At 46.0% G+C, this 71,351-nt stretch overlaps 1 protein-coding gene across 1 annotated transcript; it reads left to right on the forward strand.

The window, feature by feature from the left end:
* Nucleotides 1–15,652: 15,652 nt before the first annotated feature.
* Nucleotides 15,653–51,632, forward strand: CAPN13 (calpain 13). The gene is made up of 17 exons (XM_010158750.1): nucleotides 15,653–15,889; nucleotides 23,095–23,164; nucleotides 24,012–24,130; nucleotides 27,652–27,785; nucleotides 29,567–29,741; nucleotides 30,637–30,708; nucleotides 32,392–32,477; nucleotides 33,881–33,955; nucleotides 34,554–34,652; nucleotides 39,823–39,945; nucleotides 41,427–41,463; nucleotides 44,185–44,242; nucleotides 45,054–45,121; nucleotides 46,763–46,831; nucleotides 47,842–47,920; nucleotides 50,774–50,890; nucleotides 51,616–51,632. The coding sequence occupies exons 1-17, from the start codon at nucleotides 15,653–15,655 to the stop codon at nucleotides 51,630–51,632; spliced, it is 1,635 nt and encodes a 544-aa protein (XP_010157052.1).
* Nucleotides 51,633–71,351: the final 19,719 nt, after the last annotated feature.

Here is a 71,351-nt window from a genome sequence, read left to right on the forward strand (position 1 = left end):
GCCTATGAGGCTTTCTGGGTTTTGCTTTAGCTATAATTCTTCTTTGGGCACCACAGTGCCCTAATACCTACTGCAGGTGATGACAGCAACACGAGTCAACTTCCCTGTGCTTGGGTGACCCCTGCCTTGCCGTCCATGAGGAACACAACCCCAGGTATTAGTCAGCAGGTAGAGTCAGTGGACCTGGTCTTTGCAAATATTTACTTTTCAAGCAATTTTGACACAGCTTTAAGAAATGGCTTGGCACAGATGCAGGTGTGAGGGAAGGCACTAGGGAAGTGCCAGAGAGGAATGGTGAAAATGAAGACCAAGGTCAGTCTGGGAGGGAAATGTAGCATCTTGTGTTAGACCTGGTGATATCGACACAGGTGAAAGGAAACGGGAAAATGTTCAGTCATATGGGTACTTTCAGGTCTGAAACTAACCTAGAAAGGTGATTTTTGCTGGCTAGCATGGAAGCATTATTATTTACCAGTTGGCAGCTTGCAGATGCTGACCCCCTGTCAGGCTGTATCAGACTGCCTTCTTTAGGGGACAAAGCAGGTCTGTGGTGTGGGCACTTGGCCATAGGGCCAGACTCAGGCCCTTCCCAAAGCATTTCCCAAGGCAGGCAGCTTGGTATCTGTGGCTTATTCATGATGTGGTCATTGACCCCAGGCAGGGCTAAGTGCTGCTGCCTTAGCTGGAAAGATGTGCTCCAAGGTACAGTGAAGTTGTTGAATCATTCTGTCAGTGGCCTTTGTGTTAGATCCTGAAGTCAACAGGCAGTTGTGCATGGGTTTATTTGGAAATCCAGGCCTTGAGCTAGAGAAACAAGAATTCAGGTGTGTTTCTGAGATGGACTCCTGAATTATAAATGGGAATTCATTGTCCAACTAAATGTTTTCTGATTTTGCTTTAGGTTGTCTCTCTGCAAATGTTTCACCAGCAAAATTTTCTCTCTGGACTTCTGACAAGCACAAAGGGTTACAAAGCACACAGCTCAGACTTGTCGCAGTGTTGAGGCGACAAACGCCGGGCCACAGCCCTGGCAGTCCCAGCCACTGACGTTAGTGTTGTCTACGGTGAGGAGGAGTTGTTGAACTCTGCTCTCAAGTTATTGCTCAGTGTTGAATGACATAATGGGGTCTGACCTGACTCTGAACTGCTACTGGTGGTAGTTGCCAAAAGGGCAAAGGGTACATACTTGAAAGCAGGGGGAATTTAAGAAGTGACTGTATATCCACACTGTAGCTCTGTGGCCTGTGTTGCAGGCCTGATAACACAGCGAGTAAAACAAAGGAATAGAAATCCTAATAAAACATAATTTTTGTGATAATCACTTGGCTTTTCCACAGCACGTAACTGTGCTCATTAACAAATTGCCCAGAGATTTATTAAGCCAGTTTGGTTAATAAAAAATAATAAAAAAACCAAACCACAATTAAAGATTAACTGTTCTGAAACTTCCCTGTATTTTTTATATACCCAACTGCTAAAATGCAATAAAATAGTTTTAATCATTCATCGTTCTGACATAGAGTAATTGTTTGTTAGTGCTGTTTGGATTACAATGGTCCTAGAAACTCCAGTCAGAGATCAAGTCTTACTGTATGAGGCACTGTACACTCATAATAAATAGCAGACTGCAGCCTCAAAGAAGCTGCATGATGGGTTATCTATACAATATCATTTTCAGTTTTTTCTCCCAGCAATGCAGACCTCTTCTCTCTCTCTGACAGTCCAGTTATTTAGTATGAAACTCATCTCTGTGACGTCCTTGCAAGATGCTGCAAGGCTCTCTGCAGCCCACAGCTAAGACCATGCCCGGTGCTTTGGCAGGAAGATATAAAGGGACCTGAGAAGAGGAAGGTAATTCTTTGTTCTCGGAATCCGATCTATCACAGCCTGCAGTATTTCCTCCTCAATACAATTCTCTGTCACTCACTAGGATATATATTGGGTCAAACACATTATACTTTGATTCTGCAGCTAATGGCTACTGTGGCCTGGTCTCAGTACGCTGCAACAAGCATAGTAATTGAAATTCAGACTGCAGGAGAGAAATAGCTTAGTCTTCATTTCAGAACATCACACACGTGCTTATATGGAGTTTTCTCTTGAAACCAGTAAACAAGGAGCTGGTTTCAGTATTGCCACAAAGTCTTATGCCGTGTTAGTGAACAAAATGTGACAGTACAGAGAGGTCGCAGCATTGGTTGTTTTTAAGTTCAAAATGTCTTATCTTCTAGCTTTGGAGAACAAACTTTTGATGGTTCACTGTTATCTTTTTCCTGGGAGCTGCTAGGTTGGTGTTGCCTTTTCTGTCAGTGAGAGAGCAGAGCTGCTTCTATACTCACTCCCTTTCTGCATCCCTGCATGGCTCACCAGCATCAGAGTAGCTGGGGGAAATCATATGACTGGGAGAAGGACGAGACCTTTCTCATCAGATAGGCTGTGGGGGGTGTGACAGTTTCTCATCCAGTTCATGCTCCATCTTAAACCCTCTCTTACATTAGTGCTGGTATGGTGAGATTAATCTGTGATTTTCTAATAAGCTCACCAAATTTAAAATTAATGTGTTCTGTTCCCTAAAAAGCTAAAGCTAAAAATGCACTGGGAACTGTGGCACTATCATGTTGTTTTCCAGTCTGTTTTCAGACTTTCCTGGGTGCTTCCCAGCATGGTGTTGTACCAGTTTTGCTTACCTCAGTGGTGAGCAACCACTTCAAAGTCCGTCTCACCCTGGGGCCAGTCTTGCTTAGTTTTGGCCTCTCCTACAGTGTCCCTCTTCCCTTTCAGACATTGCCTTGTATTTTATACTTTTTTACTGGATGGAATAATTTTCACGGGAGTGATCCTCTGTAAAATACCTGAGACTTTGCCATTCTAGTTATATTCTTGTTCTGTATTTTGGACCTGTTTCTATCCTGGTTTGTGACTTGCCCATAGCTTCCTGTGCTTGACCACAGAAGTTTCTAGGGTTTAGTCCTCCCCTTCTTTTCCCCTAAGAAGAAGGAGGTTTTTAGAAATATACTGTAGTTTGGCTGGAAAAGATAAATATGATCTGTGATGTGCTTCGTAATACGCTGTAGAATATAGGTAATCAGGGACGAACATTAGTTGAAATGTCAATGAGAAGTGTCAGAAATGTTCACGAGGGACCATATGCTGTTCTCTGCACTGGTATCTTTCTCTCCCTACGTGCACTGAGCCCTAGCTAAATGTCTTATCTAGCTATTTAAGGTATTTAATTAATGCCTCAGATATTGTACCAATCCTCATTGTTCTGCATAGTGATTGAGCAGAGCTGGGAGAGCAGACCTGCATTATCAGAGCACGTTGTGCAGCTCTGAGAGGAAGACTTTTATCCTAACAAAAGAGCTGAGGGCTGGAGCTGCTCTGAAGCTGCTCATGCACATAATAGGAGGCTGCTGCCAGCACAGTGTGGGGAAAAAGGTTACAGAAAAGGGTCAGAGTGGGAATTGGCGTGCCAGCCAGCATGCCTCGCGCTCTACAGGCATGTGGTGACAAGCTGGAAATGGGAGCAAACACATAAACTCTTTGTTTTCAAGGGTGCTGCAGATGAAGATCAGTAATATCTACAGATATCATTCATGGTCACAGCTGGCCCCTCGCAGTTCTTAGAAATCATAATTCGGGGAGGACAGTTTTGTCCATCAGGCATTTAGCCATGTGCATGTCTGAACCCAGGCTGAGTCCTGATGCCGTGCTGCGCAGGATGACTGCCCTAAGGAGGACACCACTGGGCTCTGTGCCTTGCATTCTTTGCTTGCTCTCTCGATCTTCACCACACGGTCTTTGCTTTACTTTCGGATTGGTGGGCTTGAGTCTTTCATGTGTCCTGGGCACTAGAGCACCTGCCAGAGCCATACTGCAAAAGAACAAATACTTCTTTCTTCCAGGTCTGTACTGGTATTAAAAGCTCATCCAGGTAAATCACTGAACTCTTTCTATACAAAATCTTCTTGTTGATTTTTTCATCCTCTCCGGACTGCACCCTCAGCAGCAAAACTGTCTTGATTACTGGGGGAGCTCATTTCTGTCTGGAGCTTTTCTCAGTGGCTTTGCCACCATTCCTATGTCTTTTAAATAAAGGGTTGTATTCTCCCTTGGTTTGAGCTGAAACAACGTGGCTGAGGAGTGTTGCACAGATATAGCCTCAAGAATAAGCTGAGCTGCCTTCTTTATGGCCGGTGTTTTGTTTTTTACTTACTGTCAGTCAGATGAGCAAGCTCAGAGGCATCTGGCTACAAAGTCATCAGGATGAGCAAATATGACTGTACTCAGAGTGGAAATGGTTTAGGGTTTTTTGTTGGATTTTTTTTTTTTTAATAAATCTGCCCAACCCTGTGATGTTGTCAAGTGCTGATGCTGTTACGAAAGCTGTGAGATGACTCTTCTCTTGGCCAAAAATAATTCTTAGAGAGAGACCTAATGGGTCTCTAGTAAGAGTGGGTACAGAGCATGGGTTGCTTTTTTGACAGAAAGCTCTAGCAGCAGCTGAAGGGAGAACAATGATGGAAGCCACACTCCACCTTGTGCTGCGGTTCATCTTCTGCTGAGCAGGAGATGCTCTGGGATGGGAGTTTGGGCTCAGTGTGACAGGATCTGTGGAGTGTCAGTTATTCAGGGCATTGGGTGGTAATATCTGATTGCAGTGGGGCGCATTCAGAATTTATCCAAATGCTACAAATACCTTTTATAGTCACCCTGTGTATTTCAGGGAAGCACAGTATGATACTGGGAGCCTTGCACCCATGCTCCCTGGGGCTGCAAGGAGAACTGCCTGCTGCCCTGTCGTGGAGGCAGAACGACTGTCTTAGCTGACATAGTAACTGAGATTAAGGTGCTTTTTTCAGACATTACCAGCAGGTTTCTGTCACCTGGCATGCTGTCCATTCTCTTTCAGCACAGTCTTGTTTTTTAAACTGCTAGGTACTTTGCAGGTATGTGTTTCTGGATATTAGTTCTTCAGATGAGGTCACTTCTGTTGGATCAAGAGAAGATGAAGGTAATCAAAAACATCTGCTTGCTGGTTTTAATACTTTTAAATTTCCAAGATTTTGCTGATGGGAGTGTTAGTCTGAGAAATTATCTCAGTTTCTCCTCTCTCATTATTTGTATTTCATGGAACCAATATATTCAAACAATGACCAACGGTGTCAGCATACAACATGCTTATTGTGTGGTGGAGACGCTCCAAATGGGCTTCTTACAGGACAAGGCTGGGATGTTATGTCTGTAACTTCCAGCTACCTCACAGTCTTAATTCCACTGTTGACATTATTTGGGTTTGCCACAATTAGCTTTATATCCCCCTACTCCCCCTGTCTTGATTTGTATAGTTACCCCATTTTCAGGTTTTGCGTATATGCTGAGGAAGGTGGAATACTGGAGCAGCTATCTGGCTTGTCCATAGTGCAGTTTGTACCATCTCCAGGTGTTGGATGTCTTGTGGAAGCAAGGAGGAAAGGTGGACAGCAAATTGCCTATCTGAGTGAAATACTGGGAGCACACCCTTGTTGGCACCTTACAAACAACAAGATGTCAAGGAAGAAGCTGTGCTGTGCAATATATGCCACTAGTCAGCAAAGACTGAGGCAAAAGGATTGTGAACTGCAGAATGTTTCTAGTAAACTTTGTGAATGATCTGCAGGCCAAGGATTCTTCATTAAAGGATGGAAGGAATGTTTCTGAAAAACAAACAAATAGGAGACACTTGCAATCTGTTTGTACCAAGACAAAAACAAGCCAAAAAAAGCGTGAAATTAATTATCTATCTCATGCCTACAGGGCTTTAACAAGGGCTGGATGCAGAAATGCCAAACGGGTTAATATGCTGATGAAAACAAGAACTTCAGTCTGGTGCGTTCTCCACAAAGGTCTGGCTCTAACGAAGTCCCTGCTGCTTCATGGAACCCAATACCCATTTATGAAGAGGTATATAAGGAACACCATGGTGGGAAGGGCAAAAGTGCTCCTTCAGATACTTAGTGCACTTACTTACCTTACTGAGCAGTTATTAACGAAGTGTGGTAAAGCAAAACAGCAGTGCTATGACCAGATGGAAGGGTATCCATGCCCCATCCCTGGCTGTCTTCGAGGCTATACTGGATGAGGCTTTGAGCAACGGGGTCTAGTGGAAGGTGTCCCTGCCCATGGCAGGGGAGTTGGAACTGGATGGTCTTTAAGGTCCCTTCCAACCCAAGCCCTTCTGTGATTCCATTCTATGATTTGCAACAATAATATCATGACAGCTCTGCTTAAAGAATGCTTCGTTGTTACTCACGATAATGGGATGGGTTAATTTCCAAGAAGACTTTCAGTGCTAGCTGCTGTGGGGCCAAACTGGGTTTTCAGTTTTGTAGAGGTTCAGTGCATTCAAAGTGCTTTCATATTCTGTTCCTCATTCTAATGAAAAACACAAGTCTGAAATTTCCTGGGAAACCATGGTCTGAAAAATAATGTCAGACTGAATGTAGTGAGCTATTGCAATAACACTTGGAATCTTTTTTACTTTGCAGTGTTAAACCTTTTGGATAATACAGAGAGGATCCTGAAGTGATGGGTTTTTCAAAAGAAAAAAAAAAAAAAGACAGACTATTCCAAAATCAAAATGGAGCCTAGTGCCATTATTGAAATGTATTGTGTCTTTCTCATGGTGCAAATTCATTGCTAGTGGCTTTCATGTTTGACAGATTGGCATTTTTCTGAAAGAAAAATATTCCACTGGGAAATTCTAGTGCTAATATGGGTGTTGGTTGCAGGCTGCCCACTTTTTTTTTATTATTATTATTTTCTTTTTATTTGTGAAGAATTCCCACTGTAGTTCTGAAGTTGGTGAATATTTCTTCTGAAAATAAGGCTCCAGAGAGATGTATTTTTTCACACCAAATCCCCCCTCCCTCAAGTGGCACTAGGATCTCACTGTGCGGATTCATTATGTACTGTTAAGCAGCTGCCACATTTCACTCCAGCAGCAGTTGTACTTCATTTACGAGCAAAATGAATCATATGTGAATATGGCAAAGTGCTGCAGCTCATGGTGAATTTGCACTAAGGGGCAGCTCCTGGGTGAGGGCTGGGTAAAAACAGATGTTGAAGTAGGACTTTGCTATTTGCCTGATAGTTTATGAAGTCATAGAAGTTTGTGCTTTGGAAGGGCACGTCCTGCCAGACATACAAGTGCATAAACACAGAGCAAAGGAGATTTGTCTAGGCATAGTATTATTCATAGCCAACCTGCATCTGGTCTAAACAGAAGCAAACAAATGGTGGTACATGACCTATATACAAAGTTGTGGATAAGGAAATGAAATGGATTGATAGTGCTTTTCCATTAGCCCCATCATACTAAAGCAGTGGGACACCCAATCACTGCAACAAACGTAAAGGGGATTGAGGGAAGAACCCTCCTTCACAAAAAATGTAGTTGTGTTTGCTACACTGGAAACAACTCCCAGCCTGTTTCTTTTATTTACCATTGTGTAAATTAGGAGTATTTCTGCTAAAAAGAGCGTGATCTTCACGAGGGTAAAAGCAGCGGAAGTAAGAAATGAAGACATATGTCTGGAATGTTGCAAAAGATAGCAGTCTGAGTACTTCTGCACATAAGCTCCGTGGGTGGCGTGAGGAGAGTTGCCTTTCTTAATGCCAAAGCTTCCACCAGTACTTGGGCAAAGTTATGCTGTTCTCTTCCCTCCTCCCCACGCCCAAAGGCGATAACAAAACCAGCAGTGTGCCCTCAGGAAAGCTGGGCAAAGGCGGGAGAAGATAAGGATGTTCAGTTTTAAACCTCTTTTAAAGGAAGCCCTGGGTTTGTGCATTCCTGTGTATGCTTATTCCAGGGCAGAGAGGAATAAAGTTTAATTAAACCCCTAAATACACGAAATTCCGTGGTGCCAGCTGGGAGCTTGCAAGGCATGCTAACGGTCACAGAAAACACAGGCCTAACAGCGCTTCTCGGTGTTTGCCAGGGCCCACTGGCCCCGAGGAAGGAACGCATCGCTGCTGTTGGTCCTAAACGTAGATGCTCTCTCTTCTTCGTGCTTTTAACAGCCCCGAGGTGGCAGCTGACAGCGTAGAAGCAGTTTTCAGTTTCCAGCGATCCCTCGGCATCTTTTACTCATGAGTGGATTAAGCTGCACAGCTACCCTGAGGCGGATTAATGTCCCTGCTCCGCAAAAGCAAACCTCAAGTCAGGGAGATGTTGCATCTGCCACAATCTCACAGGGTGCCGCTAGCAGAAAACATCCCTGCTCTCCCAGTGCACACAGCCCTGCGCTTTTTACTTAAACGCCTCTATTTTTCTTGCAGGATTCCACAGACACGTAGGAAAGCAAATAATCCAAAGGCTCATTACTGTGCATAAACCCCTCTGCCTTCTGGGTTTCCTTCTCTGGAGCCACTGTGAAAATGGACACATCAATACAGCCTTCCGCAGAAAAGCTGACAATCTCAAAATGGTGTCGTGCTGCAATAACTGAAATCTCCTGCCAGGTTGGTGATGGTGCTTTCTAATCAACTTTGCCATGAATATTTCTTAAATCATGTTAATCCACCATTTGAGCAGAGATATCTGTTCCAGACAATGAATCACGATACCTGGAGGGGAATATACCTGCCGTTTCCCCAGAGAGGAAGCGATTAACAGCACGCATGCTGTCAGATGAGCTAGCAGCACTGGCATTTATCACCCCAGAGCTCCTTCCCTGCAATGAAGGAAATCTTTGCTCCCTGCTTCTGGTGCAATCAGCTTTTATTTATGTAGTGGTTTTGGAAAACGGGTCTTAAAGGAAAACCGCACCTGTTTTGCTCTCTGGGGCAGATTTTGCTCTAATTTGCATGGATGCATTTCCTATTAGAGTTTGGTAAATGTTGAGTTCTCATGCAGAAATGAGAGCCCTAAAATGTGAGTAGGCAGGATGCAGGTCAGAGGTTTTAAAGATCCAGTTCTGGAGACCCACAGAAATAAATTAAAGATTGATGGAGAAGCTGAACTGTCTTTTTCATGAGCGCTTTTTATATTCTCAACTCCCCAAGCTCCTAGGGACCAGCTGCTATGGGAACTGCTAACATTCCACCTCAAAGAGCCTGCAGTCCAAGTTGAAAATCTTGTTGTGAAGAAATTTCTGAGCCCAGGTGAGACTGTTACTTTGGTGAAGGAAAGAACCAGGCATTGGTAAGTTTTTCAGTTAAGCCCCTAGCTAAACTTCATGAACACTCATTGCAGAGTAACCTTTCCCTTGATGAGTAAGGTGTGGTAGCTTGAGAAAGAGAGGGTAATTTCTTACGGAGGTGCCTAACCTGCTGTGTATACGCAGCCATAACCTGAGCTGGTTTTCCCTTCACTGGCTGGGCTACTGACAGCAGTGGTGCCCTAGCACAGTGCTTGAAGTGCACTAACCACACAGGTCTTCAGGTGACCCCTGCAACCACTGTGGACTCCTGTGCTGCCACTGCTGTGTCCCACTTGCACGTGGCCTAGCCATCCTGAAGCCAGTCTGGATGTGCCTCATAAGCTACAGCTCCAGAAACAGAAACACAGAGGTATTTCTCAGAGAAGGGACCTCAGGGGGTCTCTGAGTACCACCCCCTGCTCAAAGCAGAGCTGCCTTCCAGAGTAGATGATGTTGCTCATGGACTCATGGCCTTGTCCAGCTGAGTGGCTCCAAGGGTAGAGATGCTCCAGTCTCTCCAAGCATCTGTTTGTGGGCTAAACCACCCTGAAGAATTCTTTTGCCTCCAATCATGTGTCATTTCCCTTGCTGCTGTTTGTGCCTATTGCCTCTGCCCTTCTGCTGTGCAGCTTTGAGCAAAGTCTGGCTCCACCTTCTCTTTAATTGCCTTTTAGTTACAGAGAGACTGCAGTTAGGTCTCTTTAGGATTCTGCAATTAGGCACGTTCAGCCTCTTCTTTCAGGTGCGTACTCCAGCCCCCTGCCCATCCTGGTGGCTTTCTGCTGGACCTGCTGCACTTGGCGGTGCCTCTCTTACACTGGACAGCTTGAAATTGGATGTAGTATTGCAGGAACGGTCTCGGGAGTGCTGCACAAAGGGGAAGGATCCCCTGCCTTGGCGTGCTGGCTATGCTGCAGCTCGTGTACCCCGGATGCTGCTGGTTTGCTTTATTGCAAGGGCGCATTGTTGGCTCTTGCTCAGCTTGCTGTGTACCAGGGCACCAAGGGCCTTGTCTTCAAAAACACTTTTACAGGCTGTAGGCATCCGCTTAGGGTTGCTGCCAGGGAATGTGTCCCTGAAAACTTGCTGACCACATTCCCTTGGATTTTGAGCCTCTTTAAGCTATCTCAGTTTGGCCTCCCAAAAATTAAATAACATCCTCCTTCCCATACTTTTGCTAGATACTCTTAATTCTCTGGCTTTGGGCTTTAGTATAAAGGAGACCGGTCCCCTAGGTCTCCTAAACATATGGATAACTTTTACTTCCTCAGGCAGTCCTGGAGGAAATGAACTACCCAAGTGAGTGAACTGATGTGGAATTTGAGTAAGAGCCCCGTGTAAACGCTAACAGTTATTGGCCTAAATGTATCCAATGCTTTTACAGCTGTAGAAAGAATGACACACAGCTCTGACAACCGGTCTTGAGGTGAGTCCTGCCAGGCTGTGCCTGGATCCAGGATGATTGCTGCATTTCCTGGTGGGGTGAGGAGAAAAACAGATAACGCGAAAGTGTGGGAGGTACAAGCAAATCCTGTTTTTTTGTAAGATTAACAGCAATTGAAGCCACAGTTAACAACAGGAAACTATGAACCAACGTAGGTCAACAGACAGTTCGTTGTGGATGGCTAATAAGTGTGTGTATATGTATCTCCACAGTATGGTATCTCTATGAAACTGTTATGCCCAGGTCAGATTGCTTCATTTTGGCCTTGAACTTGACTTCAACTTGGTTATGTTTACCTAAGGCGTGACGAAAGCTGCTCTATAAAGGAGAACGGGGATGCTGACAGCCTGCCTGTCACTCTGTTGGTGCTGGCTGGAGAATTACACTGGAGGCATTGCAGGTAAAACATCACTTTACTGTTTTACTCAGTACAAGATGAAGTAGGTGAAATACAAGTAATAGTGCTGGAAAAGCACCACAGGCAGGTTGAGAGTGATTTGTCTTGGGGAGACAGAATAAATTAGAATCTCCCTCCTTAATGTTACCTGGAGGGAAAGAAAAGATGAAGTTGCCATCCTAGAAAGAGCCTCATAGTAAAATGGTAAGTTGTCAGAAGTAATTGGATCAAGTGGGAGTGGAGATCCTAAAATGAGGAGGACTCTATAGTTACTGCATGCTGCTGTTAAATGAGGTAGAAAAAAGGTATCTGGAACTGTCCTATGCTATGTATGCAAAACGAGGAGAAAATTGACTTAATAAATAGCCAGAGGGAGTACTTAGACTGTATGGAGCAGCAGGTCATGCAAGATGCCACTGGGAAAGTAATCTCCTGGAGGGCTACCAAAGTGCTTGGCTTTGGGTTTGATTTTCTGAGGTACTCAAGGCTTTTGCACATTTTATGTACAAGGAGCAGTTGTCCATCTGAGATTTGGGCTGACCCAATGGAGGCCCCTGCTCTGCCTCTCTAGTTTTCTGTCACTGTGAGCAAACTGCTGAAAAACAGCTCTTTTTTTATTTCTCTGAGTGCCAGGAGAGTTAATAAGCTCATGTTTTTCTTTATTATAAGACAATTCTGGAACTGACTCCCTGAAGTTTTTACAGTGCTCCAAATACATGAATGACAGGGTCTTAGAGGGAATGACTGCATGCATTACTGTAGCATATGTTGAATATTATGGGTGAGATGACATTTGCATTGATATTTTGGAGTGTTTGAGAGGGAACATGGAAAGACGGGCTGACGGCTTTTTGGCTTTTCTGGTCTTCTTTATAGTGTTTGAGAAAATTCAGCTGCTCTTCTTAAAGTAAGAAACCCAGCTGAGGCAATATGTAATGGAAAATTTTGAGAAAATCGGTGGAGAGGAGAAGGTGGCTAGTTCAGCTATGAAGCAGACACATGTTTCTAATTGCCTCTTTCCACTTTCTACTCCGTGAAAAATATCAGAAGCCACTGAAGGAAATTATGTCTGTACTCTGACATAAATCGTTATGCAAAGTGTAATTAAACTGTCAGTAACATTTGCCACCATTGAGTACCTGATTATAATAGTTGCTTGACATCTTTCGTGAATGAGTGCTGGAGGGAGATGAGATACACCCTTTGCTGATGGCTTTTAAGCTGTTTAATGCAGAACGTGGTGGGTGCTTGGATTCCCAGGTTAGTTTCTGTGGCAGTCACCAAACTTTTTTGCTCTGATATCCTCAGAGACTCCCTTTTCCTTCCATCCCTTCCAACTGTCACACCTGGTCTCTCTCCTCTCTGCAGCTTTTCCACTGCTCAACTGTCACACCTGGTCTCTTTTTCTCCTCTCTGCAGCTTTTCCACTGCTCCCCTTCCCTCCCTCACCCTTTGCCATTTGACCCTTCCTCTGAGGCAGACAGCAAAGAGAAGGACTTCTCTCTGCTGAGAAGGAAGAGAGACCAAAAAAGAGCAGTAGATGCAAAGTTGGGTGTGATTCCTTTCCCATTTCAGATAAAGAAATATGTTGGAGCAGATCCCAGGGCTAAGTAAATGTATGTTTAACCCCTACTGAATAATAATTTCCTCCATTAGTTGAGAGTCAGTGTCTTGTTTTCCCTGGTGTTTCACATATTGTTTGAGACCCTTCCCTCTCTCCTCACACCTTGTGGCAGGCAGCAGACCAAGGGCAGTGGCTCTGAGACCCAATGCATTATAACCTTGCCCCTTTAAAGTCTTTCTGCCTCAGAGTTCAGGAATGGCAAGAAGATCCCCAGTTACGCAGGCAGTGTTCTGCTTTAAAAGCTGTTGTGGTCTTTGCTATTGCTGATGCACTCATGAGAACCAACCTGTGGCCAGGGCTCAGAATGCTGCCCGGGAAGAGGTGACTGGCAGAGCATGCTGGTAGAACAGGACAGTGCAAGCCAGGTGCCTGTGACCCCATGGCTGCCTGCACAGCGGCATGGATGGGTGTAGAGCTCATGTATCTGTGCATGTGTGCCTCCAGACACAATGCTGATGAAGCTATTCCTGCAAGGGGAAAGTCGTTAAGTGTATTATTTTTTTCAGTCTGGTTGTTAATTTATTCCGAATATGTTAAACAACGTAATTAAACACACACACGCACATGCTAAAAACTCTTGTTCTCTGTCAGAAGAGAGGGAACGCGTGTCAGACCCAGCCTTCAAGCTCTGTTAGTTTTAATTTGAGTTTTGGAATTAGTAATCAGTTTTGCTGGAACACTGTTGCAAGAAATAGATCTTAGCATGCATGGGGCCTGGGCACAGTTTCAAATGAGTATTTGTTAAGAAGAAGCCATTCCCTTGTCGTGTTATGGTACATTACATGAGTTTTATTTCCATTGTATTAAAAAATGGAAGCCCAAGGGAAATGTTCTCTCTTCTTGTTGGCTGAGGGTGATTTCTGAACTCCATCTTTTTTGGTGGGGCTTTTAATTAAAACAAGAAGATATGAAACTCCTTATTTTTCTAGGCTGTTATTGTACTACCAGGAGGCCAAGTGACTTGAAGCACCAAGAAAGGTGATGACACCAAGTCAAAAGTGTGTATGTGTGAGGGGGCTGTATCACATCTTCAGTGTGGCTGGTCTGTTTTTTTCACCAGTGTGAACAATTCACAATAAAATTCTGAGACTTTGCCCTTACTGGAGCCATCTGCTCTCTTTGTACTGTGTACTGTTAACATATCAGGTCTACAGATAAATTTATTTGCTAGAAGAGTCCTTTCATCTACTTAAAAAACCCCCAAAAGTCACTGGCACCTGGTGGCTTGAAACTGAAACTTAATGACTTCAGGCTAAAAATTAGCACCATGGAGTTAATTAATTATACGTGTGGCTTGCCCAGGGCATGTGGTGAATTTTCCAGTGCTAATTTATGAGAAGGTACATATTGAATGGAAGCCAGGACATAGAGGCCAGGATCGCTGGATCAAGTGCAGTGTCATCTGTCATGCAAGAATCCAGAGGAGGTGATCACAGTGATCCTTCTTGATCATAAAAGTCTGCTAATGCAGGGCTTCTCCAGCGGCTTCTCTTCTCCTACAGACAGGAAAAAGTGGAATTACAGCTCAGGACAGTTAAAGATTTGTTTTTGTGAGGGCAAGTGCAAACAAAGGTGAAAGCTGGCATGGATCTCAGGTTATATTTTCACCCAGCAACGTGTACTTTCACATAAGAAAAGGTGCTGGAGGAACCAGGAGTCAAGGCAGGGCTAAACAGCCTTCCTGCTACTTCTCTGAACTCCACAACAGAGCTTTTTAGCTAAAGAAAGATCCCGGGAGATGGTGCACATGCGTGTCTCTCTACACCCACGCTGCTCCGTGAATTGCACCTGAAAGTTGCTACTCTGGTCAGACAGAACAAACTGCTCTTTTAAAGCTGTGGTGCTATTGCCTGTCCAGACAGGCAAGTTTTCCACCTTCCTGTGCCCTTCTCCTGCTTGTGCCCCAAAAGCCCTCACACCCCACATTCCAGCATCTCCATGGACAATGCACTGTTGCTGTTTGGAGCAAAAGTAGATCTGATGGCAAGAGTCTTGCTGTGCTCTTTGACAACTATAAAGGGGACAGAGTCCATGACAGGAGATTTTATCTCTTGCATCCTTCTCTAGCTGTGCCAGCAGATGCATTGACAGGTCTGTCCATTCTAGGGTTTCACTGCATGTGTGAGATCTTCACTTTTCCTAAGTGAGCTGCCCCTTTCCTTTAGACATGTTAACAAAGGGAGCTTCAAACTTGTTCCAGATGGGAATAGCTACAGTTGCCACACAATGACGGCCCAGTTTAAATACGAATCTACAATTCAGATCTGTTTAAAGGCTGGCATCCAAATGAACTACTGAGTCCAAAAACCCTAGACCTTTGTGCACACTCATGTCAGCAAGTAGTGCAGGTGGGATCCAGGTCTGGATATTGCAGCTTGGTCCCATCTCAGCACTGTAGCTTTAGGGAGTTTGGTGGACCATCTGTGTGAGATGGTAGGAAGCCACCCCCTAATCTGTCTGGGGTCTTTGGAGCAGATCCCAAGGAAAGGCTAGACTCTGCCTTCCTCAGGTCTCATATGGAGTGACCGTCAAGCACTCACTTGTGGCAATAAAATAACTAATTCAAAAGATGCTCTGGGCACAGGTGTGATCCATGGCCAGGAGCATCCTGGGTACCTCTGAGCAGCCTCCCTGATCACACTCCCTCCCTCTCCCTCGTGTCTGCAGCTCCTGCTCCATCTCCTATGCTCGCTTATGTTGCAGATGTACCTCAGTGCTAACACAGAAGCCCGCTAACAGCTTTGTTCTCTGTCCTCAGGGAAGACCCAAAATTGAATTTGTAGCAGTGACAGCACTGGTTTAAGATAAACCAGTTGGGATTTGATGACTACTCAGCTAATAAGGATTTTGTCACTGTGACTGCCCTCAGCTTTGCAAGCTGCTGCTCCACAATCCTCTTGGAGTGGGATGGGGAGGTGTTTGTTTTCCCACACACTCCTAAGGCACCATTTCAGATCAGGAAACTAATGGCAGTCTATGTTTCTCCTTCACAGGAAAGGGGCACAATGCTCGCCCCAGGCTCTGCCCTGACATTGGAGCGGGGCTGGGAAAAAACAGGGGCAACAGGAAGCCTCCAGAACCTGAAGAAATTTAATAATCAGGACTTCAACCGCCTGCGAGCCTTTTGTCTGAACCAAGGACTGCTTTTTGAGGATGCCACCTTCCCTACTCACGTCAGCTCCATCGGTCCCAACCTACTTCTAGAGGATAAGCTGCGGCAAATACAATGGAAAAGGCCAATTGTGAGTTATGCTGAGCTGTTTCATAGCCCTGCTGCTGAATGGGAGCACCGGTGGCCAGGGGCTAAAGGCCATCTTGAGGAAGGAGATCTCTGCTAAGCAGGGAAGCAGACCCCAAGAGGAACACTGGGAGTGCAATGCTGCAAGGAGGGGTCCTTGCTGTGGGGTGTGTGGAGGGAAGATAACCTCCATGACATTACTGATCTCATTGGGTACATTTTTGTGGGAAGTTTGTTTCCACGTGTGAACCTGACTAGAATAAGTGTTCCTACTTTGATCAGCTTCTAGAGGACTTTGTGCAAACCTGAACAGCTGCCAAATTCTATTAAAGATCTCTGATTTCTGTAATCCAAGCCACTGACTCAGCAATACCTATTTTACAGTAACTGGGACAAGGCATGAGATGAAGTACATTTGACTGCCGATTCCCAGTTGCAGTTTAATAGGCAGTTGTCATCATGTGGCATATGGATGTTTAAATCAGGAGGTGGAATCACATACTCAGCTTTTCTATCTTAGGACCTAATTCAGGGAGTCTTTCCACGGTCAGACTGTGCTGTATAGCATTGCTGAGCACCATTTGCTGCTGGTGCAGCTACTGGATTCGCCACACGCTGCCCGTTTGCTGGGTTTTGCTGAGTGCACTGCTAGTGCCTGTGCTCTCTGGCCCTGAGCTGGAGCAAACCAGCTCATCTCCCTGAAGGCAACCCCTCGGGGTGTAGAGATGTAGAGACAGGACAAGACAGCTGGAAAAGATTTATTTGGACACTAGATACAAGCAAGGCAATGAGGGTATGCTTGGCAGGGCAGTTGCCTTGCCACAGCAGCAGCAGAGGCAAGCGTGGACACTGAACGCCATGGGTCCCTGAAGAGAAGCAGGCTAGCCCAGGGAGCCTGCATAGCTGCTGAATGTGGATGCCTAAATGGAAAGATGGGAAGACCCAGCCCTAGTGTAAAAGGAATGTGATGTGGTCAGGCATCAGATGGAGCAGAAGCTGCAGCCTGGACACCAGTAGGGCTGTGACTGCAGCGTTGTGGTGATAAGGATGGGGCTGAGGCTTCAATTTCTCACTACCCACTGCTGCAACAGGTCCTGAAAGCGTCTGAGAAATTGTCTGCGGAGAGGTATGGGCACTTCCAATCTGTGTCGGTGCTTTATCACATGGCTTGGTAGGTGTGGAGGTGCTGATGTCTGGGTGTCCTTTGTGGAGCTGCTAGGAAGGGATCATTCTCTGCAGAAGCAGCTCCTACTGCTAGCTAAACATCTGGGCTTCTTCTCAGGTGGCCTTTCTTCAAATCTGGGTCAAGTGAGAATGCAGCTGGTGCTGTGGTTTTTTACACCAGCACTCTGTTTACAGGTTTGTAGCAGCTGGGGATAATCTCTTGAAACAGAAGTTGTAATAGAAGAGTAACTAAAAAATGCAAAGGAGAGGAGTTAGTTGCCATCTTTTCCAGACTGAGAGAGACAAAGATATGGTAACTAAGCATTAGGCTCTCAAAAGACAAACATAGATATTTAAAAGGACTCTCAGGGGCATTTTAAAGATGAATAAACTGGAATAAAATGTTTTGAGGCAGTTCTGTTAAGTACTAACCAACCTGATATTTTTGCCGTTTGGGAGTAGCAGGGAAGCATAGGATTTCAACAACATACAAACTGACTTAGAAACACAAATACCACTAATTTTGAGGCACTGCATTGTGGGATGAACATCTATCCTACTCAAATATCCTGAGAGTTATTTTATGTGCAAAGGGACCGATGCACTTGCCAAAACACAACCTGCTTCTGCTAATGATTGAAGTTTGTCAGGTGAAGCAGGTGTTGCTGAATCCATGAAGATTAAGTTGATGAATGAAAGTTTTCTGTGGAATCAGTTTCAGAAATTTTCAGAGGTCCTCTCCTTCCCAGCACTTACCTTTTACTACTCAGTTTCCAGCATCATCCCACCAAATTGACTGAAACCAATCACTTCGAACAATTTTTCAGATTTTTTTCAGGAAGGAGCAGGATGAAAAGTCATTGGCTTTGCCAAAGCTCTCCTCTGTAAAATTAAACCGTATGCTCATAGTCCAGGGTTCACAATGTGAACATTGAAAAGCTGCTTCTTCTATTACAGAGGTTAAGGCAGCATCACCAGCTCTTCTTCTACAATGTACTCAAGGGGCAAAAGTCGAGACTGCCAACTCAACGGGCTCGTCTGGAACAGAATCCCAGGATGTCAGCGCTGAAGAAGGCTTCATTTCACTTAATTTTTTTTTTTTTTTGTCTGTTTGACCAAAATTTCCTCCTGTAGACATTTACCTGGCCAGCCAGGCTTCGTCCTGCTGGACAAGATGCAAGATGAAGGGCAGTGGTGCCAGCTGCCTGGGCAGCCCAACCAGAAGTTCCCAAATGTCACCACAACACCCATGCTGTGTCATGATGACATCAAAGCATGGCCCTTGTTTCCTGGCAGAATGAACCAGGGGCAGAAAAAACTGCTAGATAGCAGAGGTTGCTTTCATTTATAGAGCTACAGGTTTTTCTGAGCCAAGGGTCAGGAAGTAAATAAAACTGTATTTGCATTTCAAATGCCCTGAAAGGCATCCGGCCACCTCTGGGAGTTGGAGGAAGAGGGAAGGCTGCAGTGTTAGGAGTCAAAGAAAGTGCTCCATCCCTGAAGTTTTTCAATTGGGCACCTTTCACCCGTGCAGCAATGTTCATGAACTCATTGTTCTTAGGTTGTTGCAATGCTAACTGTAAGGATACATGATCCCAGGTGTTTAAGCTACCTAAGCTATTCAGCAAATGATACCTATTATTTCCCCAAGGGAGACTGTTTCTTACCTGAATACATCTCCCAGAGAGTGAGCGTAGTTGCATGCTGCTGACAGAGCATAGCCAATTAAATCCATATTTTTATCAGCCTTCACCATTAGCTCCCTTTCACATTAAAATTTTGGCTGGAAATGTACCTGTGACAAAAATGGCAACTTGGTACAAATAATCTCAGTCTCCGTTTCTGAGTCATATATAGTATCTGGTTATTTAAGTAGTTCAGGTTGGGCAGATTCAAGAGAACAGATTCCTGATTCCCATGAGGTCTAATAAGCACAAAACTGTGGATAGAACCTCCAGCCTGGGAAGTCCTTCAGCCCCTAAGTGATGGAGAGTGGGAGGAGCATGAGTTTCTGCTTGCTTGGTTATCCTGCTCCCTCTGCAAGCTGTCGGAGAGAAGTCACTGCAACAGGCAGCCCTTCAGTGTGACCCAGCGCTGCTCATCCTCTTTTCTGCCCTACCCTCGCTCGTTAGTCCAACTGCCTTGTTTCTGTGTTAGCTATTCTGAGGAAGTTCCCTGTGGTTATGGGATGTATGACAGTGCTGTGTCTGACCCCTCCTCGGCACACTGCTAGGCAGTGCCCTCAGCCCAGCGAACTGGAATACCGCGTTTGCTTCTTCATCCAGAGCAACGCTATCACTGGCACAGCAGTGATGCTGATTTAAGATTTGTCCAGCTGAGAGCGGAGTTTAGCTTTCAATCAGTACCAGCCTTTTTGTTTTTCTTAACTGGCACGTGTTGAACAGGGAGCACAGTGGCTCCCAATGGCAGGATATGTCAGGAAGGTGAAGCTGGAGCAGGAGGGAGGAACACAAGTGCAGCCAAAGGGAAAGATGCGGTGCTATGGCAGGAACAGAAGCAGGGCTGGGATTTAAGTGTAGGGTTAAGGTGAACTGACTGTGAGGAAGCTCTCCAAAGAGCCGTCTCCCTCTTAACCCATAGTGGCCTTGTGCATTCAGGATGATGCTGGGTCTGCAGGGAAATCGGTGTAAAGGTGGCCATGGCCAGACTGCTGTAGATGTAGAGCACCTGCAGTCAGACTGGCTTACCCTGCCCATGAAATCCCACCTTGGGCTTCCAATTTTAAACAAAAATGTCTGAGTTTTTTACATATGTCTGCAGGTGCTCTACACCTACATTACTCACCCCCAGCTTCTTTTGGTGACTTGGTCTTTCATAAAAATGCTGAGCAATTATAAAAAGGAATTTAGAGACAAATGCATGTACTGGGCATTCTCCTTCCACCTCTCTTAATTTTCCATCTTACCCTTCGGATAAGCAGTACTTCTGTGGTGAGCTCATTCTCTAGAGGCTGAACTGGTTTGAACTTGAACTTCTCTTTTATTTTGAATACATAACGAAGTCTTCAGTGGGCCAGGAAAAGCAAGCGATGATAGCTTTGTCCTGGGGGGATGAATTCAGGCAGAACGCTTGACTTGCAGCCCATATGGTTGTCTTCACTGCTGGACTTGTAGATTCTCTGAGGAGACACCATGTGCCTCCTTAAGCTCCCGCTTCTTTCTCCCTCCAGCTAAAAGGGAAAAGTCTTGAAGAAAATGCCACAAAGCCTCATCGTAATTTCTCAGTGAAACAAGGCGCTGCTTCTGGATAGACTTACAGTTAAAACTGTAGTTTCTCTATTTGTTATGCAATTTAAACACAATATTAAGCAAATAGTGAGGCTTGCACAGTTTGCATAGCAGTAACTCTGCATAGCTGTGTTTTGCAGTAATAAATGCTAGTTTCTGGTGTTTTATGACTGCTGTATTCTTGCCTTTGAAGGAAGAGTAGCTAATTGGAGATTTCCTTTCCTCCCTTTCCTTCTGGATTTCCAAAGCACTGCACCCATCACAGTTATGTCCTCTCTAAGCTCTTTCAGGAAACTAACTGTGCTTAGTTCAGGCTCCACACAGCATCCTTCAAGGGAACAGCCATTCCGTTGCTGACTTCAGGATCACATTCTTCCAGAGCCCTTCTGAGTATCCCGCCTTTGCTTCAGCTTCTGTTTGCCCCCTGCGCTTTCTTGGCTTACACCCAACGCCAGGCAAAGAGCCTGTGCTCCGTGCACTGCATCCTTCTGAAGCTTGCCATTGCTGCCTCTTTTCCTCAAGCCCAGAGAGAGGTGGCTGCGCTCGGAAGCACAAACCTCGTCTTAAAACCTGCCATGCCATTTCTGACTGCAGTACATGCAGCAAGGAGGAGTTGTTGCCGTTTCGACCAGTGCCACTGGCGTCAGCTCAGTGGGAACTCACCTTGCCGAGAGGTTTCTGCAGAGGGATAGCTGCTGAACAGCCCCTTTTCCATGTCTAGTCACACACTCTGTGTGGTTTTCCAGTTATTGCCCCCTAAGTCTGTGGGGAGTACACCCCACTGGAAGCAGACCTTTGTGTATTGAGGGTGGGGATTACAGTGAGAGTGTTTGAGTTCTGCTTTTGTTCTCTGTGATAGCCGCAAAATGGTCTGCAGGCACAGTCAAGGCATGTTGGCTGGGGCTGATTTCAGATGATGTCTTTTCTGGTTTTAGACAAAATCCCTGGCTTCTCTCAGCAAGAAAGCTGCTTAATGACTCAACCCATACCCGTTTGCTTACTGGGGAGTGTCTTGGTGGTCAATAGGGTATCTGCTGAGGCATCTAATGGGCTAATTTTCAGCCATTCTCAGTAACAGGCTAGCAGGATCCACAGCACACTCTAAGAGTTTTATCATCCCAACACACAGCAGAGCATCAGCCCTTTCCTCAGGAATCCCATGAGACACAGCTGCCTTCCCATTCGTTTCAGACTCATGTTTCTTTACAGTCATTACCCCATGGCAGCTGTGCACTGCAGCACATCCATCAGAGCCCAGCCACCCTGCGTGGGGCAACTACAACTTCAACAGCCTCAGAAGTGATGGGGGAACAAAAATACCCATTCCTTTATGCTCTGCGTTTTCTCGGATTGCTCTTGGCAAGTCAGACACATGCAAGGGCACGGGCCAAGTTCAGAGCCTTGTCAGGCAAGTTTCTCTTTCCTGCTTGTAGGAGGTTTTGAATTCACCCAGATGAAGGAGGCAGACTGCTGGCAGAGAAATAGAGGCAGGGAGAAGATAAAGCTGGGACATATGTAGAGGGGAAAGGAGAAGGGCTGAGAGCTGTTGCTTCCCTGTACAGAGACCAACTTCTGTTGCTGCTGACCATCACTTCTTAGGACTTCGTCAGTGCTATGGGTAAATCTATCTCAAATCCCTGAAGTCCTGGGCTGGGTGTGGGTGGCTGTGTGAAAGCGTCTGCCAAGGAAGATGTGTGCCTGCTGTTAGCAATGCTGTGGGAGCGTGATCTGTCCACCAGCCTGGAGCAGCAATGTTGCATTGCATCTTGTCCCAACAGGGCCACTTCTTAGAGGGTTTTGATCATGGCAAAACCGTTTCAGAAAACTGACAGAATTTGCTAACGTTGAGCTCACGCAACTGTGTGAGTCACATTGTGCACTGGACTCATTTTTGTGTGGCATGTCAAATCAATTGGGGAGAAGAAACGCCAGGGCCTGATTAAGGAAGAGCTGCTGTATTATTTTTCTTACTCAGATGTTTTTTCTCCCTTTTATCTCTTCATTTCTTTAGGTGTGCAGTGACTTTCCTACTTAAGGCTGATTGCTCTTTCAAAACCAGAGCCTTACCCAGTTGGGGTGTGCCAAGGGTCACTCACTCTGGCCATTCCTACCTGAGCACTCAGACATCCCAGACCAATAGCAGATGTAGGTGGGTGAATGGTTCACATTTCTGTGTGCAAGGCCGAGCTCTGTGATGCGTTTCTCCTTCACTGCCCAAGCAAGACTCCAAGGAATACAAGGAAAATTCTCCCTGAATTAAAAATAAGTCAGCCAGGCCTGTGGGATTTTGCAGCCAGAGATTAAGCCCTCTGTCTATAGCTTCCTCACCAGAAGTGATGAAAACCAGCCCAGGCTGATGTGAATTAGTCCTACAGGGAAACACAAAAAGCTTAGAGGCTAAAACATTCCCAGTCCCAGTGCTGAGCTGAAGTACAGACCCTGCTCCACTTTGCTAGGAAACCTGTGTGTCTCTGCCCTCCTGTACCCCAGGAAACTGCATGATTTTGCAGGCAGTCTCAGAGCTCTCTCTGAGAGGTGTTGGTAGCATTAGAGAAGTCTGGTGAGCATCCAGTCACAAGTCCCCATCCCTAGGAATAGCTAGGCAGACTGAAGAAGAGGTGCTCGAGTATCTCCTCTGGTTTTGTTAGTGGCAGGAAACAAAACATGAGGGCTCAAGAGAAATAGTTTTCAGCTGTGAAAAAGGTAGGCAAGCAAAGGTCTTCAGGGGGTGGGAACACACAGCTGGCAAAGGCTGGGCACCCACACTGCTCTTTGCATTTTTTTTTTTCCCTTCCAGGAACTTCAGAAAAATCCTTATTTGATCATGGATGGAGTTAGCAGATTTGATATCATTCAAGGAGAACTAGGTAAGGTCATATGCCTGTTTTGGAAAAGATTGGCTCAAAGCAATACCCTGTGATTGCTTTGTTATCTTCTGGGTGCTTGGTGGGAAAGCATAAACCGTGGTGGCTGTAGTAAATTATTAGTGCAGGTCAGTGCAGACTCAAGCAAGTTCACACACAAATTATTGCAGGTACTTAACAGGATTCCCAAATGCAGCAGGTCTAATGCCTGTTACTTATATACGGCACCTGCCCTCTATGCATAAGGACAAGCATAGAAAGGGGGGTCCTACTGAGACCAGGTGGATGCTACAAGGGTCAAATTGGTCTAGACTAAGTAGGAACAGCTACAACATGTGCAAGAATGAATTTTATTTTCATCCTGTCTCCATCGGGTGACTCAGTGTTTTCTGTGGATATTTCTGTCCATCTCCTCTGATACTTACCCAGACGTGTGTCTGCACCCTGTATCAGTTCCAATTTTTTCTCTTGACCCATAAACATATTTGTGTTTGTGAGCAGCTCTTCTCCCATATAGAAATAAATGTCTTCCCATTTCCCACCTCACTGAGAGGTCTGAAGATTTCCTGAACAATGCTCTAGACTGCAAGTCTCAACATGGCCACAAAAGATAGGAGGAGTGTAAAAGTAGAAGCAGATGGCTGGGTGACATCAGAGTTGCCAAGGGGCATTGCTGGTGAATACTGGGTAGTGTTTTCATCATTTTGGGAGAGAAAAGGGAGACAGAAGAACGTTATGTTCTTTTAACAAGGTGGTTCTTAGATGCTGAAGTCAACTCTATCAAAGTGTTAATTATAGTCCACAGTAGTGAGTAAATGACTGAATGCATTGGATTCTTCTCTCCCTTGAGGTGACTGCTGGCTGCTGGCTGCTCTGGGTTCCCTGACACTGCAGAAGCAATTTTTGGCAAAAGTTTTACCACAGGACCAAGGATTTCAGGATGATTATGCTGGGATTTTTCATTTCCGGGTAGGTATTCTCTGCTCTATTGGTACTGCTTGGGCTTGACTCGTTGGATTATAATCCTGCTTTGATCTGAACAGTTATGGCTGTCAGCACACCTGTGTTCTTTATCTATTTGGGCTCATTTATTGTTTCCCTATATACTTCACTTTGCCCTTTTAGCTTGTGGAAATGGCTTGAAATTACAAACCCTTGGAGATAGATCAGAGGATCAGGCTTTTGGTGTTTTGAAGAGAGATTTGTTTTGGAGAGAAGAGCAAGTCTTTTTAGTAAATCTTACTTTCTACTGACTATTGAAATTGTCTGAATTCCCCAGGAGAGTGGCTGGTATAGTAGGTACTACTGGCAGGCCCTGCTTACTTGTATCTGAGTTGACCAAATATCTTGTGGGATTAGAAACACCTGTGGTACCATTAAGCTCCAAAAGCTAAACTGGATGTAAAGAGAATCAGTATATACTTGGCCTTTGATCATCCCCCTTTTTTCACAAATTTGTTCTGATATACACAGTTCAGTACCAAGAGAAGAGCTCTAGCAGTGAGACTTCATTGACCTCCCAGAGCTCTTGTGGAGCAGCACCAGGAGGATTATCTCGCAGGCAGCCTATATTTTCCACTGTTCCTTTGCTCCTCAGAATACCAGATGTATTGGTATTGGCCCTGTCCTGGCCCATTTCCAGCAAGCAGAGGGGCAATGTATGAGATAAACTAGCTGAAGGGACACCAGTCTGCTTAAAACACATGAAAAGAATGCAAGCTAGATTGTCTTTCATGAGAGCTTTGAAAAGATTAGTTAGGAGCAATCCTTAAATCTTAAGCAGTATAAATACCTTACAGTATTTGAAAATGTTTTCCCTGTCATCTCATCTGCAAATCAATGCAACTCTTTCTGGCTTTCCTTGAGCAATAAACCCCTGCGAAAGCTACTCTGAATGGAAATGCTTCTCGGCAATGCCTTTCAATTATTCCATCAAAGATATTTTACTGCCATCCACAGGCTAAGCCACCAGTCCTCAGTTCAGTGAAGAATCGCAAACAAGGCATATCATATGCTAATATCAAAATTTTAGCTTATAACTTTTTTTTCACCTTTTTGGATCTGGAGCACGTTACCTCCCAGGAATACAAAGGGCTGATCCAGTCTTCCTACACAACACTGCCTGTTCTGCTGCAAGAGTTAAGGGTGTTAAGCACTCCATCAGCTGTAGTTAAGATGGGTGACATCTTTATCTAGGGAATAATTACAATGACGTTATTTCACCAGGAATTAATTTAGTCCCTCGTTTGTATAGGAATCATTTTCTCTGCCACAGAAACTCTGATGCTTGTGAGTCAGGGTTTGCCATGCATTGTGACAGTGAGCAGCAGCAGCTCAGCCTGGGAAAAACCCAGAAATATTCTGCAGGGACTAGAGGGGATTAGGGCACAACTCAATATGAGTCAACCCAAAACCGGGGGATCTGCCCTGAGCGTTAATGACCCTGCTCTCAGAAAGAAACTGATGAAATCTTTAAAGGCTGTAAGTAGTCAAGTCCTCAGTTTCAGGACACATCCAAAAGGTGCTTTTTAACACCATGCAAAAGAGAGTGGTTGAAAGGTATGGGATTTTCACCTTCCTTACTCCCAGAACTGGATTTCTCTAAGAATCCTGTCAAGGGAGGGGAAAAAAGGAGGCAAAATAATCACCCAGTATTCCGCCTGTGACCAGCAGCACCATAGGTGTGTTGTCATCTTGCAAATGTCCTTTTCTTTTTATTTCTTTTTTAAACCCAGGAAAATAAATTCCTGATTTAAAAGGCTTACCACAAATGTGGAAGTGAAAAACTTCCCTCCATGCAGCCTGCCTAAATAGGGATTCTTTATTTAATTTACTGTCACGTTCCCAGCTGCAGTACTTTAAATCCTGAGGGTATAAAGAAATTTCATGAGGCCAGACCTTCAAGCCAAAACGTGAAGGCATTGGCCCTCCATGAAGGCATATGGGGGAGAACGGCTTCTCCTGTACCACTGTTGCACTCCCAGAGCATCCCAGGTCTTTCCATGAGGTTTCTCATTCCCATTGTGGCTTTTCCTGTCCCTGTGAGCTCAGATAAGACCACGATCTGAAAGTCTGCAGCAGTCAGGACAAAGCAGCTCTCTTTAATGAATTTAATGAATTAAAATATAGAGCTGCATTCAGAAAGCCACCAAGCTTGAGCTCCCTACCAAGGATGGCCAAGGAACTTGGATTTGGAAAAATGCCACTCAGTGGGTTTGGACTGCATTAATCTCCACAGCCAGTTCCATATTGTTCTCCTTGTTTACCTGTTGTGTTTGCACATGGAGCACACCGTGGGGAGGTGTGGCTGGATGTCACGCCTTTTCTTCATATAGACCTGCTGTCAGGTGTTGGCTGGTGGCAGGAGGGCAGGTCAAGTGACTGAAAGGACAGATCCATTTGGGCCGTCCTTTTGCCTGTCTCTCTTTTGGGCAGAGGACAATCCATGGCAGGCTTTTTCCCCAACCCCATCCTGCCAAAATCAAGCAGAAGGCTCAAACCACTTCTGGAGCTCATGTCGGAGAGTCCAACCCTGCCACCTCCTACCACCACTAATGTAGGAAGTGAGAGGCTGGGGTGAGGCAGAACGTAAGTAGGATCAAACCTGCTTTCGGCTTAGCAGACTGTAAGCTGCTTTGCGGCTGGGCAGATCTGGTCTTGTGCTTTTCTGACACAACAGCTCATTTTGGGGTTTTTCATTGACCAAAGCTGTTGAAATAAAATCACGCTAGACTAAATCTATTGCTGGCATACTTCCACTGGAGTCCTTAGCATTACTGCAAATAAGAGCTTGGCCTCTTATGATTGCGTATCATGCTAAGCTACATTAATCTGCTAATGACTCTGGAAATGGCTCCTTTAGTTCATCCCCACAGAATGAAAGGTTTCATCAGCTGGATCAGCTGGAGAAACACCTGCTCTGTCCACATGCTGGAGAGACTGCTTACATCCTCCTCATCTATCAAGGAGATGGATAACACCTCAAAACAGTCTTTAGTCATTACACTGTCCCTGTTCACGACAGCACATCAGAGTCTTAATTGAAACACAGAGGAAAGAACATTTAGAGACTGGATCTTGACAGAGGCTCTCTGGCCAAGAGCTGTGCTGCAGGGAAAAATCCAAGTGCAGCTGAGGAGTGAGGCTCACAGAACCACCTGCGTGATTGTTCTTTATCATCTCTAATGCTTGCTGTCGCCCAATAATATCCATGTATTTCCCATGCTGAATCTTTCCTCCCACTGATTGTGGGACTATTTATATTCCCAAATGACTTCCTTTGCCACTGGGAAATCCAGCCACTTGGTAGCTTGTTTAACAATGTGGACCATTAGCCTGAAGCCGTTCAGTAGAGAAGTTGCACATATCCATGCTTTAGATTAATTCCTGTGCTATTTCAGGAGGAGGCTGCTTTGCATAAATATTAGCTCTTAAAAGAGGCTCATTCTTTTCGCGCTCTCTCTCTTTTTTTTTTTTCTTTTTCTTTCCAGTTCTGGCAATATGGAGACTGGGTGGATGTAGTGATAGATGACCGTCTGCCATTCCTGAATGGAAGATACCTGTCTGTACATCCTCGAGCGTCAAATGAATTCTGGCCATGCTTGCTGGAAAAAGCATATGCCAAGTAAATACATTTGGTTTCTTCTCCCACCCAGTGCTGAATACTTTCTACAACTGGTTTCACCCTCTGCTTTATGCAAAGCACACAGGGAGGAGGTTCAGGCTAACGGCTGTGTATGTTGTTCCTGTGTAAGGACCTGTGGCTGAATGCAAACACAGGGCCAGCATCATCTGGAGGTGTTGGTCTCAGGCTGAAAACCTAGATGTACCCAGTCCAACTCCAGGATGTTAGTGCCTGAGAAGTAAAATGAACAGGGTGATGGAATGTGACACAAGAAGGGCTGGGCATCTCCTCCTGACTTTAAACAAACTTCTTTGCCTCTGTTTTCCTTTCTGTATCTTCCTCTATTTAATACTACAGACTCTGAGGAGAGACTACGTCTGTTTACAGTCACTTAGAGATCATATAGACATTTGGATCAGGCAATGAGAGGAAGCATGACTGAAGAATATGCCCAGTCACAATACATGCACTCCTGTGAGTCCCTGGTCAGCTCTCGCTTCACACAGAGAGCTCTGACTCTTGGCTGAGGTCCTCAGACTACTGCAGACTTAATAATGATTAATAAAGAGAGAATATTTTTTTAAAAAATCCTCTGAGGAGTGAAGGGATCAGAATGCGGTCCCTTAGCACCTATAACATTGCCCATTATTAAATGCAGCGAAGAGAAATTCCTGTGCTAGGGATAGCATGAAGGGCTGGAACTTGGTACACATGCCCTACGTCAAACTGGTGTATGCAGCAGAGGGAAGCTGAAGAGAACTAATTACTCTGGCAGATTTGGTCAGGAATAAGCAAATGTTAAAGCAGCATATGAGTGACTCAGGAATAGGATGCATTTTGCCCTGAGATATCTCAGAAAAGTTGACTCAGGATTCAGTATCAATTTGCTGCATAAGATTTTAATTACAAAGCAAACCAAACCTCTATTAAATTAAAGTTGCAAGCGATGCTGTTTATGAGATTCCCATTTGAGAAGTTTTTCCCCAGTGCCCATGACAAATTCTTTTCATCAGTGTAGGACAAGGACAACCCTTCAAAATACAATTAGCTGTAGACTTCATTTGATTACATTCATTAAATACAGTGTGTATGGTGGGGCTTAACAGCATGCTCTACCTGCTCTAAGTACAGCATGTTCCAGCTTATTTGCTGTCTCAATAAAAAGCACATGATAAAAACAACAAGGACTGCGTTGGTGATATTAAATTATTATCCTATTACTGCACTCTAGCAGAGTGTGTTGGGAACAGTGCTGAAAACTTGCTTCTGTCTTGTCCTGGGAGCATAAACAAATACCTTCACCTCTCTCTTCTTCCTGTTTCTCATTTGCAAAGGGGATACTGGCTATTTTTGCAAAGAGTCATGGCAAAATACGATGTAGAAACTAACAGTTCAGCTCCATTTGATCTGAAACATTCATTTGAACTAGTCACCCTTGGCTCCCTTCCTGTTCAGAAGAAGGAAACTGGGTACTTCAAAATGAGATGCAGCTCATCTCCCTAAAATGGCTGAGTTGGCATGAGATACACCTTATTATTTTCTACTGTCTGTAAATTACTCTAGACAGCTGCCTCAGTTGTGAGTGAATACGTAGGAAAAAGTCTTTCATTCCACAGGGCATGTGTTGTGTCTGGCCATGTGTTTCAGTCACATTTCCTTTTGTTACCTGGCCCCAGTGCCAGGCTCACTGCCTCGATGCACATGTCCCTTTTGGAAACCATCACTGTACATCGCTTATTAAAACACAGTCTAAAGACTAATTAACTTCTTTTCTCCCCCAGGTTACGAGGCTCCTACCAGAACTTGCATGGAGGCTACCTTTCTGATGCTTTAGTAGACCTCACGGGTGGCGTCCAAGTGCAGCTCTCACTGAAGGATCCCCCTGCTGACCTGGAGGAGATCCTGAAAGCAGCTGACAAATCTCAGTGTCTGATGGGGTGTAGCACCTCAGGCCAAGTGAGTCACAGGGCCAGGAGTCTGCTTTTTTGGTTTACCATGTTTGCATCAAGGTTGCTCTTTTTGAGTGCAAAAGGAAGTCCATAATCACTCTGTATAATTGTTATGGCTTATGGATGCCTGGGGAAGTCTTGGCAGCAGAAAGTAGGTAAGGTTATGCAGTAGATGTGGGGTAGATGTAGATGGATTGGTCTGTCAGAGCGGGGTCTGTGTCTTCTTTCCTAATTCCACTTTGATAGAGTGGTGTCCTCTTGCAGCAGGGCCGATTTTGGCCTCATAGCTTTGCGATCGATTCTAGCAAGGCCAGAATGCACCTCTTTTCTGCAAGAGGATGCTATTATGACATTGCGATTTGCTGGCTACCAATATTAATGCTGGGAAGTTGCATAAGGCTTGGTGATACTTGGCAAGTATCTTGCTAAAAAGCTGCCAAGGTTTCCCTTACAGCATTTAAGGGAAGACCTCAAAGTGTGCGGCGTTGTGCCTGTAGCACCTGGTTCATCAGGACACAAAACTCAGATGTTGCAAAGAAGCCAAGGACTGGCCCCTTAGCTCAGGTGGTTGATGCTGGGCTGGGTGTGTGAGGGGACAGGGAAATTCAGGGCTTTAATCCTACCAGTGATCTAGTCCAGGTCATTGTGCAGTTGCATCAGCTCTGGACCACTGAAGGACTTACAAATATGTGAAGACCTGTAGTGTTCTTAAATTTACTGGACTACTTACAGCTGCAGTGGGAACAACAGCCACATTCCTCTGGAGCCACCATATCTGGGATACTGCTGTAGTCAAAACCAAGTCTCTTTTTCTGCCATATCAAATGGTAGCTCTGGGAGTTGACGGCAATACCTTTGCAGTGTGGCAGAGAGATAAAATCTGTGCTTTCTCCCTTCTGCAGATGAGGAGAAACATAGAGCTGAGGAATGGGATTGTACAGGGCCATGCCTACACTGTCACAGGAACTGTGAAGGTAAGATCAAGGGCTTGTTCCTGCCTAATGACCCACTACAGGGCAGTCACACTGCTGTTCCATTGAGAGTAATTTTAATTAGCTTCACGCTGAGGATGAATTGTTGAAAGCCCATCGTTCAAATTCCATGAGATGGAAGGATTCTGGCACAATGGGAAGAGGGAGATTATCAGAATCCTATCATTTTTTCTAATGGAAAACTACAATGTAAATTCACTTTTGTTTTGGTACACTTCAACAGCAAGCTATACAGAATTTCTGGGGATTCTTATTCCATGCTGACTCTTAAAAAATGCATTTTTCTGTTTCAAATGGGAATAGAAGTACTGGCAGAAATTCTGGGATTTGTCATATGGTGCAAATCTACATTTGTTGAGCTCTATCACAAGCTGCCAAAAATCGCTGTGTGAAAAGTAAATAACTCGCTGGTTCGAGAACAGCATTTCTCCATCTTTTAAAGCTGTTCTACTCATGCAGAACTTCTCCTGGCTAGATATTAATATTGCTGACCTGAAACAGGACCAATTTATCACAGAGATCAAAAGAAATGAAGGATTTTTTATTACCAGTCAGAACTTGGCTTACTCCAGTAAGCTGTAGCGTACACAGGGCGTGTTAACCGTGAGCAGGGTGAAGAAGGAAACCAAACAGTGGCTATGCTATCAAGCAAGATAGCTACAACACATTTTAAACTAGGAACTTAAAAGTACTTTGGAAAGGAGACCTCGTTTTCCCTAAATTATTTTCTCCCTTCTCCCCCTCTCTTTAATGGTCTCCCATATGTGTCTGGCTTTGGTTTATAGATGCTTATGCTGTGGTACATTTGCTGCCATCATCATAGCCAGTGTGCTGCTTCTTGGAGGATGCTTGCTTGTAGCCAAGAGGCTCCAAAATGAAAGGATGGGGGCTGCCAGGCTCCAGAGATCACAGCTGGCTCTTCGCAAGACTGGGTGGAAGGGTCCTGAATCCTGTTGGAGAGGAAGCAGGCTGTTTGCGATGCTTGCAGAGAGGAGAAACAGTCTCTGCCCCACCTTAGTGGAGTGCCAAGGCATCCAGGGGAGTGTCCTGTGTGGAAATGATTTTGGCTGGGCTTTTGCCTGGGAAGAGACTGCCATGGCATTCGTTTCAAACAAAATTTTCAAACAAGGTTTGCTTCTCCTTTCCACTTCCGCCATTTTAGCTTCACTGGTGAAAGTGAGTTGCTTCTGGCTTAAAGCAGTGACAGCAAGAGGAGAAAAGCACTACAACTCCAGCTGCTGGAAACCACAATCCTGTATCTACAGGATAGAGACACAGATTCTGTTCATCATTATCTCTCCGTGCTGACTGCTGACCTTCACTCCAGGCAGTCTGGTGGTCTGGTTCCTCAAAGTCTCTGCCTCTGCTGGCTACCAGCACTGGACTTTCCCAAGGCTGCTGGAGTCATGTTATGTGCCAGGAATTATGTTACTTCCCTCTGTCTCAGCTATTCACTGTCCTTGGGAAAGCAAAATGGGCATGATTTTCTCCCACACAATTGCTTTACATCGTAGCAAAAGGCACTGAGTTTTAGCTGCAGTCAAATGAAATCAGAAGTTAAACCAGGCCTCCAAGGTATAGAATGAGTTTTGTTACCCATCTCTTCACTGAAAGTCACAATTGTGAAAAGCTGTGAATGAGTTTATTTGTCTTTTCCTTTTACAGATACGCTACAAGAATGGCTGGAAACATATAATCAGGATCTGGAATCCGTGGGGCCATGGGGAGTGGAAGGGACCCTGGAGTGATAAGTATGATCTTAAAGCTTTAACCTCATAAGGAGAATCACTCTTTTATAGGCTTATTGTAAAGGACCTCTGCCTTGCAGCCATTATCATGAAGCAGACATTCCTAAATCAATTCATTATAAGCCTTATTCCTATCCGCAAAGCAGCCGCCCACAGAAATCTAATCCAGGGAAAACTAATGCAGCATTGGTTTTATATGTGCTAGGCCTACCTCAGGTATCTCTTTTTGTCTATATGTACATTTTTCCCAGTGGTTAATTACAGAGAATTCATGGATGAAAGCGGAGTTACTACCTGGAGGAAGCTCTGACCTAGGCACTGTCTGGCTGCTTCTATTGAATTCTCCTGCAAAAATTGTGCATCCATCTTCCTGCTCCTTCTTTCCCTCCAATGAGTCTGAATCTGGGAAGGGGATGGTTAGCAGAGTCTATGAGAGTAAGGCAGTATTTTTATGTAATACTGAACATGGAGAGACAAAACCAGTCCTTTTGCAAAGGCAAAGTGCTACTGGATGGCTTGAACTGACCTTACGGATCCTCCATGCAGCTTTGGACATGCAAGGACTGCTTTGCTGCTGTGTGTATAAGCTTACTTCTCCTTCCTGAGGGAAGGAAAGATACAGTGCAAGACTGCAAAAGTGTTTTTAAAATAAATAGATGTTAGTTTTCCTGGTGGAATTGCATCAGTGTTTTCCTGACTAGAGAGATGTTCAGGTGTCACTCTTATGTGATTTAATAGCATCCCACATCTCCCCGTTGCTAGGAACAGTCATAACTTCTCTGCTGAGAAAAGTCAGGCTATCATGTTGCGTCTGGTTGGGTTGGCGGGTGGTGCAGACATGTTTAAGGCTGGGATAATAGCTATCTGCTCAGGCAGCATCCTCCCATTTTTTGGAAGGGTGAACCACAATCCTAGCTGTAATTGAAATGTCAGTAGAGCGCGTTCACAGGTAAGCTGCATAAATCAATAAATTATTGATTCATGCTCTGTTTATTTATCTTACACTCTGCAGAGAGTACAATTATCACTTAATTATAAACACGCTGCTTGGAAACAACACATTTGACTGGCTAATGTGCCCTCTACACTTCAACGTAATATCAGCACTTCCGAGTGCTGCGCTTTGGTACCTCGCTAACCTCTCCAGCACAGGGACAGGTGACTGAAGCTTGGAGGGAAGAGGCAGGATTCCTCATTCCAGTGTGAGCAACTCAGGCACAGCAAAGGTGCAGAGCCCTGTTTTCTGCCTTGGCCGTGAATGTGTCAAGCACAGTCCTGTTCCCAGTGTGCAGTTTCATCACTCTTACTGGTCCCTCATGACTGCCAGGCTGGTTGGAGGGATGGGCTGTCCAGAGACATGGAAAATTGTGCTTGACGTCTGCTTGTTGATTTGTTCCTCTTTACAGCTCTCCTCAGTGGGACCATGTTGAGCCTAAATGCAGAGAAGCCCTCCTCAGAAATAAGGATGATGGAGAATTCTGGTATTTCCCTATCAATCCTTCTGTCTACCAGGTTTTCTGTTTGTGTTCATTATGAAAAAAGGGATATTTATGTGTGAGCCATCCTCTAGAAAAGCTATTACTGTTCAGAAAGTGCACACTTTCCCGTCTGAGGCCCCGAGGAAAGCAGGGGAACAACAGGCTGGTCTGAGATAGACACTGCAGGAGTGTGGGACCGGACACTGTGGAGGGACAAAGCAAGGTGCAGCAGCAGAGATGTGCTGGAGATAGCAGGGCTCCACCTACTATCATGCCCTCTAATTTCCCTGGGGCTTCAGGTGCAGTTAGGACGGCCCAAAGGCATGCAGCGCTGACCTCTTCTGCAAGGTATCAGCCAGCTCAGCGACAGACTGCAGTCTCCACCTAGGTACTACTGAACATGCCCTCTAATTTCCCTGGGGCTTCAGGTGCAGTTAGGACGGCCCAAAGGCATGCAGCGCTGACCTCTTCTGCAAGGTATCAGCCAGCTCAGCGACAGACTGCAGTGCTCTTTGGAATTCTCTTTTAAAGACATGGGGGTGAACGGGAGTACCTGACCGGTGTCTCAAACTGAAAGGTGAGATTTTCTCCTTCTCTGCAGGATGTCCTGTGAAAGCTTCCAGGAGCAGTTTTCCTGGCTGTATATATGTAATGGCACCCCAACGTTTCTGGACTTTGGAGATCAGCGCAGCACAACGTGGTCCGTGGATAGGCACATTAGTCTGTGGAGTCCAGTCCTTGCCACAGGCAGGAACAACTATTCCCCAGGTAATTAACACTCACTGCAGTCACCCAGTCCTCTCCACTGGTGCTTACAGTGAAGCATTCACTCTGAGCACCGAATTGCAGAAATACTGATTGCCAGTTGTTAATGCCTGCCCTTTCCCATTACAGCACCTATCAGCTAAAGAGGCAGAAACAAAGCAGCAGCAGCTGAGTTAAAACAGGAGACTTGTGATTTAGAAATCCTAAACTCTTTAACTCAAAATGGGCTTGTCTGTATTCTTTCAGACAGTTGCAGTAGGTGTTACTGGGGACCTCATCAGAAGGTCTGGTCTGGCAAACATGTAGCTGATTTTACAGAGCAAGAAATACTCTGAACTTAAATGGATATGAAATGAAGGAATTGTGCTACAAAGCTCGTTTTTCAAAGGTAGAAAGGCCTTTGAGCAGATAAGAACATTGGTTTTACTGCCTGTGCAAAGTCTCTTCTGGCATTGCAAGATCTGATTATTAGTTTGGGGTTTGGCTTTTTTTTTTAATTTTTATCTTATCTTATCTTACTTTTTTACAGCTGTATCACTATTTAGGCTTTGTGGTTTTGATCTAAGATGGTAGCATGCAGTCAGTGAAGGAGCTTTTTTTTTCTGCAGTGCTGATCCCTGGCACAGCAGCAAATAGGTTTTGGCGTACAGGTTACAGCCTGCTCCTCATAACCTTGATCACCATGTCTCAAGGAGTGATAACAAAGCAATGCCTGCGCTGCTGGACACTGAGGGCATGGAGGCTGAGCGAGGAAGTGTATGGGGTGAACTGAGAGCCTGTGGGCAGAGCCATTTTCATTGGAGCTCTGTTTTTCACCAGCCCACTAGTAAAGTTTTTGTCCAAGGACAATTGAGCTAAATGGCAGCTTTCAAGGCCACCCTACACAGCTACATGGCTTAAAGTCTAGACTGGTTTAAGCAGATGCTTCTATCTCCATCCTTTTTCCCCAGTTCAGGCATTTTATTGTTTTCTTATCAGGGATGTATCCTGTAAACCAAAACCTTGGCCAAGAAGCAGCCTTTTCCCTCTGGTGCTCAACACTCTGTCTTATCCATCACAAACACTAAGAGGAAGGAGGGGAAGGATAGCTTTGGACCAAGTTGTTTCTTTCTTTTCTGTGTTTATGATCTCCAAGCCACAGTTCTTTCCAGCTCGGCCACTGGCTCAGGACCAGGGTCACCACTTTTCTGCCTTAGGGAAAGGGATGCAGAGGTAGGGGAGGGAGGAGGGGTGAGAAAGCTGCATGACTGTTATGACTTTGCCAGAGATTTCCAGCATGATTAATGGGCAATTAATTGAACTCCAGATGCCTCAACTCCTACTGGTAATGTAGAAATGACAGTGCCCTTTTGTGTTGAAAGCATCTTGGAGCAGTAATCACCTGTTCCTCTGGGTCCATATAAGCAAGATCTTACACATTAGGCTACTACTGTGACATCTATGTTGCTACTATTAATCTATTAATGCTTCCTCAGCAGGTGCAGTTTCAACGAACCCTCAGTATTCCTTCAAAGTGACAGATTATGACCCAAAAACCTATAATGTAGTCATTTCACTTATGCAAAAACATCCTGAGGATATGCAGGAAAAAAAAAACCTGAATATTGGCTTTTTTATCACCATGGTAAGAACAACCAGGTATCGTGTAGGCACTGTTGTTTTCTGTGTGGCTTATTGTACCTGCACATGCAAATGAAAGACTGAATTGCCTTTTGGGCTGTAAAAGGGGAGCAGTCAGTATTTGGAGTGTACTTCTCAATGCCTCCTGTCTTAGAATATTACAGGAAAAGTAGAGTTGGGTAGTCTTAGTTTCCTTTATTCATGTCTTAAGAGAGGAAAGGTTGACCTTTCAGTTCTGTAGCACCCCAAAATAGCCCTGGGAAACCCAGAGGGTCCATAGGTTACAAGAGGTGCCAGGGCAATATACTCTGTGCGCAGTCGTACCGGTGACATGCCTTGCTGGCCCAGCACCAGGTGTGACAGCCAGCACTAACCCCAGCACTTGAGCAGTACTCCAGGTGTAGTAAGGAACAGAATGGCCTCATCTTCCCCAAAATGAGCCTGTCTTACATGGCATTGCTGCAATAGAAAAGGGTAGATGAGTAAACATCTTTTGCAAAATACATGGAAGGCTTTGCTCAAGACCACTGCAGAAGCAATTCAGTCAGGTAACTCGAACCTCCACCACCATTTCCCTCTTGATCTTTTTTCATTGTGTTTGTCCAGGGAGGTGCTATTTCAGGGGCAGTAGTTGTCACAGCATTCCGGCTTACTGAAAGTGCAATTGATGCTGCAGATGGATGCTAGCCTTTTCCAAAGCATATTTGTTGTAGGCTGACAGGGGTAGGAGGGGTTGTTCTTAACCTGAAGAACAAAAGGAAGCAGAGATTGGTATGACCCTAACTTCACATTCTCCTGATCACTGAAGAGGTTTGCTGTAGTCCCAGACTTTGAATAATTGATGCCATAAGTCTAACAGCTCCTCATAAAGGAAGAGCATGGCTTTGTAGCTCATAAAAAAACAGTGTCAGAAATAAAAGACGTAATAAAAAGACCATCCCTCCAGCCAGTGGAACTCATTACCCCTACCCAAGGAGATCCTCTGCCCTGTGCAGATATCAGACCTGCAGGACTCCATGGGGCCAGCTGTGCCACTCGGAAGGAGCTGCTGCTCCTGGTAAATGAAGAACTCGCTGCTTTCAGCATCCTCGTCAGATGTCCCCCAACAGTCACCAGACACAGAGGTCCCTGCTTGCTCTTGTATGATCGTGCCCACCTTGATTAGTTACCCATTTTGACAGAAAGGACCCTCACTGGGAGGTGATGGCATAGGTCTTGGGTCCCTTGAAAGGAGGTTGTTTAATCAGGAAATAGACTAGAGGACAGATTTGCTCTATTCTTGCTTTATACTTAAAATGTCTTTCTTCCCCTCCAGTCGATGCTCAAGTGTCTTCATTTTTTATTCTTTTTTTCTCTCTCTTGGTATATTCCCAAGGATGGATGGATGAAATTCAGTGAGACATGGTGCCTGCAGGCTGTCAATCCATGGCTTACCTCAGGCTCAGTTTGGGTTTCTGATCCCAGATGATCTCCTATGCAGGAGCTGAAGGGCAAGGCCAGAACAAGTCATTACTGGGAGCACTGGATTACTTTGGAGCACCTAGTTGATGAAGGAAAGGGGACTGTCATGCTGCTCAGTCATAGAATCACAGAATGGTTTGGGTTGGAAGGGCCCTTACAGACCATCTAGTTCCAACCCCCCTGCCATGGGCAGGGACACCTTCCACTAGACCAGGTTGCTCAAAGCCTCATCCAGCCTGGCCTTGAACACTTCCAGCGATGGGACGTCCACAGCTTCTCTGGGCAACCTGTTCCAGTGCCTCACCACTCTGTCTGTCAAGAACTTCTTCCTGATATCCAATCTAAACCTCCCCACTTTCAATTTAAACCTATTACCCCTTGTCCTGTCACTACAGCCCCTTGTAAAAAGTCCCCCCCAGCTTCCTTGTAGCCCCTTCAGGTACTGGAATGTGCAATAACATCTCCCCGGAGCCATTTCTTCTCCAGTCATGCCATAGCTTTTAGTAATATAATGTTATCGATGCAAATCCACACAGCACATTATACTGAAAATATTCCCCCATGGACACAACCGAAGTATTTTAACATGAGAGCTGGTCTACCAGCTGCTCACAGCCCAGCATCCTGCCCTGGTAGCAGCAAAAGCCAAGTCCAGGACATAAACCCAGGGGAGGTGTACAGTGCTGTTCCCTCGGTTTATTTCCCAGAGCCTAGCCTCAGTGCCTGAGGGCAATCAGAGGTGACATCTTTGTGTAGAAGTTTACAAGCGTTTTTCTTGGCACAAGGGGAGGGCAATTGGTAAGATGCACGTGGCCTCACTCTTCCTCCTTCAACTGCTTTCACTGCCATTTCTCATTAGCAGCACCATCCATTGTTCAGTACCTTTTGAGATGCATCAAATTGTTGCTCTGAAGTAAAAAGGATATTATTCCTTGGTAGGATGAGAGAGGAATGCAGTTCAGGCAAGGATGTAAACCAGAATGGACATATCTGATAGCTCTAGGAAGCCTTTGATTAAATATAGACGTGGAACACTAATACATGGCTGTGAGGGAAGTTTAATGCTGTGTGATACAGCTGAGAAATGTAAAGAGGCTGATTCTTATCTCACACCAGTTTTGATTTCATTCAGATATTAATCTGCTGCTTCTTTTTACCAGAAGGAATGTGGAATGAGACCCAAAAGTAAAAAAAAAAAAGGATTACACCATTTATTTCTTTGCAGTACTGCCCATTTCTATCTCCTCAAGATCCGACCCATAATATTTGGCAGTCTACATACCTCCCAGCCGTCTGTAACTGTAGTCATCTTTTTTTTTCCCTCCTAAAATAGTAGTTTTATGTTATATTCTCCCAAAGGCATGGCTCATAAATAACTCTGCCACGCTGCATAACCACTCTAAATGGAATTTATACACGCTGATGTATTTTGGGGAATATGTTTAGTAAGGGTTTTTTATTATGCTATCTTTACATGTCATCATGGTAATAGCTATTGCATTATATTTGTTTCATCTCAGCAAAAATACTTGGAATAACAGAAGGAAGATCAGAATATTCTGTTTTCTTGTGACACTTGCTGGAAGGTTTGGGTTGCGATTCTTGAAGCCTTGTCATCCGGGTGAGGTGCTTAGTGACCACTCTGAGTCACGCTAGATCTCAGGGAAGTTTCAGGAAGAGTATTCATCCTTGATTCCTTTATGAACTCCAGTTTGCTTAATGTTAATGGAAGTTCTCTTCAAATCCACTTACATTCATTTTGCCTTCTGTTTCTTTCAGTTCTTCCACCCTTGTGGATTTTTTATGTGTTCTTGAGCAAAGTCTGTCATCTGGATGGACTTTTCATGCCACTGAGGAGGTTAAGGCATGTTAGATGCAGTGTTTACTTAGAAAGCTGTGGGAATATAAGGCTGCTGTGTGTGCACTTGCTGATTTACTTTGGTTCCCGACAAGGAGGGGACACAGCCAGCTATATTTTTATTTCAGGAGAACTCCAAAATATTGAAAAAAAATTTTTCCGTGAGTCGAGACGTGACCAACTACTTTACCTTGAGCCCAGGAACCTATGTTGTCGTTCCTGCTACAACAGAAGACCAAGAATTTGAATTTCTCTTGCGAATTTTCCTCAAGAATCAAGACTACAATGAGTAAGATGATAAGTACTCCTTACAGTGTGCCAGGATTTAAAAATTTAATGTCAACATAACTAATACGGCCACTTGCTTTTAACGTACTCTAGAAGTGTGTTGGGAAGACACAGCCGCGTGTTAAGCACCATGTCAAGGGGCAGCAGGGGTGTAGTCAGATGCATAGGGGTGGCCACTGCAGAACAGGGCAATAGCTCATCTGCAGCCACCAAGGGCCTCAGTTTTGGTACAAAGAGCCACACAAGTGAACAATAGTTGTGAGGGATGCACCCCTCCTGATGGTGAGGCAATCTTTTTAGTGAGAGGAGGACAGAGAGCTTGTTGTTCTTAACAGCTGTTATGTAGTTTCTTGTGTTGTGACGGCTGGACACCAGACAGGTCAGGTCCTGTCCTGCTCAGAGTGGGACCTAGAAAAGCAAAGAGCAGTGAGAGGCCTTGATCTTCTCTTCCAGCCATCTCACAGAGAGGCTGGTAGGGCTCCCTGTGGGTATGAGAGGGGCCCCGAAGATCAGTGTAGTGGAAAAATGGTATCTTAGTTCATGCAAAGGCAGCTATTATCACATTTTCACATAAATATCTGTGTTTGCTTTATCTGAGTGCAAGCCCCAGCACTCAGCCTTACTAAGTGTCCTTCAAGAATCAGATGTGTGGTGGCTTTCCTTCAGCAAGCTTTAGAGTGGAGCTGATTGCAGCTCCTACCTCACAGGGCCATATCTTAATAATGAGGTTGCTTTCTAGGCTTTGGCCCCTGGCACAAATAGCCCAGGACTGACTAAGGCTGCTCCTTAGTTATGGAAAACAAACATGAGAAGTCTGGGCTGGCCTGCCTGCAGCACGATGAGTCATGCACAAGACTGCTCAGCCTTGGGAGGCAGGTCATTCCTGAGCTTGTGACCCTCACACACCCCCCTGAGCTAGGCCCAGCAGGGGGATCCCCTTCCTGTGGGTCTCTGCAGCACTCACCTATGTAATAGCACAGATGCTGTAAAAATAGAATCTGGCTTGCCTAATTTCTCTACCAAAGGCAAAACTCAGGTATTGAATGTTGCTACTAAGCAAGTCTCGGAAGGAGTGGTGACCCCAGCCCATTTTCAGGTAGTCTGCATTCATTTAAGGCATGCTGCCTTTTAAAAGCCCAGATGCTATTTTTATTTCTGACTATTAAACTAGGCAAAGAAGAAAGCAGGTGAAAAGTCTGTGGCTCAAGGCAGGGCAACCCTGTCTTCTCTGCTGCTGATGCCAACAGGGCTGGCCCAGAGCAGCCAGAGATTCAGACCTGCCCATGTCTGCTTGCACAGAGACCCAGGACTGGTGCAACAGGTTTGACTGAACTGGGACAGGCTGGGAGGTGTGGGTGCTGAGCATCTTGTGGAGCTGCAGGCTGGGTGAGTACTCCTGTTGGTGCCTGCCTTCTGCCATATCTGTAAATCAATACTCAAGGCCCATTCTCTCCCCGTTTGACACTTGTAATTCTTTTCTAGGAACTCAAACTCCCTGCCCAGACCAGTGCTGCCAATGGTAAGAGTCTGTGAAAACTGCTGTAGATACTGGTGCTGGTGAATGGTACCCAGGGAGCTGACCCTTCGGTAGCCACGTATATTGACTCCTCTTCTTCCTTCCCTATACGGCAGACAACACTTTGCTCTTCTCTCCTTTCACCACGCAGTACCCATCCCAAAGTTTGACCCTGGCGCCCTTCAATTTTGCTGGGGAGAGCAGATGACCAGCCTGGAATACCTCTCTGGAGAGACAAGAGTGACAATGAAGCCCTTCCTCTCCACATGTCCCTTTCAGAGCCTGATTTATGAAGGAAACAAATCTTATACAGTCCCTCTGTTGACCTGTCCATCTGTCCTTTTCACCTGATCACCTTTAACAGTTTGACCAACCAAATATAGCAGGGGGAGAGCATTTCAAAGATACTAAATTCTTGCCATGTCAGTAGAATGGGCATGTGTCTAAGGAGAAGCGAGGCAAACTTTTGATGTTTGACCTTTTTTAAAAAGACCTCACACCTGAGAGTGAGCTCATACATGCCTTCTCCATGGGAATTTATTCATTTAAGTGCTTGCACTCTATAAGGCACAGGAGTCCACGGAGGTGAGGCCCACAGCGGATTTCTTCCAATTTTCATCAGAGTGTCTTTGCAGGCATAAAGGAAACTATAGTCCGAAACTGGTTGTGCCTCTAGTTCAACCTATATTTCAGCCAGCGTAGCCTAGCTACCACCCATTACTGAACTTCCTGGCTGTGAACTGTGAAAATTGCCAGAGTTGGTTCTTTCCATGCTGCTCTCTGACCGGTTGCCTGCAAACCCCTGCCCCTGAGAGGCTGTTACTTAGAATGGTGCAAACTCAGTGCAGATCTTGGAAGCCAGTGGTAAAAAGCTGCTTCAGAACAGAAAACAGAGACCTTTCCTTGCGATTCATTTTCCAGCGTGCAATTAAGCCCCATTAGAGGGGTAGTATAAATGGTGGTTTATTATCCCTTTCCACTGACAAGCTGTCAGTCTACTCGGCTATTTTCATTAGCCAGTGTTTTGACTTTGACAAATTAGGGTACCCATACTTTCTGCTCTTGCTCAGGCATTTGGGCTTCACTGGTGTAAATTATCTCACACAGAGCTGAAGGCACTGGGGCTTAGGCTTAGATTTTTTGGTGAAACCTTATAATGTTAAGGATAGTTCCCTTTAGTGACTGGTAGATCTCCTCAACTAAGGGTTGAAAAAAATCACCTAACCTAAGCTCAGGTACAGTCAAGCCTGCCTTGGGGTTGAAAAGATACAGAAGAAAGAAAAAGTCGACTCCTACTTTATTTTCTTCATTCACATGAATCTTCCTGTGCCCTAAGATTTCAGTGCAGGGCCATCAATGAGGATCAGGCTTTGTATCTCTATACTCATGCACTAACTCACTGAACTCCACCACGGATATATTTTGCTGTCTTCCTCAAGCCCTGAGCTGCTCCTTCCTGATTGTACTAAGTGATAACATCCAAACTATGCTTCTTCCTCCATTGCAATAGCTGTTCCTTACTCCTAGTCCACTTTACTTTCAGGGTGTTAAAACTGCAGCCTGTACTGTACATTCCCTTCCCTCTCTAAAGTGTTGTTTGTATCTGCAGACTTCTGCCACCAGTTGTTTTGTAACTGAATTATTTATGTGCATACTTTGTCTTTGATCCAGGACGTACCAAGACAGAGCCAGGACAGCTCCTATAAGGCTGTTTTCCGAAGATACGCTAAGCAGGTATCCTATCTAAAACATCTTGCTGAAAAATAGAAATAAAAGGCACGTGGACTTGCAAAAAGAAAAACTAATCTACACTGTTGATACAAATCCACTTAGAAAAATGGTTTTGGAAATGTAGCTCCATCCTCAAGTGGATACCCTGAAAACTGTATTGATTGACCTGCCAAACCCCACAGAAAAATGGGACATTCAGCTGGGATAGATTGTCTAGCCCCATATATCAGAGGATGACTGGAGATTTGTGGTTGTGCCGGTGATGGGCTTGCATGTGTACTTTTTATTTTTTTGCCATGGTTTGTTTACTTAAAGCAATTAGAAAGCCTTGGGTATTCCCCCCTCTCATCAGCATCATTTTCCATTTGCCTACACAGCATTTGGAAACCAGATATCAGTCAGTATTTGAGTAATTGATTCCTGCTCTTTCAGAGCCAAACTCTGTGTTCACAGGAGATGCTTTTAATGGTTTAATAAACTGCTATAAAGAACTCCTCGACTTAGTCAAGAGGAAAAAAATCACTGCCAAAAGTCATTGCAAGATGGACCTCTAGCAGTTAATAGTTATATCAATGCATGAAGGTGAAAATGAACACGGGCTGCCAGGCTGAATACCCTTCGGGGGTCACGGGGGGGAGACAGGCAGGGTTATGGAAGGGCAGCTCCAAGGGAAGCAGGCAGGAGCACCTCTGCTCCCAGCCCACTCACCCAGCGCCCTGCTGTGCCTGCCCATTGGCAACTCCCCATCGCTGCTGAAAACACCCTGTGGTGATGGGAGTGCCTCTAACTCCCCTGCAGACTCCTGTAGGGGAGGACAGAGTGGCCCAGCAGCATGGAGGGCTTGGTGATGCTCCTGTGGGGATGCTGCTGCTCCTCTGATATAAGCAGAGGTCCTTCTTGCTTGTCACATTGTGTGAATAAAAACGTTTGGGGCAAAAGTGTCACAGAAGAAAACTTTATGCTCACAGACCTCTCCATTTTATTCTGCATTAGGGCTCAGCTATTGATGCCTCGCAGCTGCAACAACTCCTTAATGAAGTGATCCTGCAAGGTAAAGCTTTTACAACCCAGCTAATGTCTTTGATGCTTCCCTATCCCTAGTCTAGTGTAAATTAGACAGAGGATTTAGTGGTGGCCTGATGCTCCTCCAAAAATTCTCAGCATGGCTTACCACACTATTGGATTTTGAAGCATGAGAAGTGCCTTCACCATGGTTCCTTTAGATGCACAACAGTTACCTTCTACTTTCTTTAAAAAACCAAAGTAATATTCACAGGAAAAAGGTGGTGCTGCTAACAGACTCTTTAATGCATAGCTGTCAGCAAAGGCATGTGTCTGCTCGACAGCCAAATTTCACTGTCCTCTCCCAGTTCTGCTGTGGGATAGCCTCTGTTCTGCAGACCTACCCTACCCCATGCTGCTCCTGGATGTCCTTGCAGATGGGCACAGCTGGAGGGCTCGAATGAAGTCAGTCATGCAAAGGGCTCAGAGTGCTCTTAGGACTCCCTAATTCAGCATAAATGGCTTTTCTTGTCACTGTCATTTCTCTGATCCTTATTCCAAGAGGGAAAAGGTTCTATCAGGGCAGGTAGGTGGGCAGAGACTGTGCAGAACAGCTATCTGTGAGCCAAGCACGGCACCTGTCTTTGGAGAAGGGAGCAGAAGGGGTGTCTGAGACATCAGACTCCCTCAATGGACCTGGCACATTGCCCTTGCTGCTGTTTGAAACCCTGGGCCAGCTCTGGGGCTTTTTAACTAGGTGAGCCTTCAGGCTGGTGTCCTCCTTTCCTCAGAACGGTGACCAGGTGCCCCTGTCACCCCCTCGCTCTGGCTGATTCCTTCTATTCTGACAATCCTTGCAGATGAAATGACCAGCCTGGGAGGAAGATTCAGCTTCGATTCATGCAGAGGCATTTTAGCTCTGATGGATGTATCCTTTCAGCAGAAGCAATAAACTTTCACAGTGCTGCCCATCCTTGCCTTGAGTTATGGCGTAGCTGAGTGTCCCGGTGTGAGAACCTGGAAGTAAATATTATCCACAGTCCTCAATAAATAGCTGTCCCAGATCCTGGGCAGGACTTTATATAGCATGCCCTGGCTCTGGTGTCTCTGCTGAAAGGTGAGGGTCAACGTTTTGCTACCAGCTAATTCTTTGCTCTCTTTTCCCCTCTGCAGGGCTTGGCTAAGCTTCACCCTTGGGTGCAGGGCCCAGGCAGAGCCCGAGGTGAGGAGGCAGTGCAAAGCCCAGGCATAGCTCGGTCTTCTGTGTCACGGCTGCAGCCGCGCTGGCCTGTGACAGCAGCTCGAGCAGCCTGCTAGCACCCCCAGCAAAGCTGGTTTTCGGGGGAGAAGTAGCTGGCTATCCATCCTTTCCAGTGTGCCTTCCCCATTTAAATGGATCATGCAGTGTTTTTACTGTTAACAAGACAACACTGGAAATACATTGCTGGCCACTGTAGAACAAGAGGGCTCCTTGATGAAGACATAAATTCTCTCCTGTGTGTTTTCTACCTCTTGCTTGCTCACTGTCTCTTTTCTTCCATGCCTTGAACTAACTTCGAGACATTGGCAGACTGTTTACAAACTGCCAGAGAATGAATAAAAATGACTAGAAGTCCCTCTCTTTTCCAGCTTTCTGCATCTAGCCAGTGAAAGGAGACTTTTCCCCCTTTCCAAAGCCCCTCCTGGGCTAAGTGGGCGCTGTGAATGCATGTGCAAAGAGCTGACAAAGCCACTGCTCTGCTTTAATTCAAGATGGATTTTTTCATTCCCTGGGCTGCATACAGCCCATGTACAGTGTGACCTATCCTGGCCTGCAAAGACAGGATCAGCTTTTTTTCAGTCAGGTTTCACGGCAGTGGCACTTGTCTGCTTAGATTTCACTGGTGATGAGTTTTGCTTTCGGGGAGTTTTCGCCATCTCAGCTGCATGAGGTGAGGTGCTCCATGTCTGCCCAGGACTCCTGGTTGGTGTATGGAGGGGAGTGGGCTCACTGGCATAGCCCTTTGAGCATCCGTGGGAGATATTGGCTCACACCCATGGGCTCCAGCTCATGGCGGGGAAGGGGTTTCTTGCCTGCATCATGTGCGTGGCTCGAAGGCTGCTGTGCCTTCTGATGGCAGGCATCAGGCTCAGCTCCTCATGCTCTTGGCTCCTTCAGAGCCTGCTCCTCCAGGAGGATCCAGGCAGAACTAATAGTGTGCTGCCTCACGCAGAGAGGCAAGACAAGGTGACACATGGCATGGGGTCATGTTCATCTGCGGGTGCTCAGTGGTTGAAAGTCAACCCAAGCAATCACTGCAAGTTCCTTTGTGGTTAAAAGCACCATATAAATAGAAACCTTTTGTTGTTTGCGAGCACAGCTATGAACAGCTGTATGATGTACCAAAGAAGGTGAATTTAACGCTTAAGCATAATTGGGAGCAGAAAAGCTCTTGGCTTTATCAACAGAAAGTAACAGGCAGAAGAGACTGCATCTTATGTGTGTCTTTACGTGAAGGCAGCATCCTTGGGAAGGAAGACAGACAGGTTTAGCTCTCATTAACAGTTCAGTCCTTAACTAAAGGCACAGCTCAACTCCAACGGACAACTCACGCTGCAGGAGTTCGGGAGCCTCTGGCGAAGTCTCACTAAGTACATGGTACACGGGGGCTGCTCCCTCTTGTCTGCTGATACTGTACTCTTGGGCTTTTCATCAGCAGGGGCAGATGCTCTATGATATCAAAGCACTGGGGGGGAGGGGGAGGGTGGAATATTGCAAAGGTTGCTGGCTTAGTCGGTCAGATTTCCATCTTCTAGTGCAGGGAGTATTGAGGAAGAATTGAGGAAAGGTAGGAAAACCAATTAGGCTCATAATTTGATGGACATCTCTGTTTGTGTGCCACCACTGTCAATTTTTTAAAAAGCTTTCTAAACTGAAATGAGTTCTTGAGCAGAGTCACCTGCAAAATGTCATTTCCTCATTGCAGCAGTTTGTGGTGGAAATGTGTAGGATGAAAGGTTTATCTGGGACAAATATCTCTGCCCCTGGATAAGCATTAGGTCTGGGAGCAGTGAGGATAGTAGCTTGGTATTTAGGGTCCCACTTAAACTCAGGCAGCTTCTCCGTGCCAGGTCCTTCTTCCTTCAGTCTTGCTGCTGTATGGGAAGATTTCCTGAAGCCTCAGAGTTGGGTGGGCTCTATCTTGTTTCATCCCTCTTGAGACGGTCTGAGACCACCTAGGACATGGGGTGCCAGTTCCCTTCTAGCAATGGTGCTCTTCCTACTGACAGCACCTCATGTGGCTCGTGGGGTCTCAACAATGTGTTGGGGAAGACAACCTCCCAGCATTCTGGGACTCAGGGACTCCTGGCTTATTTCACGTGTTACAGACAATGTCTTGTTGTCAGTGGAGGTGTGAGTATTCCCATTGCTGCCTGCCCACATAAACCAGGAAGAGTGAGCAAACAGGCTTCCACACACCCAAAACCGTGGGATTTCTTACACCGTAACATACTGTCTGAGCGTTCTGGAAATGGGTCTCTCTTGTCATGGTCACCCCATCTCATCTGTTTAAGTTCCTTACAGCCTGTTTATTAAGGAGGGAAAGCATCCTTGATGTAGTGGTAAATTTAGGGAATGCTGATATGGGCTTTTATGCTGTTTTTTAGGATATCTTCAGCAAGGAAGACAGAAATAATTCTGGGTTTCTTGATGTGTCTGAACTGAAGAGTGCAGTACAAACAGCAGGTACATCCATAGGTGCTAAGCAGCTCCTTTACTTGTCCCTGTGGCAGCGAAGGGAAGGATGAAGAAGAGAGAGGAAAGAAAAAGGAGCACCAGGGAGAAAGCGGTTTGGATTGCACAGAGGTGCCAGCTAGATCACAGCTCTGCTCAGAGATCTGTGTTGTTTCAGAGCACTGAGACAGAAAGCTCATTTCAGGGAAGCAGCAGCGAGATGCAGAGAAGCACTCCACTGGCCAGAGCCTGAAGGCTGGTTTATCCAACCTTTCTAGGTCATGGCCAAAACATCCAGAAAAGGAAAGGAGCAGTGGATGTTTGCACTCACCCCAGTTCCTGCAGTTTCTCTCCAGGGCAGTCCGTCAGGGGAAGCCAGTGACAGACATTTATTTAGTTTGCACTGACCTCTGTTGGCTACACGAATGATGGAACTGCGGTGAGTGCGTGGGACCCCTTCACATCAGCGAAGCCTTTTAGCTGGGTCATCTCTCCGGAGACTTTGTGCATGAAACACCGCTCTGAGACAGCAATCCTCTTACAGTCCTACAGCAGGGAAGCTCCCATGTGGCTACCTGGAGCTTGGAGCAGTGTTGTCCGCAGGAGAAACCTGGTGCAGAAGTGCACCAGGGGGTGGGCATGCAATATTTTTATTGCGGAAAGGCGGGCAGAGCGTTAGCAACTGCCTGCAGAGCGCAGCGCTTAGGTGCCGCGTGTCAAAGGAGAAGCTGCCAGGTCCATTCTGTTAAGAAAGGTGCTAAAGTGTAAAACTGGGAGGAAATTTGTACATTAAGAAGTCCTGGCAGCCAAAATAGTGCAACCGATTGAAGGGGCAGAAAGGCCCTATTAAATAGCAAATTCAATATGTTAGGTTATAAGCAGTTCTGAGTGGAGGGAAGAAAAAATGAGAAGCTCATTCTTGCTGCCTTCTGAACCAGACAGCTACATGTGAATCTGCCTTTGCAGATGACCCCCCCGGTCCTGGTTTTTAGACAGCCTCAGAAAGAGTCTGGGAGGTTGGTGCTACCCCTGGGAATGGCACTAGTGTATCTAAATTCAGGTCCCAGCCAGCTGCTCCATGGAGCGTTCAGTGCTTTCCCCAGCAAAACACACAAGTGTGTGCTTAATTTTTGCTGTTGTCCTAATGCTTTAAAGCATAATAATGATGGGTCAGATTTTCTGCCAGAAGAAAGCAGGTTAGCTGCATTAACAGCAGGGCTGCCCTGAGATGCAGGACGATTGGCCTGGGGTATTCACAAACTCCTCACTGGCAATAGGATATGCATCAAAATAATTTTTAAAAGTAGGGAAACATAAAGTCTGTAATTTAAAGCTTGACTAAAACCAGAGTGAGGAATCCATCAGTCAAAAGGTGTGGGGAGTAACCTTACAAATAAGCAACTGCACATGACTATAACAGAGAGGACTGATGCTTCAGTCTTCTTGATGAGGTTAATTGAGAAGAATTGCCAGGTGAGATTTCAGAGCAAGTATATCCCAGACTGACCGTGCCAGACTGACCTGTGTTTTACTAGAGTTAAGGCATGATTATAGCATCTTGTAAGCAGCACTGCAGTGCTTGCTGGAATCTGCTCTCCAGAGAGAGTTTGATTGAATTCCCACTGCCTTCAAAAGGTTAAAAATGAGATAGGATTCATTGCTTGCTACTGCAATGGTTTATAACCAGAATCAAAGTAAAAACTTTATTGATTAGAATCTTTTAATTGCTAACTTTTTCTCCTAGGGAAAAAAACCCCCAAAACAAATAAGAAAACCCCAACCTAAAATCAGGTTTATCTTAACTTGAAATGTATCTTAAACCCAAATCTATTTCCATTATTTAAATATTCAGTGGTGTGTGTCTGCTTCCTGCTGGAGACCACCTCCAACTAGGCTCATGCAACCAGAGTTTATCGATGTACGATCCCACTTCCATCAGCTGTATCTCCCTGTATACAGGTGGGGAGAAGTCGTTTCCTTCCTTTCTGCTTATTCAACTAATTTGGCTCCATGGTGAGTTCATTTAAACCTGAAAAGTTTAGAGCTGGTTGAAAAAGCAGGAACGCTACTTCTCTTCCAGCTGAGCCACTAAAAACGAGGAGTGAGCAAATGAGACTTCTGTGAAGTCTCAGGGAACGCATTAAACTGAAGCTATCAGTCCAGCTCTCTGCAGAAAATTTCTCTTTTGTTTAGCAAATCAGCTTTTAGTGCAAAATATATTTAAATCATATCTTTTATGTAGCCAGCACATTTAGGATAGTTTTATTTAACTAATAAAAGAATCGTTCTAAAAAGCAATTTTTGTTCATTCAATTGAATACCAATTTCCATCCAAACAGACTGTGACACAAATACTGAATAATCAGCTAATAAAAAGGAAATGCACCCTTCACCATTTTCTAATAGAAGAGAAAATGTAAAAATTAAGAATCCCAGGCATGCTATACTGCATAATAGCGTGAATGCGCGGTATCTCCTTGTTTGGCTGACAGCACCAGTGGTATTGTAAATGCTCCGCTCAGCCTTTAACAGTTATGAGCCAAAGAAAATCACCCTTTCATATAGAAAATAAAAGCTAAAAAGGCAAAGCAAGATAGCGCTAGATTAGTTAGCTCCGTGTTTCCTGCTTACTGACCTAAGGCACCATTCAAGTAATATACACTAAATGGACGTGGACTTTCCACCACCCCATACCCCGACCCTTATGCACAGACCTGGGGGAAAGGCAAGCTGCCATCTAGGGATGCAGAGCAGCCCCAGCGTGGCAGGGTGGGGGGCTGAGGGAGAACCCCAGCTTCCTTCTGGGGCACACAAGGCCCACAGAGCTGGTTCATCATCCCAGTGCTGTCCTTCTTCCTTCTGTAGGCCTGGCTGCTAACGAGCAGCTCCTGCGCCTGATGACCCTGCGGTACGGCAACGCTGACAGGAGAATCGGCTTCTCTGACTTCGTGTGCTGCATGCTGCGCCTTGAAACCATGACCTGTGAGTCTCAGCACCGGGGCTGGGGCCGGGCAGGGGTCACACATGTCTAACAGCGTAGCTTGGAAATAACAAGCCTGCCCCAAGTCCAGGCATGGTCTGGGCATCCCTTTGTGCAGCCTATTTGCCAGAACCAGATTTGCCTCCTGCCCGTGGGAGCAACTGGCTGGTAGAGAGCAGTTTAGTGCTAGAAGAGAGCAGCAGCTGGGAATTCAGTGATGTCTGTGCTGAAAAGGGGCCAGAAGGAAGGTTGGCCCCCAGTTTCCCATCAGAGCTGCCTGTGGGCTGCAGCAGCACCACGCTGCCCTGTGTTTTTTTCTGCTGAGGAGCGATGTATACCCAGAGCTTCTGCAGCTGCCAGTCCTTTTATGCTGCATGAATTCAGCCTGGCCTCTGCAGGCTTAGCCCCTATGCACTAAGGCTCATTTTCTAAAAACAAGATGTGCCCTTGTGCTGGTGCCCTTGCATGCAAGCTTGAAGATCCTGGTCCATGGCAGAGCTTCCTCCAGGGTGGTGCGGAGCACTGCTGATACCACGGAGGGGAGACTGCATGCATTCATGGCCAGTGAATAGGGAAGAGGCAACTCATGTCGAGTGGAAGGCTTTCTCTTTTGGGTAAAATTCAGAGAAGTCTGAACGACAGCAAGGGAGGTGCTGCTTGTTTGTTTGTTTGTTTTAACTGGAAAGAGGTTCCCACCAGCTTCACTGAAGTTCTCTCACCTTTTTAGGTGAGGAGAAGGACTGAGATCCTTCCCAGTGGATAAACAAGCCCATGCTCTGTGTTGTGTGCAGCTATTGTCTGGCAGTTGCAGGGAGGGAGTGTCTGTAAATAAGCCTTTGCCTGAACGTAAATGGAATTCAGTTTTACAGAAGCATAATTTTTACTCTCATAATTGTAAGCGTTTCGACTAGCAACACTGGTAGTTAAATCAACCCAGCAATTGTGACCCCTGTGCTAGAACATCGCTGCAGCAATTTAGTTCATCTTTGGAAAGAGCTGGGTTTCAACAGCGCGTGGACATGAGTGTTCCTTTTTTGCCAGTGTGTTTTAGCACTGATGTTTTATGGGCCAGTAGCGGTCAGCGGATCCGCCTGGGTGACACTGCCTAAAATCCCATTTCAAGGGAGTGCAGCAAAAGCAGCTCAGAAAGTCAGAGCATGTCCTGATTTTAATGCTTTCATTAAAAAACAGACAACTTGTAAACACCCATTTTTTGTGATTATACATGTCACTTGCAGTAGATTAAATTTTCATATGCATAAATTAGTACCATGACTTTTTTTTCTATCTTAAAAAAGATCCTCTTAGATTTTAAGTGCAGTGTAAAGACAGCTCCTTTACATCCACGTGGAAAGGAATCTCAGTTTCATTGCTGAATGTAATGAGTATCTTAAAATGCTCTCGAGTCCTTCAGTTATCACTTTACAGAGGGTTTAATGTGGAATACGTTTCTCAAACTTTTCAAATCACTGTGAACAAGATTTTTACAGGAGAGGATAAGGGTGCCAAGTGGGAATAAAAGACAGTCCACCTTTATGAATGCAGCGTGGAAGATAAAATCTGTCCCATTAAATCATTACTCATCCTTTCAGGATATCCAGAGATGAGACCCAGACCAAAAGCAGCAGCTTCCTTGCAAACTCTATTTAACTGGAGTTAATGAAGCAGTGAAGTAGCACTTACCTCTGCCCAGAGGAGGTAACTTCAGCGCTGCTGTCTGTTTGTAGAAAGACTGCTGGGTGCTAACCCAGCACTGCAGATACAACCCTGTCAAGGGGATGGGCACCACATGGGGGTTTCCTTACCCTGTGCCTGTCTTCAGAGCACCACAGGCTGATGTGCTTCATCATCTTAGCTTTCCTCCCTGCCTTCTGTGCTCTGGATCACAGAGGTAGCTCTGGTTGCCTCCTCAGGGGATGACAAGCACCGCACCCTTCTGCCCTGTTCCTATGCTCCCAGCAGCTTTGCATTTTTGTCTAAAGCTGGGCAGGTTTCACAACGTTCGTGATCTTACAATGCCTTTTCTATTCAGGGTGGGCAACACGCTCCTGGAAAAATGTGTCATTCAAGGATAGAGAGACTTAAATTTGTTTCAGCTTTTTATTACTGTTTATAACAGCACATTTCTAGAAGAAATGTAATTTCAAAATAAATAAAAAGAACTCAAAATACTGTGTTTTGGCTTCATACAAACATTTGGGTTTGAACATTTCTCCGAGACAGACTGCAATATAAATGTGCACATAGAATATAAATATTTGAATGGTTTTAAATTTTCTGTCAGAAAACTTTCAACCATGTTAATTTCAAACTCTAGCTGAATAACAGCAGCATCTGCATTTATATTCCCTGGAAAAAGCTTGCAATGCATACTAATGACTTCAAGAGAATCACTTTCTTTAGGGCACACTGTGATCACTCACTGCCAGGGAGGATGGAAACGGACCAGCAGAAAGTTTCCCTGTGGGAAGATGTGTTTCATTAGTTCACCGTTCTCCTGTCAGTCTTCAGATGGGAGCTACTGCTGGAACAAATAATGAGAGTAGATGAAAGCAGTCACACTAAACGCTCGCTGTCCCTACACTTCTGCCAGATTCTGGCCCTGCAATTGGGATGCCTTCACAGGCTGTTATCCAAGGGACAAGTCTGAAGGGGTACCCAGCACAGAAATGAGATGTGGCTAGGCAGGACAGTGTGTGGACACCTGAGCTGGGTAGAGCATTGCAACTCTGCTCCTCAGCTGCCACAGCCTATATCTTTGTTGGATTCTTCCTTCCTCCTCGTTAAATGCAATTTTCTTTGTTCTACCCCTAGATGCATTTCAAAACTTGGCAGAAGGTGGATCACAAATTTTGATGACAGCAATGGAGGTGAGGATGCTCCTTCTCTTCTCTCCAGGTCGAAAGTGGGACCACAGAGTATGTTAGCTGGAGGGTGAAGTTAAAGATGATGTGCGACGTATGTTGCTGGGGGTTTTGCCTCCAACACCAACAGCAGCGAGGGTTCTGCCTGGCAGCCAGGAGGTATTTCCCTGGGGATCCCAGACCCCAGTCAAGCAGCCTCAGCAGGGTGAGCACAGCTCAGTGGTGGCCATCCATGTTCAAAGCAGACAGTCCTCCTTTACTGACACCAGCCTGGAAACATTGCTCAAAGTGACTTTGAGGAAGTGACAAAAAGAAAAACCCATGCTCTCATTTCTTACTGTCCCATCTGTTAATTCTGAATTGCAAAACATCTTGGTTTTAAGGAAGAAATAGCAGACAAATGCTTGCTGCTGCTGTTTGTCTTAAAAGCACAGCCTGAAGGATAGCTAGCCAAATGGGATACATCAAGCTTTTTATCAACTAGTCTGAAGCAAAAATCCTGCTGTGCTCCACAGTGACATGCCCGAGTGCTGCATTTTATCAGTGTGGGGACTGTTATTTGACAATACAGTGTTTAAAATGATTTTTTTTTTAAACCTTTTACAATCTTGCTGGCTCGTGCTTACACTCTGTGCTTAGTTCAGTGGCTCATAGTTAATTAAATCTTTGTTGCACCGAGAGCTGAGCATTTTCCAAGCAGAGTCCCTGAACCTGTTTCACAGGGTACTCTGTAGGATAACCACGTTCCCAGAGTTTGCCATCCCTTCCACTTGCAATCATGCAGGTGCTGTCCTTTCCCAGCAATTGCTCCTGATGCAACTGCTGTAATGATTTATCATGGAAAGCAACATTTGGAAAGTGTTTGTAGGTCTGAATCGCAATAAGGGAAAAAGGCAGTTCCAAACCCCCTCAACTGTCCCGTGCAGGACAAAAGGACCATAGTCACTGGGTCCCAGCCTAAAGGTAGAGACACATGTGTAACATTACTATCTAAAGGCACCTTTTTTTTCTCCTTTTTCCAGTGGCTGACTCTTGTCATGTACACCTAAAGAGATGCCTGAGCTCAATGTGGCTGGTAAGAAATCTCATTAGTACTGTACATACTGGGAAGAAAAGGGGAGGGTGCCCTTCCAGTGGCCACAGTGAACATGAGTAGGGGCCGTACAGAAAGCTCACCCTGGGTGGGTTTTCAGAGAAAGAGAAAAGGTGAGAGCTGCAATGTGAGCGGGGCTGCAAAGACAAGTGGACTTTGCGCAATTTTTTTCTCGAGAATTGCCGATGTCCTTATCAATTGCTCAGATCATCAGTGGCTTAGCCACTTGCACCCTGTTCCTACCTGAGGTAATACGTTTTCAATACATGAACTAGCAGAACCTGTCTTTTTTGTCTTCTTCCAAGGGATGCCATCACTCCTGCATATCTTACATAGCTGAGGCAGATGTAAAGCCATGTAAAGTGTGGGGATAAGAAGTCACTTAGATTTTATGTCAGTCTGATGTCACATTTTTAACTGAATTAGGGAATTTAGTTTACCTTTGAACAACAGCCCCTACCATGGGTTTCATTTGATGTTTGCTACCTCCATGACAGACCTGGAGAGGGGCTTTTTTGGCCCTGAAGTTCACCTGGAATTTTTACTACTTGGTTCTAGTATAGAATTTTGCCTTTTTCTACAAACCTTGTCCTGTTTATACATCCATAAACCACTTCAGGCATCGTGCTTCTACTAACCCACTGAAATGCAGCTGTCCCCAGTTGCAATGGGTAAGGCGTTAGTGATGACCCCAGACAGTTGGCACAGAGGAGAAACAGGGAGAAAACCCAATCCGTAGAGAAAAGGTACAGTGGAGAGCCAGCAGACTTTTGCCATTGTGTGGTGGTTGACCCCATGAACTCATGGAGAACCCTTGGGCAAAGTCACACACTTTCCTTATCAATCCAGTTCAAAAACTGAGTGAAAAAAGTCCCCAAAAGCCAGACCTTCATTGAAATCCAGGGACTGCGTCCGGATGTGCCTTCCTATAGACAGGAATTACAATAATAAATAATACATGAACAGCATCTCTAGTATCTCACATCCTGTTTCTGAAGGCAGTTGACATTTAGTGAGAAGTTGAAAGAGGAAACGTATAATCAGGGTGTAAATTACACTCCCCCAGGGAGAAAGCATGGTAGATTCAGACCTTGCTCCTCTATCTTGGCTCCTAATCGCAGTGTGTCCATCTGCAGCAGGAGCGGGGCTTCACCACTCAACGCTCTGATGCCTTCACCTCTCTGAGCTCGGTTTGCACACACTTATTTGTTTGAAAGCCTGCCCTCTGCATGCAGGAAGCTTTGGGCAGTGCACCTTCCCTTTGTCACAGCAAAGCTGTGTTCTGATGTGTTGATGTGTAGAAACAGATTATTCACAACACAGCACCCGCCGCTTGCACTGCAGTCTATCATTAGGCAAATATGAGACTAGAAGGACCTCACTTTGGGGGATGAAGTTGCTTAAATTATTGCTTGCAAATGATATTCATAGTCTATTTAGTCATCTTTTTTTTCCTTCCATGAATCATTCATAAACTGATCATAACTTCTGCAAATATACCATTAATCATAATTTTCACTTACTGGTTTTGAATGAAATTCTGCCTGTAGGGTGCTCATAAGCAGTTCACTTGAACAATTCAGCAGCTACTTGCAGCCGGAGACCGGGCAGTCGCAGCATGGACCCCTCGGAGGACTGAAATGCTTTAAACTAGAGCCTAACAAACCATGAGCGATGTGAGAAAACACACCCAGTGTGCTCCTGTTGAAAAAAATACTCTCATCTGTGATTTCTAAAGACTGACCTCCAGCTGTCTGTGTTTTGAGTGAGTTCCTTTACCTCTGCTTTAGGTGGCTTTTCTGCTCCCCCATGTGACATAGCCCACAGCCATCCCATACAAGAGCCATCCATAGGGGTCTTGAAAAACCAAACACTGTGAAGGAGTGAAGCCAGGTTTCTTACGGACATTACGCTTGACGGTACTCGGATGTCCTTTTCAGGCAAGATGGAGTTGCTTAGGGAGGAGAAGAGGAGATAAGGAGAGAAATCCATGGGCAAGCTGGAAGTATGTAACGGTCAGGACAAGCTGGAAGTGCTCTGTATATACGGTATGATCTCCTCTTGTCGTCATGTAAATGATACGGCTGGTTCCCCGGGTTAATGCACTGCAAGAATTCAGGAACAGCTCCATTATCATCGTTGAAAGTAAGGACAGCATCAGGCCTTTTGTGTGGAAGGATGGACTATTGCTTAGGTAACAGAAAAAATTAAGACACATTTTTATTATTTGAATTGTTTCCCAATTTGATTGTGTGCCATTTCTAAACATCAGAAAAAGGTTGAAGAAATTAATCATAATTCATAAGTAGCACCAGGAGGTTTGCAATTTTTTTAACTTTTTATTAATAATAAAAAATAAATAATTTTTTTATGCATATTTGAGTTCATCAACTGGAGGGATTCCATTTTATTTGCTACAGCAACAAAGAGGCGTATTAGAGTCATAGAACAGATTGTTCAGTGTTTTTCTTTCTAATTTCCAACATCTATATCAGGACTGTCTGGGAAGAGACAAGTTTATCTGAACTGCATTGTCTTTCTCTGTCCTGGCGTCTTTAAAAATATAGGGCGTCTTCAGACATAGTTCCTACTCAAAAGTTTAACTTAAATGTGCTAAATAACTGTAACCTTTCTGTAGCCCACACACAAACTCTGCTTTCGTACTTTTTTTTCATGGTGATAAAAGCAAATCAAGTGATCTATTCTACTCAACTATGGGGGAAAAAAAAATCTCTGAAGGCTCTATTTGTGAAAATGCCAAAAAGAATGATGCAAATGTCGATGGGTGAAAGAAATTCTGGGTTGCCATGGCAATATAATTCACACCATGCCTCACCCAGACCTTCCACACACGTTTCCATCGAGGCATCCACACACTAGCAACAGGCTTACTCATTTGGCAGGGAGACGTTACACGCTGGAGCAACAACTACGTCACTAGGTAAAGAAAGGACCCGTGTCTTTGTTGTCATCAGGTCGGTCTGCGGCCGTGTCTCCTTCGGCAGCTTCAAGAGCGTTACTCTTGTAGGTAGGTCTTGTGCAAGCGGGGCCACTGAACCCACCCTTTTGCTGAAAGCAAGGGGAAAGGGACATCAGTAAGATTAGACTATTCCAGTATTTTTCAGTCATTTTTAAACAAACCAATTACTTCTCCAAAAGGTGACTGACACATCCCACCTGAAATCATTAGTCATTAATTAAGCTCTCTGAAAATGTTGGCAAAGAGAGAAGATAAATAAAAAAGGGTGGCCATGGAAACATAAATAGGCTTTGCTAAAAAGGCGTATTAGTAGTTTCATTTTAGAGAAGCATGCTTGCTTAGTTTAGCCTGAGAATTCACAAAGGTAAGCAGAAACCTGGAAGTACTTCCAAGGATGTCCACTATGCAGTTCAGGGATACTCAAGCTGGCTCAGACCTGCTAGGAACAAGCTATTTGTAGCCAGGCAGAAGTCACCCGTGGTAGAATTGTGAAACTGAGTTCAACAGGTTTAAATACATTCTTGCTGTGTGACAGCCCCATCTATAAAAATACCAAGCTGTTAAGATCAGTGCATTAAGATCAGTCTTAAAAATCTTAATTTGCAGACAATGTATTACTTCTCCTTTTGTTACGATGCATAATTGCATTGCTGTGGAAGGCAATTCTGCTTGTTGTGAGACAAAGATCCTTGTCTCTAATAGTTTACTCTGGACACGGACTAAAATGTTTCTTCTCCACGAAAAAGCCAGCAGCAGACAGCAGACACCCCAGGCGAGAAGCATCACTGACATACAAGGTTGTCTCCCTGTGGAGGCACTGGGGATGCCGGCTCTTCTCACGTAAGGGTCCCTGCAGCCGATCGCCACCGGAGATGCTGCCGGCCGGAGCCCACCTCTGCCTCCACCGTGCCAACCTTGACTCTGGTGTGCGCGGTCTGTGCACGCCGACAGTTTCAGGGACGAACCCATGGCCCCTTTGGGTTGGCGGGCTGGCGCCTGCATGCTGATCCTGCACTGGGGCAGAAAGCAATAACTCACTGCTGTCAAGCTGAGCGCCGCTGCCTGTCTGTAGCGTTGGAAGAATTGGTATTCCACTTGATTTATACTTCCAACCAAGCTAATTAAGCAACAATTCAGGAGGAATCCATCATTCTGACAGACTTGTTGATTAACCATCCCACAAGCAAAGTCAAGGGTGTTTGGTAGCCTGAAAAAAAAAAAATATTGGGTCAATAGGGAGAAAAAACAATGATTTGGCCGTAATACAGCACTGACTTATTTCCAAAAGCAACAAGAAGCTTAATACATTTCACAAACACAGGGGCCAACATCAAAACCAAAGGCAGCTCAGATCAGTGGGGTGTTAGATAAGGAGGGAGAACTTCTACACCTCAGCTTTGCGTGATTAAGCTGCGAAGACCAGCCTTATGGGGATGGTGCCCCCATTAAAATCGTCTGCGCACCTTCATCTGTGTTTACCAGCTCTGAAATGTTAGCACAGTCCCTGTGAGGTTTCTGGCGTTTGTGAAAGCTCTGAGATCTGTGCAATTACGATAAGATCATCTCTCATTTTTTTTTTGATGAAAATCAGTTTCTAGTCCTCAGGGACACAAGTCTGCAAAGCCCTAAGAGGATCTGCTATTAGAAACTGAAGGGAAGGACCTCAAACAAATGCTTTATTTTTAAATCTTCCTGACGCTGAGACCCTCAAGAGGGTAAGAAGCAAGCAGTATGAAGAAGCAGAAGCTGAAGCAGATGAGATTAGGGATGCTGAACTCCCTAGCACTCAAGATGGGATAAAGAGATGATGAAATTAGGTAGGATCAGAGACAACCTCCTAATTAGCATTAGAAGGACTTTGGCTCAGAAGTGGCCAGGGCTGACCCTACAAGCATAATCTCTGGCTGCAGATCTTGAAGCCCTGCTGTTAACTGCCCTTGTCCTGGGACCCAGAGGCCCCATGTCTGGCATCTGCCTGGCAGAGGCTGTGCCCAGGTCAGGATGGATGGATGGAGGAGGAAGCTCGCACACATCTTGGCTACAGGGCCTGATTCTGCAGATGTTCCTAGAGCATGTGGTCTGGGTTTAGACTTTCCAAGAAGCTGTGGGGGCTGTGGTTTTAGTGCCCATCCTCAGTGACACCATCCTGCCATTGTGATATGGGAGACTGTGAGTGTCCATGGCCAGTTTTGGAATAACTGTATATCCCTTTCTGCCTTTAGCTGTGCCTCAGGTTTCTCATAAAGAGCACTGGTCTTCAGGGTTTCTTTGCTGCAGGGCTGGAGCTGAAACATGTTGCTTTTACCTGGCAATTCCTTTCCCCAGATACCTTATCCTGCAATTTCTGGCTATGCTCCTTGCACCCAGTCCTGCCCTCTGAAAGCTGCACTTTCTTATCCCTGGGAAGTGGGATGCCCAGGGAGAGATCACCAATCTTTTCCAGGCAGGTTTCCTGATGTCCTCTGCCTAGCAGGCTGGTGCTGCCCTGGGTGTTTGTCGCCAGCTGTGCTGCCAGCTGTGCTGCCAGCTGTGCCACCAGCTGTGCCTGGGTCGGTGTCCCCAGCCCACCGTGGCGCTGGGGTCCATTTCTGCTGCATGGCAGTGACATCTAGAGGCTCCCTGGCCTGAGCTCCTCTCTCACTGCTCACATGCTGCTGGCAGCACTCAGCAGGCAGAAAACTGCTCCTCAGGAAGCCCATTCACACCCTAAGGGTGAAGTGCTGCAAGACTGAAATCCAAGCTCCTTCCCTCGCCCTCCTTCCCTAAACCACCATGGGAAGGTTCTTTGTTGTAGCACCTCGAGGAAGTTCGGTATTGCATCTGGGATGACAAAGGTTTGAGGGAGGCAACCCGTGCCCCTTCTCTGAGAGACAAAGTGGTCCATGAGAGGATGGGGATGATTGCACAATACATACAGCTTTCCACTCCAGGAAATGTTATTCCCTTGCTTTATGTGATGTATGTTAGATCTGATGCCATCCAGCTGCCACAGAAACACCCCTGGATCGAGGCCGGCTGTGCAAGGCAAAAGATTATTGTGCAAACATTATTAGGTATCTAAAAGCATCACGTTGAAGGAAAGGGGGTAAATATATCATCTCCATAGGCTGAATTATTCAAACAGTTGATGAATGCAACTCCTGAAGCATTCCCTCTCTGCTTTCTATAGGCATGGAGGCATTTGTTACCATCTCCAGGGCTGTGAGATGCTTCCTCCCAAGCTGCAAGCCCCCCACCTGCCCCACAGCCTTTGTGGGATGGCAGGCAGCTGTCTGCTGTTCATGCCAGAGGTGTGTGAAGGTGGATGGCAGCTCCTCCAGCCACTGAGGGCCAAGCAGAGCTGAGGGCCTCTGGAGAGAGGCAGGAGAGCCATCCCTGCCAGCAGGCCCAGGACAGCATGGTCTGCAAGACCTAAACACAGTCATTAACCTATAGAGCTGCTAATGTGGCTTGGGTTCCCTCCCCCAAACTAGTAACCCACATCTTCTGAAGCTCAGAGGTGACAGAAATGTGGAAAGAAACAGAGGTTGTCAGGTTGTCTCGATTTTACTGGATGGCAAGCAGAATGGTTAAAAGAAAAATAACTGCTGTGCATGCTGGATTTTTCTTTTTCAGATACATTTTTTTTTTTCCTCTTAGGCACTGGCAATAAAGCTTCCCTTTTCATTATTATATCAGAGGAAACCAAGGCATTTTTTCCCCCCACTGGAAAAAAAATAAACAGTTTCAGTCTTGTAAGGCAAAAAGTAATGGGTAATGGCCAGCACAATGTTGCACGGCTGTGCTCCTCAAAAATCAATGTTAGAAGACAAATTGGACACCTGACCTGAAGGCCACCGACGTCACAGGTTTCCACTGAGGTGTCTTGGCCAAAACCTTCCACACCAAGGTGAAGGAAGCCAGAGGGAGAGCAATGTGCGGTGGTGGACTCAGACATGCTTTTCTGGGCTCTGCCCGCCAGACCAGGCTGTGTGACCTCAGGAAAGCCATGCTGAGATCTGTCAGAAACACTAGTGGTACCATCCTAAGGCAAGAGCAGCTATCAGGTTTTGCATCAGGCCTTTCATTGTAGCTTCCTCTCTGCATCAAATCAGCACAAACACTTAGGTTCCTGTAAATGGTAAAGGAAGGGGCTTGAAAGTTAAATTGGGTCTGCAAGTCTCCAGGGAAAGCCCAGACAAAATTCCATACTAAGCATTATAGCTTCTGCATCATCTACTGTTTGATTACTCGTTAAAAGCCACAGAGGGGAATGTTGGAGGTTTAAATTGTCTTTGTAACACCCAGCATTTCAAACAGTTCGTTTGGTTGTTGGCTCTGGGCTGGAGAGGGACTGACATAATTTCTCTTTCCCAAAACGAGGTGTCAGGAGCTCTTCCTGAACTGATGGGGCAGGAGGACACCTCATGGAGTGACAGGAATAAAGAAACAGGACTTAAGGAGGATGAAGCTGGGCATGAATAGGCTAGGACTGGGGCTGTGTACTAAGAGGCAAGAGGAGCACTTTCCGTGGCACCGCCGGAGGTTGCCTAGTGCAAGCACCGACCCCCCAGCCAGCACCCATGCCTAGGGGACCCATGCACCTGAGCCTGACACGGTGGCCACAGGGATGCTCCGAGGAGGTTTCTGTGTCTCACTGCCCTGAAACCAAATCGTGAGCACTTGGGATGGGCTGTGTGGTACTTCACGTCAGAGAGGCAGGAGAGAGCTAAGGGATCTTGGCGTATTCCTGCAAGCCGACCTGGGTCACTACTTACCTGTCAACTTCATGCTGACAGGCGTGGGAAAATGGCATTTTGGCTCAACTCTTTCAGCAGACGATGGGTCCAGCCCTTCTATTTGATGTTCATTAATGTGAACAAGTCCTAGAAAAGGCAAAGGTCTGCAATCGCTCATCTCTGTGGCTGAGACATGAAGGCATGATATCGCAGGCACTTCATCGTAGATGGCGGACTGTTTTCAAAGCCAGAGTTCAGAGCATGAGATAGGGGAATCCTGTTTCCATTAAACCACTTTTGTAAAAGTAATTTCTGTTTTTTTACCCTAGTGCAATTTCACTTTGAGTTCTTTTTACTCACCTCCTGCTCGAGGCTAGGAGAGCGTCATGCTGTTGGGCACTAGTCATGTCCAAGAGGCAACAGGCCGAGCAAACCGCTTTGCTTTGCCGAGCTGGAAGTACCAAACCGTGGAAGGCAACAGCCAGAAGCTGCTTGCAAAGCTGCTGAAATGTTCAGGAAACTGTGGTATCCACGTGGAGCCATTGCGGCTGCAGCCTAGGGATTTGCCCTCCGTGCCACTGGGCCAGCGGTGGGTTGGCACACATTCCTGATCATGTGTCATGCATTGAAAAAGTGATTTCTCTGATGAACAAACTGCTGTTACAGAGACGGCGATTTTGTGTGAGATGCTAAGCAAGAGCCTTTGGGTATTTCAATATAATAATGTACTTCTAACATCGCATTAACAAAAAATAACTGGCATTAGGCTTTGAGACAAATATTCATGGCTTTCAAGGCACCTCGTGGATGAATTGATTCTGTTGCTCAGGTAGGAAAACTGAGGCATAGACCAGTTATTTCCTCCTCTAGTCCCACAGTAAGTCAGTAGCAAACAGGATAAAAAAAGGGGGTCAGGATTTCCAAAACTCCCTTTTACTTTTGAATGAACAATGAGAGAACCTTTAGAAAGGCCTGAGGCTCAAGTGCATCCAGTGAGAGCAAGTCACCGGTAGAAATTTTTAGGTCAGGAACAGATTGTTTCTCTTCTTTGACAAGATATGCTCTGATTAGATGAAGACTTCATTAATCCAGGGATGTGCCATGTCATGTATAATACAGGAGTTCAGATGGATGGAGCACAATGTTCTCCTCTGACATGTGGCTCCGAAGCGGTGAGGTCTGGATGGGGATGATGATAGCTACCTGGTTACAGCAGGATCCATCCTGGGGTGGTTCAGAGGGATGCGCCATCAGAATTGGTTTGGTGGCATGTAGGGTCGAAGACATCGCCGTGTGCTCTCACCAAGCTGTTTGAACACTGCTTAATGTCTGGGTTCTAGGAATCCAAACAAATGTTTACGTACTACTTTTGGCAATCCACCAGGACCTTCGGAGAAATAGATAAGGTCCGAATTGTCTTCCTGCAAAATAAAAAATAAAGAAGGCATGCAAAGCTTTGGCAAATTTGAGTTTCCTAGGCCAAACAAACTTTTCCCTCTGTAAAATGGACAGATTGGGTAAGAACTTCTGAGAAACAGCACTCTAAGCCCCCTGTGCTGCTGATATGGACACACTCCCCTGATAACTCATCTCTTCTCAATTTGTCATTTAAGGTGGTTTTTTAATGACTTTTGTTTTAGGGAACAGATTTTATCGCATTTGCAGTGTATTCGTCTATTTTAAAAGCCCATTTCCCCTGTTCGCAACTCTGGAAAGTTTAAACATGGGAACTTCAGCTGAGAAGATTATGAAGTCGGGGGCTGTGTGCCCATCCCCCGTGGACAGGAGGTCGCTGTGGGGCAGCAGAGCCTCCCGCAGTTTCAGGCGTGAGCTGCAGATGGCAGAGTTGAGCTGCAGACTCGCTCCGAGACCAGCACTCAGCTGCTGGCCAGACCAGCGAGCCAAAGTCCCCCCGGCCGAGAGCCCAAGGTCCCTGCAGCACCTTGTAGGTGACACTCGGGACACAACCCCAGCACGCAGCTTGCTTTGGAAACGTTAAGCTCCTCTGGCAAAATAGATTCTTGTTCGCTGCAATCAGAGGGGCTCGCACCCGACGTTAGTGGTGATGGGGTTGCTCCGAGGGTGCTGCACCCACTTTTTCCATCTGCAGCAGAACGGAAACATGTAAAGCACCAAAGATATTAAAAGTTTCTGGGCAGCTTCTGGCTGAGGAATCATTAAATGGATTAGGATGTCTCAGCCTGGAAAAAGAGACGGCTGCATTGATGGCCGAGAGGAGGTGCATAAGAACGAATGTTCATTGTCTCTGCAGCGCAAGAACCAGGAGCAGCAGATAAATCCCGTGTGGCTGTGTTCAAACAGGCAGAAGGAGGTACAGCTTTACACAGCCTGGCATGGCAGGGCTCCTCTCTGCCGACGCTGGGGCTGCCAAAGCCTCACGGCACTTTGAAATGCGACTGGAAATGAATTGAGGGGTACCATGCTCTAAGGCATCCCTTCATGAGGATCCCGGTCCCGGTCATCATCCCAAGGTGTCTGCTGTTGGAGGCAGGAATCTGTGCTAATGCCCCTTTTGGCTGGCCTGATCCAGCACTTTCTATGGCCTTGGGCTGGGGATGCAGAACATAGGATGCTGTGAGGTGTCCAGCTTTCACTTCCAAATGACCTTTTGCGGGAGAAAACCTTTTTGCCTGTCACCCATTGCACAAGCTCTGAGGCTAGAACATCCCAAAAGGTATTGAAAGCAAAATAATCTCTTGGCCTTTAAGCAGATCTTGAAGAAGACAAGGTGGGACTGATTTTTGGCACTGGGTTTCCAAAGTGTTACACCTTCTCCTTGATCCTCTCCATTTGCACTCAGCTAGAGCCAGTGGGGAAAGCCACACTGGAAAAGGGTCGGCCCAGCTCAGCGCAGTGTCCATGCAAATACTGAGCCATACAGGCAAGGATGCTGGGATTTTTCCCTTAGCAGCATGTGCTGGCTTGTCTCCAGATCCTTGGTAATCTCCATGTCCAGTGCCCGATTTCCGTTTATCCTAAATTTGCTCAAATCCCGGATGTAATCCTTCAGTGGGGTGGAGGTGCATAATTCTATTTATTGGACTGCTTTCCCATAATTGCATTTGCCTGCGGATAGCTCTTTAATCTGCCTTTCCCCAGATTTCTCACCATCATGCCAGAATCTGTTTCTGGCCACATATGTGAGGAGGGGACCTGGGCACACGGGTGTGCGTGTGCCTGCACACATACCCACAGGTGGAAGCAGAGCATTCGGCACAGTTCGTCCTGGGCAGCAGCTGCCTCCAGCTCCTGCCTCCGTCTGCCTGTGGCTCCAATCCCAAGCAATTATGTAGAGCCAGCATGTACCCGAGTTGTTCGTTCTGCTTCAAAAGAGGCTGAGCAAATGGTTTTCTCTGCTGTTGTTCATACCTACCTCCCAGAGTGAGGGTAACTGGCAGGACAAGGGGCAGCTGATGGCTGTGAGTGATGGCTGTCCTGTCCCACTCCCTCACAGTGCAACCATCACTGCACCGGCTGGATCGAGCTGCAGCAGCTCCTTGTACCTCCAGGCAAGGCATCAGGCATTTTGCTTCACCACTTTCAGCCCTGAGGTTTTGTAGCTGAGAGATCCCACTGTGGCTTGGGAATCTCTTTTCCTTGAAAAAGCCCAACAGCCTTCTGCCTCTGCCTCGCATGGGGGGGCCAGGAATGCTCTAGTGCCGGAGCCAGGGGGGTGTTCTGGGCTGGTGGGTGTCCTATTCCCAGTTTAGCAGCACTGCAGGCAGGGAAGCCAGCCCAGGAAAGCTTCCCAGGGTTTGTTTTTCCTTGGAGGTCTCATGTCTATTTCTGGAGCCACCCCAAAGAGATTTTGCACAAGAGCACATGTGCCTCGCATGGGGGGGCCAGGAATGCTCTAGTGCCGGAGCCAGGGGGGTGTTCTGGGCTGGTGGGTGTCCTATTCCCAGTTTAGCAGCACTGCAGGCAGGGAAGCCAGCCCAGGAAAGCTTCCCAGGGTTTGTTTTTCCTTGGAGGTCTCATGTCTATTTCTGGAGCCACCCCAAAGAGATTTTGCACAAGAGCACATGGCCCGTGGCCGTGAAGTTTCCCTTGGATCACGATAACACTGAGTGCAGTTTTGCTTGCAAGGACAATATCCTGCAGGGATGGGGCTTTGGCTGGGTGCTAGTATATAACGTCCGGCTTCACCGTTATTTTTTTGTTTTATTTTGGGGGTTTTTTGTTTGTTTTGAAAAGAAACCTGAGGGATTATATGGCAGGGGAGGAGGGGAACGCAGCAGAAATTCTGATAGGACTGTTAAAATAAACAGCCTGCCAACACTGAAGAACTGGATCACAAACTTTGTTTAGGGGGAAAAAAAAACCCAACAAAACCAAAACAAAACTGCAGAAAAAAAGATCCAGCATTTTCGGAAAAAAATGTTTCCTCTTGTGAATTTGAAGTGCTTCCTTAAATCGCATTTTCAACGGAATTAGAAAACAAAGTCGGAAGCAACGCAAAGTAAGCTGGATGATGCTGTAACATTTTCAAAGAGGGGATATTGAACATTTTCATATCGTAATTCAGGAGCAGTCAAATTTTGAATGCCTGTAATTCTCGGGGGGCTCATTTTCCCTTAACTCTTCTTGAAGGATGAGACACAGAGTGAGAGGCTGCCGTAAGGAATTGGTGGTGAAGTGCCCAGTTTTAAAGGGGTTCGGGAGTGGCAACAATTTTTCTAGCTCACAAGGATCCCAAACGTGAAGTTATCATGGCAACAGAGCAAAGCATGTCTGTGAGAGGGTGAAGGCTGTGAGGGCCAGGTGGGTGCTGGGGAAAGATCCCACAGTCCAGCTTCGCAGAGACACTCAAAAAAACTGTCAGAAGGGAGCAGCTGGCCTCCACCGCCTGGCTCTCCTGCACCACCGGAGCTCTTTCAGCCTAAACTCCCTCCCAGCCTGCAAGTGCGGAGGCAGAAAGGATGGATAAGCTTCCCGGTAGGCATGCTCACAGCCCCACACGGCTGCCATGAGATGTATCACCTGGCTTCATACATGCAACAGGTTTGTGTTACCCCTTTTCAGCAAAGGGAGCTGAGTCGCACACCCATCCGTTGGAACAATTCCTTCTCCTTCCCCTCTCGCAATTTGCCCATGCCATTCAAATAGTAAACAGTATTTTAAGCAGCTTTCACTGGATGACGAAGCTCTAACAGCCTTTGCCCCGAAACATGCTGGAGTGTTTCAGAACAGCATAATGAAAACTCTCCGAAGAACACGGCAGTGGAAGAGCTGATATTACGAATGCCCTGGGAGTCAGTTAGCTTAACTTCTTTATTGATCTTCCCTCAAAACAAAGCGTTGTAGCAGAGAGGTTGAGGCAAATAAATAATAAAAACGAGAGACTTTTAACACTTGAAAACTGCAATTACCATTTTAGGGAAGACATCTCAACAGAAGCACAGTGCTGATCTCCCCCAGGGTTTCCCAGTGAGTTAGCAGATACTGTACCACAAAACACACCTTTTTTGGCACCATCTCAGGAAGAGGTCAAAGTCCCACTTGTGTCTGCAGAAAGGGGCACATTGGACAGCAATTAAAGTGGGATTGAGGAGGTGTTTGTGGATGCCAGTCAGGGCTGGACATCAGCTCTGGGCAGTTCTTGGGAGTTTTGGTCCTTTGTCAAGGCAGAGCAGTTAGCATCACACCTTTATGTTAACTTGGGTCTACACTGGACTTGGACTAGTTGCCTCTCCGGCATCTGCTTCCAAACCAGAACCTTAAAGTTCTTACGAAAGCTGCCCATCAGGCTCTGCTGAGACACCAAACCGTGCCAGTCCTGGGTCAGACATGTATGCCACTGCCCAGGGGGAGAAGGCAAGCACAGATCCCAGCCCTTACATTTTCCTGCTGCCGCTTGTCCTTTGCCTCTGGATCCCCAAGGCTTTGCTGAGGGAAGCGGTGGCATCTCTCTGCTCCAGAGAAGCTAGAAGGAGTGATGAGAAACACTTTGTTTGGGTGAAATCGGTACTGACTCAGACCTGCCCCTATTGTCAAGCCAAGCCTTTCATTATGCATATTGTGCTCTTCTGGCCTCCAGCCTGGACTGGAACAGCATTTCTGACACATCGTGAACACCTGCAGTGACATTCTAATGCACGGCTGTGTGAAGCTGTGTGGGTGATATGGGTAAGGATGCAGGAGGTTGGATGCTTATTTGACTTCGCCCAGCAAACCTGGGAAAACAGGCTGATGGATCATACTGCAGGCAGGATGGCCTTCCCTCTCTGGCGTAGAAGATCACAGAGTCACAGAATGGTTTGGGTTGGAAGGGCCCTTACAGACCATCTAATTCCAACTCCCCTGCCATGGGCAGGGACACCTTCCACTAGACCAGGTTGCTCAAAGCCTCATCCAGCCTGGCCTTGAACACTTCCAGGGATGGGGCATCCACACCTTCTCTGGGCAACCTGTTCCAGTGCCTCACCACCCTTTGTGGGAAGAATTTCTTCCTGATGTCCCGCTTCCAGTTCAAAGCTGTTACCCCTTGTGCTGCCCCTTTCTAAGTGCAGGAAGCAAACAGCAGCATGTGGAAGCTGTCAGTACTACTTGCTTGGTTTCAAGCACAGCTTAAAGGCTTTTTTTTTCTTATGGAGACTCTGCCTTTTCTCTTATGTTGATCTTGACAGCCACGACCTCAGCTAACAGTGGCAGGAAAAGACGCTGCATCTCCTTTTGAATTGTACGGCCACAGCTCTGCGTTTTTGAAGGTTTAGTACCTAGGGAATGAGAAATGTCAATATTACCATATAGTTTTCCTTGGGTAGTATTGAAATCCTCCAGCTGTCAGGTTAATTTAAAGCCAAAAAAGAAATCAAGTGTAATCACAATTTTATGATCTTTTTGGCTTCTCATGGGAAAAGCTCCCATGGCTACAATAAAAAGGTGCTAGATGTTTCAAGGACATTGATTTGTTAGAGAAAAATTTGCATTCCTTGATCTGAACACCTCCCTGAGCAAGGGAGGAGGGGAGGTCCCAGGCTCAGGAGCCAGGATCTGCTCGAAATGCATCAATTTTAAGTTTCAACCTTAGACTAGTTTCCATTTCAGTGCCATGATTTCACTCCAGTGTGAGACAAAACCAAAACTGCTCTGGCTGCCTGGTGGCCTTCAGACAAGCTAACAAGCACCCTCAGGAAAAGCACCTTCTCCAAGCCTCCCCAGCTCCTATGGGCCATGACCCAGCATAGGGCAGCACTGGCGCGGGAGTGCTGGAGCCCCTCCAGAGGCACCACTGCCCATCATTCCCACCATGGCTTCTCCCTCACAACTGGTTTGGAGACCTTGGGAACCAGCTGCAGGAAAGGGTTTTCCATTCCCTGTTCCTGCACAGGTATTTTGAAAGGGAGGAAGGCTGGAGGAACAAGGGATCTGAAACAGGGAAGGGGGAGAAGAAGCTTTCCAGGGGAGCAGCCAGAAGGAATTGCAAGGAGGTGTGAGATTTAGAGGTCTAAAGACCCCGACCATCATTACCGAGAGGAATCCAGCGCGTCACCGCTCGGCCGAGGCAGGGCTATGAGTCTGCAGCATGGAGGGCGAGGGAACGGAAAGGACTGGAGAGGACCTTGATTTTCTTAGAGGAAAAAGTGAGCAAGAGTGACCTCAATGGAAAAATATTTTCTCTCCCTCTCTCTCTGTCTCACGGACAAATATAGCCCTACACGTTATGCAAAGGCAGCGTTCAAGCATGCTTGGAATGAGCAACTTGGGAGGCAAATTGCTACCACTCGTCCTCACCCTTGCTTTTTGGCTTTTATTTCCTCTCTTCCCTTTGTCTTCTGCCCTCCAGCATGGCTTGTTCCTGACAGCTGCCACAAAGCCACCTCTGAGTGAGCCTCTGCCTCAAGAGGAGACGGGGGTGCCCGGGAAGGCAGCTAGAAATTGCGGTGAAAAAAACCACCAGTCTTCACAAAAAGACCTGAGAGATGGGTTCAATCGGGGTCACACAGGTTAGAGAAGAAGGGGAGTAACGTTTGGATTGAATGTGAGAAAGGTCTTTCTAGCTGTAAGGAAACATGGGACTAGGCTACCTGGAGATCTCACTGACATCTATCCCAGGGCGTCTTTAGGAGCCAGGTCAGCAGTACCTGTCCAGAAAGGCGCAGGCAATCATCCCTCCTCACAGATGCATTGCTCAGCGACCAGACCTTCTTCTTGCTGCCCTATTTTGGCAAAATATCTTTCCAAAATGTTTTTGCTCGGAGTCAAAAGGCTGCCAAGCGCCTTTAACTGTTTCGATCGTTTTCTGATTTCCTGGAGCTGGCAGCTCCCATGGACCTGCCTGGCTTCAGCTGCTTGTCCTCTGCTCCCATGCAGGAGCCAGCTTGGAGGGGCTGGGGGGGCCCTGTGACCTGTGCTGCCCCATCCCTGGTGCCAACCTGGCTTGCGCCAACATGCCTTGGGGAAAGCAGCAGAAACACCCAGGAGAGAATGCCAGGCAAGGCTCCAGTCCTGAGGTTATGCCTACTTGTGTTTCACTTGCAGCACCCCAATATTTCATCCTTCTGGTGAAACATGGAAGAAATCCAAGAGCAGAGGTGAGCGGCTCACACCCAGGGCAGCCATGGCTGCTCCGGGGGAAGAACTGAGCTTGGGTGCAAAGAAGAAATACTGCCTCGTGCTGTCGTCAACAGCGAACCCCCACCCTATCCTCCACCTCTAGGACTGACAGAAACAGCTCCCAAGCCCTGGAGCCAGCTCGGCCACCACACAGAGCGAAGCAAGCGCTCTTGCCAAGGGTCTGGAAGCAGAGACCTGGGGGTGGTTGGAAAAAAACAGCTGCCAGCTGCC

The sequence above is a fragment of the Eurypyga helias genome, unplaced genomic scaffold (genome assembly GCF_000690775.1).
Source record: "Eurypyga helias isolate BGI_N326 unplaced genomic scaffold, ASM69077v1 scaffold4369, whole genome shotgun sequence".
Classification (NCBI taxonomy): domain Eukaryota; kingdom Metazoa; phylum Chordata; class Aves; order Eurypygiformes; family Eurypygidae; genus Eurypyga; species Eurypyga helias.

Excerpts from the sequence above, each read along its gene's own strand:
- CAPN13 (XM_010158750.1), top strand. The coding sequence starts at position 15,653 with ATGCTCGCCCCAGGCTCTGCCCTGACATTGGAGCGGGGCTGGGAAAAA. Across the intron at positions 33,956-34,553 it reads AAGGATGATGGAGAATTCTG|GATGTCCTGTGAAAGCTTCC; the intron begins GTATTTCCCTAT and ends CCTTCTCTGCAG. Across the intron at positions 41,464-44,184 it reads CCAGACCAGTGCTGCCAATG|GGCTCAGCTATTGATGCCTC; the intron begins GTAAGAGTCTGT and ends ATTCTGCATTAG.